The sequence below is a fragment of the Cyclopterus lumpus genome, chromosome 13 (genome assembly GCF_009769545.1).
Source record: "Cyclopterus lumpus isolate fCycLum1 chromosome 13, fCycLum1.pri, whole genome shotgun sequence".
NCBI classification, from domain to species: Eukaryota; Metazoa; Chordata; class Actinopteri; order Perciformes; family Cyclopteridae; genus Cyclopterus; species Cyclopterus lumpus.
The window spans coordinates 1168037-1226772 of NC_046978.1; the positions used below are offsets into that span (position 1 = coordinate 1168037).

The window sequence follows — 58736 nt, forward strand, 5'->3', positions numbered from 1 at the left end:
TGAATGTTAAACACGTGTAGATGAGTCCTGTGTATATGTTTGTTTGAATCATGAAAAAGGCTTTATTTACTTCTACCTAACATCTAGGATTTATAACAAGGACCTAGCAATTCTATACTTTCTCTCCCGGAACAAAAAGAATACGAAATACCCCTGAATCTTTGGCAAAGTCTCCAAAACAATTTATACCGTAATAATTACAACGAAAGGGGGCCCAATTTGGAGAGAACACATAAAAGCAGATGTTAAAGTAATACCATCACAGAAGCAGGAGAATAGGGTGTAACATAAGTTTGATTCGGCCAGACACTTGAGGAATGACATGCAGGTTTTTTCGGTGCTCATCATAACTTTTCAATCTTCAAGGACCATAAGCCAAAGCATTTAAATAAATAAATGTGACTCCCAGTCCTTGTATGTGACTTTGTTGGTGTCACAGTTTCACGAGTGAATATTAGGACAACCAAATATTCCTCGTAGCAGCTGTGAGGTGTGACGTTGCGGTTATGTTATTGATATTATGCGGACACAGTGGTGACGATGGTGACTCCACTCAGATCACAGTGATTTAGAGCTGTGCACCAGGAATAAAAGGGCAAGGCCGTAAAGCTGGGCCAGAGTCTGTTAAGCCGTGATACATAAATCAAGATGACATGGTCTAGAGACGGTTCTCTAGTCATCTTAATAAGCTTCGTTAAGAAACAACAGTAACTGCTCATTATGTCGGTCACTGTAATGGCCATTGCAATGGTCATTATGTAGATCTTATTGGCACAATTTCCATTCCCAAGACCTTATTTGTATAAATATGTTTGGATTTGATCTTAAACTTGACTGAAGGTCTTACACACCCAAACTACTTGTGTTGAACAAAAAGATCTGATCTGCCATTTATTTGAAATGTAATGAATAATAAAGATTACAATCCCACATTATAGTTGTTACTGTATTTCTATGTAGCGTACAATATAATAAACAAAACGTATCTTAATTCATACACAACTCATGCATTGATTGCCATCCATATTAAACTGTGAGCTGATGATGAAGTAGAAGTGTATTTAATCTCAAAATATAAATGTATATGTAAAAAAGTCTGTCAAGCTTAAGCAAAAATAGGAGACTGTCAACAGAATGTGACTATTAAAGAAGTAAATAGATCAACTCGTAAACTCCAAACAAGCCTGTGTGGCCAGCGTGCTGCGAAGATGTTTTCATTCTAACAGTCTTTTCTGCTCACAGGTTCATGTGAACATGTCTGTCTGTCACCTGTTACTGTGGAGACCAACTCTTCCTTATAATTGGGGGAGCCTGAAGTGCTTTCAGCCGATGAGTCTGAGCCCAGATTCTCTTTTGAATTCCCCAGGTTGCACTGCTGCACCTGTCTCAGCTGTTGCAGTGATGGTCCCACCTTGAAATCCGAGGGAGGGAACGACAAGTCAGAAAAAAGGAATACATTGTTGTCATCCATTCTTAAAAACTCCTCTGTGCCACAAGCTTTCGCCATGGCCAGGAAAAGTGTTCCTCGGACAAGTAGTTTCCTGTGACGGCTCGATGACAAATTTGAGATCTGCTTCTCCTTTGTTACCTCAACGGACCAAGATGATGCTTCGGCTGCTGCTAGTTCTGTCCATTTGGGTGGGATCCTATCAAGCTGACTCTGCCCAGTCTGAACGGCGAGTTGTAACACACGTACCTGGTGACATCATCATTGGAGCCTTGTTCTCCGTCCACCATCAGCCTCCTGCTGACAAGGTAATCTTGTGTTTTTGCGTCTGTGTATGTCTTCATGTGTATGTCTTCATGATGGTTGTTTGTATGTCATAATTATAGCAATTCTGGTTTTGTGACTATAGCTTTTGTGTCATCCTGCCGGGATTTGATTGAAGCACTTTGAAAATGTGATAGAAGTTAAAACAGAAAATGGATAAAATTGTGTTCAGAATAATTATTGGAAAACATTTCTGGGCAAATTTGCAATCTATTGGACAGAGCGTTATAATGCTGCTCGGTTTATTAAGAACAAAATAAATGTGTAGAACAGGTACCTCCGTGCGAGTCCATGAACCTTCAAACTCCACTTGTTTCCCCAGAAATCTTTTCAAATCTAACTATTATTAGTTGCAAATAGAAAAAAATAACGTGAATATAAAACCAATATGAGCCTAGGAGTGAAGCAGGCATGTGTTAAAGCCCAAGTTACAAAATGTGTCTTACAATATGTCTGAATAATGAATGTCATCATTGAGACAACATTGTCATTGCCAGTTAAATTTCACTTGAAATGTGCACAGGTACATGAACGCAAGTGTGGCGCGGTGCGAGAACAGTATGGCATCCAGAGGGTGGAGGCCATGATGTACACACTGGACCGCATCAACAGTGACCCACACATCCTTCCCAACATCTCCCTGGGCTGCGAGATCCGGGACTCCTGCTGGCACTCAGCTGTGGCTCTGGAACAGAGCATCGAGTTCATACGGGATTCGCTTGTCTCCTCTGATGAGGCCGAGGAGTGGGGTGGAGGAGGTTCCTGGGGAGGACGAGGTGGAGGAGGAGCAGGAGGTCGAGGCGGAGGAGGAGGAGGAGGAGGAGGAGGAGGCGGCGGCGGCGGCGCGACGATGAAGTGTGCAGACCCCTCTGCTACTCCAATGCGGGGGAAGAAACCCATCGTTGGTTTAATTGGACCGGGGTCAAGCTCAGTGGCCATCCAGGTCCAGAACCTTCTACAACTGTTCAACATACCACAGATTGCCTACTCTGCCACCAGTATGGACCTCAGCGATAAGGTGAGACCATGTACCTGGAAACAAATATCTAGGCCATTGAAGTTGTACAGACATAGGCCTATACATTTTAGAGGGAGAACTGGAGGGAGAATGAATTGCTGCTTCTTTAATGTCACTTTAATTTAATAATATATAATTAAACATGTACTTAACTGAATATTCTAGATGCTCCTGTATAACTCTGCCATTTTATTTCAATTGTTTCAGAGCCTTTATAAGTACTTTATGCGGGTGGTGCCTTCGGATGCCCAGCAGGCAAGAGCTATGGTGGACATTGTCAAGAGATACAACTGGAGCTACGTGTCTGCTATACACACTGAAGGTAAAACCACCCACACACTGTGTCTGACTTTTAAACTCCTCTTCTAAGCGTAGACATGCACACACATTGTCTTTTCCTTTTTCTTGTTCTCTCGTACTCTCTCTGACTTGTTAAACTGCATTCTTGACTCATTACTTGTATTTACCTGGATCTTATCCAGAGTGACTGAAAATAGTTGGAACAGTAGACCAAGTGGATAGCAGAAACATTTTATTTAAAAAAAAAGACAGGAGTAGTTTCAGTGCAAAGCCAATGATCAAGATTGAAATCCAGGAATCCATATTTATCGGAGCAACAGGGCAGCATTGTTTCAACAAAAAGAAAAGTTTTCAACTTCATAAACGTAAACGTGTTCAGATGCCATTGACCTCAAAGTAGAAGGCATCCTCTCAAATTATGCATGATACCTCAATGACGAATGAAGGAGGGAGAAACATGGATACCTGGAGACGGATTGTGTGCTGTAGACATAGAAAAATAATTGTGATCGACTTTTTGATATAGGAACGGAGATGTACCGGTACTGTACACACATACCTATTCACTCACTTACTCACTCACTCAGTCTGAAGGAGGTTGTGAGTTGTGTCAGTTTGTTTATTTGTGGGAAATGTGTGACAGCTACATGAACTGGAGGACAATTGTGAGGGTTCGGTTGTGCTGGACCCAAGCGCAGACACTGGGAGGCAAGGTTGGGTGGAGGTAAATAGTTTATTGGATAGAACCGGGAGAGCGTAGATGGGGTGGTGAGGTGGAGTGAGCGGCGGCGGCTGAGCGGAAGTGCAGGTACGGGATTCCTGAGCACAGGGAACAGGGGTTAGCAGGAAATCACAAGTAACAAGCAAAGTACGCTTCTTAGTGAAGCCGAGAGTCGAGGTACCACTGGAAATGGTGCAATAATCTGGCAACTGAAGAGAGGGAAGCCAGGGTGTTTTTAACAGGGAGGATGTGATTGGAGACAGGTGCCGGAGATGACGTGCAGGTGTGGAGATGATTGGCAGTTGCCGGAAGCCACGCCCACGAGACACCCACACACACACACACACACACACACACACACACACACACACACACACACACGCGCAACAGGGGACAAACAAGGAAAAGAGAGAAAGGGACGAGTCACAGCCGAGCCGTGACAACAATGTCGTAACAATGTGTGTGTTCATGGCTCCACTGAGAGAAGGCTTGTTGAACCTGAAGAGAGTGACACACACACACACACACACACACAAACACACACACACCGGACACCGGACTCTGGATCCTGGCCTCTGGCCTCTGGCATTGCCTGAGGGCATTACAGCAGCATTTGAATTGAGCTATGAATGGTAAGTGTGTGTGGTAACGGTGTGCATGTATGTGAGTGTACTACATCTGGAACTGAGTATGCACATGTGTGTTTGTGTGTGTGTGAGAGAGAGAGAGAGATGACTGTTATTGTGTGTTGGTAATGCAGAGTTCATAAATATACAAACTCCGTAGCAGCAATCCAATAATAATAATCAATAGGATTTATGAATCGATATATTTGTGTGTAGGAATTATTTACATTACATTTCATTTAGGTGATGTTTTTTTCCAAAGCGACTTACATTCATACACCGTAGACACAGCTACAGGGAGCAATTCAGGGTTAAGTGTCTTGCTCAAGGACACATCGACTAGGGCTAGTCGGGGATCGAACCGCCGATCCTCTGAATGAAAGACAGACCTGCTATCCACTGACCCACAGCCATTATTTACAGTTTAAGCCAAGTAAGCAAGGACTATTTACTAGTGTTATTATTCTCAAATTAATTCCAGTATTTGTCAACCTTGGTGTTATACACAAACACACACAGTGTATGCAGGTATATATACATACAAGGAGAGATATATAACAGACTAAAACCTAGTAACAACATTAATTGATACTAATTAAACCTTGAAGAATTGTATCATCTTTAACTTAATTGAAAATAGTTTTCTTTGCAGCTGTTGAGACACTTTTGCAGATCTGTCTACATTTGTTTATGTCAATAATAGGTGACAGTCACAATATGTTGTCAGAAATAACATGTGTCTTGTGTGTGAAATTTATTTTTACTTTCCTATGAGATCTGTGAATGTGTGTGTGTGTGTGTGCGTGTGTGTGTGTGTGTTTGTGAGCTTGCTGGTCTGCTGCTAATTAATGTTAACGGCAAGACATGGAGCGTTTTATGTGTAAAGGCATTTGTGTTGTGCTACTGGTTGTCTGTGTGCCATTGTGTGTGTTTGTCAGGAAAGTATTGAGCCTTTGTATTTCCTCAGACATGCGTGTTTGACCTTGGAACTGGTCCTCAAGGTTGACTGCCCCCTTTTCGACTAGGGGAAGAGAGCGAGCGAGAGAGAGAGAAAATGGGTTTATTGAGGAAAAGAGGAAGAAGATAAATTGGTGGAATGAGGGACAAGGGATGAAGAGAGAATGAGGAAAGCACGCAATGATAATAACGGCAGAAAACCACAGAAGACCAAGTACTTGGGAATAGATAAGAGAGAGCGTACAGATTGAGAAAGAGGGTGGGGGGTGGGGGGGCTCATCAATTCTCCACATTAACATTTTGCATCTGGAGGCACGAGACAATAGAGACTAATATGCAAGAAACTGAATTATGCATGTAATATTAGGACAGTAATTACATTGACATAATGAAATAATATGATTGGAGAAGGCAATGCCGTGAGTGTTGCTTTCTCCGTGGTAAATAGTATTTGTAATACACGTCTGAAGAGTTCCTGTTCCATTCGTTTGGTATCGTCAGACAAATCAGACACAAAAGACGGATAGTCATTACACAGTTCATGTAGCAACTCAGATGAACTGTGTTACATAGAATGTGATTTAAAAACTTTAAAATAGAATCAAGGGAATTGAAAAGTAAATTGCATAAAACACATGAACAGGCATAACAACAAATACTACATGTATGAGTTTTCATTGCAGAACCACTGACGCCTGTGCTTTTTAATAGACAGAGCAGTAAAGTCTAATAGTTTCTGGAATAAAGTCTTTGTAGAGCACCTTGGGGAGACCAGCCGGTAGCTGAAGGTGCTCAACTGCTTCATTAGGCGCTGTGAAGGGAAAGGGAGGTGCTGTACGTTGTCCTTTGTCAGCAGTCTTCTTTAATCCACCACCATCCACTCCCAATACGGCTCGTATGGATATGCACTCGACTCTAGGTTTACAATCACTGCATATGGCCATTATTGATCACGGTCTGTTGTCACTCTGATCATAACACAAACTAATAATAATTCACCCACGTGGTAGCAATTGGGTCTCAGTCTTTGTTTAGTATCTCTCTCTGAGAATCATGATCGTCCTTCACTGTGTCGCTCTTTCTCTGCCTCCCTCTGTCGCGCTGTTCAGTTTAAATTTCAATTCAGCTCAAGGGGAATTGTTGACATAAAATTTAATGTGTCCCTCAAGTGCGCACCGACAGAAATTAATCAATCTCTCAATAAATTAAGATGCCAACCCTCCATCCATCTCTTTACTCTCGCTCCCCTTTTATCGTTTTCACTTTCTCTCATTTATTTTTTGGGGTATTATTATTTGTTTTTTACTCATCTCCATCTGCTCTGTTTTCTCTCCTTCTCTTCACATCATCCCTTTCTCTCTGTCTCCGTAGCATGACATGTCCTGTGCCTATTTAACTGTCATCGCATGCACAGGATTGAGGAAGATTAAACTGGGATGGGTTTGGGCGGGCGGTGCATAGAAAGGTGTAATGAATGGGGAAGAAGAGAATGACCGAATATGCTCACATATTTATTGTTGGCTCTGACAGTGTTGTCTGATGGGTGAAGATTCAAAGTGGGCTATGGGCCAGTTTCTGGTGGGCCTGCAAATAACAAGAACTTTGTGTTCTAATGAGTCTGGGTCACAGGACTACATCTACTCAAATTGACTCAGACTGCGATAGGAGAATTCATGTTCTGGGAATCCATTTAATGGCTTCTGTTAAGATAGATAGATGGTGTGCCAGTCCAGAGGGAGTATTAAATAGAGATTTCATATTGGCACAGATGTTAGTAAGGTCATTAAGAGAGAAAACTGTCTGAGGTTTTGCCACGTTAAACCGGTTAAAAGCATTCATCAGAGGATATGTCTGCTGGGAAATAGTTTACGAAACCATATGTAGTTACCACCACCTACTGTGATAGACAGTAGGTGGCTGAGAAGTCAATTGAAGACAATCACTTGGGCTTTAATAAATTATGATGGGCATTTCATGCTCTTTCTAGAATGTTTTTAGATCAACCGCTTAAACTGATTAATCAAGAAAATAATTGACAGATAAATCAATAAGGGAAATAACTGTTAGCTGCAGCCTTAAATTAAGTGGCAACATAACAAGGAATAGAATGTCTGTCAATAACTTTACATTTGCTTAATAATTCTTCATTAATGTAGACGGATACTGATACAAACCCAATTACATTGTACAGAGCTTTCGAGTTGATATGTGTGCTGATGCATGCTGTTATGTATTTGTGTTTGTGTGTGTGTTCTATTAGCCGTATAATTCTGTAATCTTGTTTAACTCTGTGTTTGACACAGTGTGAGTGTCAGTGAGCATCTGCCCCAGGGTATTACTGTGTTTGTGACATTCAGCTGCACATTGTTGTAGCACTCCAGATGTGGAATGCGGTGGTGAGTGCATTGGTGAGGGTGGAGGACACCTGGGAGAGGACAAGAAAAGGACAGGGATTGTCAGGAGGATATCCTTTACTTCATCATGTTTACATTTATAGTGCATGTAGTTTTTCTCTGGGTGAAGCTGTGACCAGAGTGAATGAGTGTTGAAAAGAAGAAACTGACAAAGAAGGGAGAGCGAGGAAAGGGGGGCAACATGTAATTGCATGTAATAGACCTGATAAGAGTGACAAGTGGTTGAGGGTGGTAATTGAGAAGGATGGAGGAAGGGTGAGAAGGAGAGTGCAGGGATGGAAACAATGGGAGAAAAGATACAGGAGCACTTGTCTCTGTGTCTTAAAATGTACTGCCTGATTCAGGCTATGAGAAAGCAGGGGTAGAAGAAGCAAGAGGAGGAGGAGGAGAGGGAGCTCAACGAAGGGCAAGCAGAAGACTCTTCAGCTTTGCATTTGATTGCATGTTGTAATTTATTGCAATATATCAGATGATGAACAACGTTGAGGAGGAGAGATCAAAGAAGAAGAGGGTAGAGAGGCATACATGTGAGAAGCACACACTGAGAAAGGATTTTCTTTTTTAATCTTTCATGTTTTTCTGAAAAACATTACTCTAAGCTGTTTTTGATCTTTTTTTGTTTATCATTGAAATGATAGATTTAGATAGAGGGATTATATGGACACAGCTTTGTAGAGGAAACCAACAAGGAGTATAAAGGGACACAAGCACAAAGGGGTTAAGGGGTATAAAGAAAACAGATTGACGTTGTGAATGTGCAGTCTCCATGCTGGATGTCCCAGTTGTTTCTGTCAGACGGCGGGGATGAAACAGCAAGTCACTACATGCTGTATGTGAGGAGTTTGGCTCCAAAATGTGATGGTAACCATGGAGCTACACAGGAGGTAATGGCTGTAGAGTTAACGAATGAAGGGCATGATTTGAGGCAAAAGGGAGAACGTGGTCAGGGTGAATTGAATTAAGCAGGAGTTGCAGGTGTGTAAGAGTGTAAGATGATGTGTTCATTTGACTCTGCTTTGCATGCATACTGTATTTATTCACAGTCCATGATTTGTGACATGCTCGACATATGAGTTAATATTCTTCAAATTAAGCGACGATAAGTCTGCATGCCTTAGTTAGGATTTCAATGTTTGCAAATGTTTGTAAAAATGTGGTTTCTTTGGTGTCCAGTGGTGAGGAAGAGCAGACAGACGGACTCCTATTCTGTCCACGGTGATGTGGGTGGGTCTTTTATTTGGTGGGGATGGGAGTATTTTTGTGCGAGTGTGCTGGTAATATAAAGTAGCATGGAGTACATGTGTGTTTGAGAGATTGAGAGGCAGAAATGGAGTGATAAAGAGACACATGATAGGCTTACCGAGTGTGCATTTGAGCGAGCGAGAGTGTTTGTGTGTGTGTGTGTGTGTGTGTGTGTGTGTGTGTGTGTGTCTGTGTGTGTGTGTGTGTGTGTGAGAGAGTGAGAGCTGTCTCACACATAAATCCCTTTTGAGACTAGAGTGAAGTAGGTTACAAGCTTTATCGATTTTGATGATGGTAACAGTATGAATGTGTGTGTGTGTGCGTGTCAGTCAATGTGTTGCAGGGGAAGCACAGTCTGTACCATCTGTCTCCCATTCCTCTCACTGAGACACTAATTACAGGACTTTACACATTGGCCTGACTACACGCACACGCACACGCACACTGAGATGTAGTAGTGGTCAGGGATTGTGGGATTTCTTATACTTTCTGCGTACATTTCCTCTTCCTCTCTTTCCCCTTTTTTCGGTGTGCTATACTTTCCTGCCATGACTTCTCTTATCTTTCCCTCACTCTATTTATATCACTTTTTCTCTTTTTACATCTATCTTTTAGACTCTTCAATTTAAATAGAGCACAGATCAATAATACCCAATTAGACTGCATTCTATCATCGATAATATACAATACTCTGTAAAAAGGAGGAAACATTAGAATATGTAATAGTCTGATTGAGTGAGAAAACAGAAACAGGAAAAGATCATTTTGACGTTTTCTTACATTGACACAGGAGGGGAAGGGATAAAAGGGAGAGGAAGAGAAATTAAAGAGGGGAATCCTATCATATTCTTTGCCAGTGTGTACAACCATTCATTAGCATAAATTCCAGGTCACCCACTTTCTCTGGCAAAAAAACGGATGCCACAGTGGAGATGCTTTCTCTGACATACATTAGAGCTTTCATGAGTCGAGCAGTATCAGGCAAGTTACTGCAGTGGGCATGTTTTTGGGCAATATTGCCTATTAGGGAGAATTAGACCATTTATGATAGCACAAGTCGGTTTGCACAAGTCAGCCAAAACCATAATTAAATAAATTGTTTTATTGTCATTATTTAAATCTTCCTCTCTATAAGCATGCAATTATATATGTCTCTATCCATCTACACATGCATCCATGTTCATTTGTTCCTTTTAATAGGATCATTAATGCTCATTGGCTCCAGGTTGCCCCGTTATCTGTTGGTCTCTCTAGCCATCTATCTATCTTTACACACATCCACCTATGTTCCTCAACATTCAAACAGGTTTCTGAGTCATTCTAAAACAAAACTGAATTAATTAAATATTCCCCACCCTTCCCCTTTTTTATGGTTTTCCAGGCAATTATGGTGAAAGTGGGATGGAAGCTTTCAAGGACATGGCAGCAAAGGAGGGCATCTGTATCGCCCACTCTGGTAAGATACTCAGGTCAAGAACACCACTGTTAACTAAGCAATATTAATTCCATACAGGACATACATTTGTCGTCAAGTCAGAGACTGCATTATATGTTTGTGCACAGACATCTACTAAACAAGAAGACATGCAGTGCATTTCACAAAAAAAGATTGGCCTGTTATTCTATTACCTTGGAGATCCGTTTTCACACTGTGGGTGTCAGGTGGTTGACACTTGAGCACAATAAAATAGAGAAACTGTGAGAAAGAAACCCCAAAAGAAACTCTGCACTTCACAACGCACAAAGCAACAGAGATCCAAACATCTGTCACAGACCATGTTTGTCTTGTTTTTCTCAGGTAAAATCTGGAGCAATGCTGGAGAGCAGAGCTTTGATCGGCTGCTGGAGAGACTGAGGGGCCACCTGCCTAAAGCCAGGGTGGTGGCATGTTTCTGTGAAGGCATGACTGTCCGCAACATCCTCATGGCTATGAGACGCCAGGGGCTGGTAGGAGAGTTCCTACTCATCGGCAGGTCGGTGGGGCTATAACATTATACTGTATTACATAGAGCAATGGTATATTTCCATACATTCCCCATGTAATTATTAATATGATATGATAAAAATGTTTTCCATGTTTTAAAGCCAAGCAGCTACATTCAAACTGTGGATTTCAGCTACTGGATGTTTGTGAGGGCAGATGGAGAGGCAAAGCTGTGGCTCCACGCTCTTCTCTAAAGTTACCCTCTTATGAGATCCATTGATGATTATAAACACAGAGCTATTAACATTAAAATGAGAAGAGCCCAGCTGGTAAATATGCACTATAAATTTCAACCAAGTTCTGTGCATAAAATGTGCTTTCAGCTGGTGATTATGAAACTTCAAAAAGAACTTCAACCTGGTCTTTTTACTGCAGTGCCGGTTGCATTTCCCCCACATTTATTTGTTATTCTGCACACATCTCCAGATGAAGGTGACTGATTTGGCTCCAAATATTGCCCAACTGAAACACCGGCAGGTGTTACTTGCTGATTTTGTAATTTATTTAATTTCTTTAGAAATTAAGCAAATGACTAATAATATTAATAGATGAATCCCTATGTTAGCTGAACCGAGATAGACAGATTTAGACATTTCTTCTTATGGAATCAGTTTAGTTTCTAGTTTGTTTCTTTCATAAATGGGCATTAATGGCTTTTATATTGCGGGTGAGGTCATTAATTTGGTGGCGATGGCCTGCTTCTGCTGCAGAAGTGTGCTCCATATTGTATACTTGTATATAGAGTTGTAGCCAGGGCTTGACATTATCACTCAACAACATGTAACATTTATTGACTGGTAAACCAAACTCTTGTTTGAGTCTACTTTGTTTTACAAACTCCTTTTCAAAGACATTCATTTGTCCAGTTAATTTTGAACCAAGGAACCTCTGTGAAAACCTTTTGCCATGCCTCAGAAAAATGGTGGAGCAGCAGTCTTTGTATCAGAGACATAGAGAGCCTATTGAATGGTGTTAAATACCCAAATAGACTGTCGAGCTAAACTGTACAGCAAGAGACAGTGTTGCTCTTTATACATTCACAATAACGCACATGGACAGACACGCTGTTTTGAATTTCGGTGTTGGTTTTCACATTAAGCTTTGTTCTCGCTTAGATGAGTTCCTCCTACGTTTCACTTGCAAAAATAACCTTCCAAATGGGTTGTTTTTATCTACCTCTGTGTGTATATATGTCTGTGAGTGTATGTGTCTGTGTGTGTGTGTGTGTGTGTGTGTGTGTGTGCATGAAAACTTCTTCTCAGCCCTTTAGTTGCCATGCCAACTGTGTAATAAACCTGAGATGACAATTGAATTTAGCACCTATGTAAGCCAATATGCAGAGAACAAAATAGACTTTGAATAGTTTGGACCCTTAATCATGTTTTTACCATTTATAATGCCACAAATGTAATTCTATTCAATTCCTTTCTACTCCTCCCGCAGTGATCAGTGCTTCAACTAAATCGTAGCCAACATCATTGTTGTTGTCATCGCCACCACGATGCTCATTTTTCATCCTACTCATCATCATCATCATCATCATCATCATCTTCATCTACATCTACATCGTCATCGTCGTCATCCTGCTGAGAGTGAGGTAAAGTACTAAACCATACTCTGTGTCACCTGTTGATTGGGTTTCTTGAGATGTTTTTTAACTTGTGACTATTTACAATGCAGATGGTTTTGATGGACAGTTTCAGTTGAACACATCTGTTTATCAAACCGTCTCCCGTCCTGTAACAGCTACTGTGAATGTGCCTTTGAGCAAAACACCTCACCTTCCAATGGTCAGCAGGAGAAATATAATGGAAGCTCTCAAAAGTAAATATGTGGAAGTGGATACAAAAAATAAATAAAATGCGATTCTCAGTGGGTTTAACGCTATATTATTTATTATTACTTTCCAATATTACCCTAATTCAGGGGCTGCAGAAACCTTTTTTGTTTCATCCTGTTCAGCTCCATCTTAAGAATGCTGTTAGCCATTTTTTAACGACAACTACTTCAATGAACAAGCAGGCTGTTTTGCTGCTGTGTCACTCGGAGTGTGAACACATAAGAGAGACCTTTTCCAATAAACCCAGTATATGGTTTTGGCGAACTAGAAACGTTTGAGGGTTCTTATCCATGCGTCTGGTTTGTCTTGGTTTCTTGTTTTTCAGAGCACCTGCATGAAAGAGAGCGGTATCAGGGGGATAGCAGGATTGTCTCTAGCTTTACACTTTCTTTGCTGTTAGGTAATCATAGGCAATTGGACCAATTATCAAAATAATAGCAAAAGCATTCTTGGATGAATAAATGTGAACAATAGATACAAAAGAAGGATGAAAAGACCACTAATGGTACACCACATTAGCTCTGAAATCCGGCACTGCAATTTGCTGTTTATTCCAACATTCAACCAAATAAAGTGTTATTTGACATTAAATGAAGTTGTTAAATCATGGAATTTTAGCTGACATGAACCTTTGCCAAATTAAAATGACAAACAGTGCAAACAGTTTCATTAAATTATGCAACATCATCTAGGAACTAGTTGGAACAGTCGCCCTCATTTCATAGTTTCACACTTACTATTTGGCTTGTGTAATGAAAACAATGTCCTAAGGCTATCTTATGGAACCTAGAGACTTGTTAAAATAGATTGTTTTGCAGTACAGTATATCTTGTAGTCCTCCATCTCTGGCCAGTCTGTGTCTTGATTAGGTTGTTTAATTGAATATCAGCCTTTGTTAGCGTCAGTATCATAAACGGGCTGTAGTTGTAAATTGGGAGAGGGTTACGGGTGGGTGCACTGCTCACTGGAGGTCTGTGGAAGGAACCTCTGATTAGCCCAGTTGGGCAGACACCCGTTTAACACCAGGATAATTATATTACCCCGAGAGCACATCAACGATTATTCAGGTACCTAGGGCAGATACGCATGGTCATTAATAGAGTAGACCACTACAAGATCTCCAGATTGCATTTTTACTGTTGAGATGGGCTGTGTGCTGGATGACGTACAATAATTACTGTCTCTCTGTATTATTGCATCCTAACATTGCCTGGATGTGATGTGTCCATCTTGAGTCATCTTGGGGCTTTTTTTGAATTGGGTGATGAATCCTCAGTTTTTTTCTTTGATCTTAATCCTCGAACCTCTCATAGGGAACTCATTTTGGAAAGACTTTTTTTTACATGAACACCTTAGTGACAAAAACATTAGTCTGAAAAGGTCCTTTGTGACATGGCTTTAGGACCCTGCTCCTCAGACTTTGATAGCAACTTCTTGATTTCTCCACCTTTAAACTCTTCCTTCTGAATCCAACTCTGTGGCTCTTCTAGGCTTGCCTCCCTCGTCATAAAGTATTTGCACTATTTATCATTTAGAAATGTTTTAAATAAACAGTGCGGTGACATTACACTTTCAATGAACTGATAAATTGAAGTTTGTAATTAATGAGTGCATTTTTACTCGTTGACAGTTTTTAGAACTCCCCAAGAAAAACCCCTCGAGCGTAAGACACGGGTTGAGAAGAAGCCTGTGGGAGGGGTCGGCTGTAATAGACCACACAGACCAAAGTTGTTGTTGCACCTAGAGGAAGCAGGGTATAAATATTAAAGTGTGGAAACAGGCTATTTTGTTAACACATGTGCCAATGCCAACAATCATGACCACAAGGAAAGTTGAGCGGATTGCTTGGGAAAGAAAAGCCTGTCTCACGCATGTTATTCTGTCACTGCCCTTGTCATGTCCCTTCCTGCGTGAGTTTAATGATAACACGTCGTTTGGAGACCAGACATACTCATCGGAGGTTCCGCTTGGTAGAAGTTCTTGAAGTGTCTGACCCCCTGTCACCGGTCAGTCATGTGGCGTGGAAACCACAACAACTTCAAGCCTAGCAATTACAAAATAGCAAGTTGTATCGTGTGTACACTGATCTGACCATTTTTTAAATCGAGTAGTGTGATCTTGGCTTTATGTATGTGAGCCCAGAATTGATTATTACACTGACAAAATACACCATAAAAATGAGCATAATATAGAAAGACAGGAATATTTAGTGCAGTCGTCAAGAGTCTGTCATTGCTAGTTATTTACATCAAAGTGAAATGTTAAATGTTTTCAATCAAAAAGCTTTAGCAGATGCTCAGGTTCACTGTGTTTCTTGTTTTAGTTTTTTTTTATATTCGTCTTCCAGAAATAATCTTAAAAAACCATCAGGTCCAAAGGCTAACTACCACATCACAAGAAAACTATGATGCACACAGTCTGGATTTGGAACCCGATTGCTTTTGTCCTATCATTTCTCATTGTGTCAGCAGGCTACAGACCTATTAATGAATAGCTATGCTACCAACCACAACTACCAACACCACCACCACTTTCACATCTCCACATTTACACACACACTTATGGGCACAAATTCACATGGCCTCATGTCAATATATTTTCCCTAAATCAGCTTCAAGCGAAACATCATCTCCTTTCTCAAATGCAAATAATGTCCTATCAATGCCACTTAAATTAATCTGTTTCAGCCCCCATTTATCAAATTAATTTTCCTCCTTCCAAACACTGTTTTTTGTGATGATGCCTCTTTGGCAGGGCCCTATAGCAGTGGACAAATGCTGTCCGACTTGTTAGTCTACAAAATAATCACAAACCGTTAATCCTATAATGACGTATACCAGAAAGATTGCAGATTGTGTGTTTCTGTGACAACAAAGCCATCTACACATCTGTGAAGAAAATGCACGCACGCACACACACACACACACACACACACACACACACACACACACACACACACACACACACACACACACACACACGCTTACACAAAATGCACTGTCCCTCATAAAAACATTTCTATCCAGACCAGGCAGGGCAGCCAGTGATAATAGCTACGACTTATCATGTTGTTGACTTCACAGCAGTCAGTTTTCGTTTCCCTTCCCGAGCACTGTTTCCCTTTTACCTGTTACTGTATGTCCACTCAGCATTTATAAATGGCTGGATTTTCTCATTTACAGCAACATATTTCAGGGAAACATGATCTGTGATGCGCATGTCCTTGATGGGGAGATCCAAGTTGATAAGAAATTACCCAAATAATTGGTTAAAGAGTGCAAATCAATTATATAACTATATAATATTTTTAAAAATAAGTAAGTTTTCAACCTTACAATTCAAGCAGTGTAGTTACATTTCCATGGCAGCCAAAATATTACCACTGCTGGATTCTCTGTGTTTTCATACGAGGCAGATATTTGGTAAATGACTAACCGTTGAATAAATTGAAAGAGAATAGTTTGATTCAAAAGTCAAAAAGCACACTCCTTCATGGAAATATCCCCTGCCATATTTGGATGAATCCAGTATAGCAGCTGGGGTGATATGTGGCGCATACGCATGTTTATATGAATGGTGTTGAGTTGTAGTGGATTTTATATACACTTGCACATGTAAATAAGAGAGGTTATGTTTTAAATGAATACATAAAGAAAGTTATGATCATTAATTTGGGATATTATGAGGAATATTCTGAGGAATACATTATAAAGCATAAGAGAGGATCACTGTTTTATTATTCTGTTTGTTGATGACAAATGTAATGATTAACTGTATGATGCATGAGAATGAATGATGTTTTATTGTTTAGTTAAAAGGGATGCCGATTGAAACCTGAGATGTTGCTTTTATTCTGAAGGCAGGATAATAGGTTTTATTCTGAAGGGGAACTTCCTGTCCTTGACCGGAAGTGTGAGCTTTGACCCTGCTAGTTTATCGATTTGAGGCATTCTTTGAAGTGGCCAATGGAACTAACCCTCAGGTGTGAACCTCATGTCTTATTCGCTGGTCAGCAGCATGCTGTGTCTCTGAAAGGTATTCACATGAATACCTCCACTAACCAATGGGAGCTTAGCTCAGCGAATGGACTGCGAATAAAACTAATTGTGAGACGCGAATTTGGTCTCTTACGTGGTGACGCCAGACAGAACCTACTGGCTACGTCGGTAGACTGTGGAAGCGGAATCACGTGAGCGCGTCCGGGCCTGGACCATGTATGTATACAGATGACTCTTGTTTGTTATGATTAAATAATGAGTATTATATATCTCTGGCTTCGGAGCTTTTTCTTCCAAGCACCAGGCAGCTCGAGATTCTCAGAACTTTTACAATGGTAATGTGCATGTGTGGGTGCATCTGCGTATGTGTGTGTGAGGAAATGTGTAGAGGTTTTTGTGTGAAACGTCATATGGAGAGTAACTAATAATCACTGTTAGAAGAAAGACGCATTGATAATGCCAATGGCTATTTCAGGGAAATTTAGACGAGTGCCTGAAGACTTGTGTGCGACCCCACTGCCCTCTCATCTCTTATAACTCTCTCAAATGTCTTATCTTCGTCTCACTCTCCCTCATCATTAATAATCTTTTTCCTTATCTTATTTGTTCTCTTACCTCTCAGTTGTGACTTTATCTCATCGTCACTTTGTCCCTCTTTGAATCCAGCTGCTTGTGTTTTGTTCGAGTGTAGGAGTGTGATCTATGCCAACTGAGACCCTGTACTGATCGTTTAATGGAGGTCAGATCCCTGCCGTGTCCCACTTCTCACCACAGCTGTCTGAAGGCCGCACCTTCTCGTGATTTTAAATTGAGAGAAGTTAAACGGAATCTTGTGGCTCTGAGAGGTCTCAAAGCTGCTCGTCAAACTGAGCGAGGAGAGGGGAGGAAAGATGCAGAAAGGCAAGGAAATAGAAAGAAGGGAGAAGGTGTGTGTGTGTGTGTGTCATTCAAATATCATTGTAATAAAAGATTTTGTGTCAGACATGATTGCTCGCAGTAGGAGTGTAATTTATGCATTACTGCCGGGTTTGGGATGTATCTGCCCTTCCAAACACACATTAACACAGGCACACATTAAGACAGAGGTGCTGATGCACACACTCCACAGACTGTACGTACACACACAACCACGGCCTATTCCAGTCTATATTCTAATATCATGTTAATTTACCATTGATTAAAACAGGAGCTGATTAGTGTCATTTAATTGGTGAAAAGTTGGACATTCATTCTGCTCTTTACATTAAAAGATGGCTGGTAATTAAACACAGGGGAATATGTAGGAAAGAATGATGGATGGAAAAGTTTATGAGTTTGTGCATCAGATAATGTGAGACTGTGCATTTAGGCAGGTGTGTCTTTGTTTGTAAATGAGTGACTAGGTTTTGTGATCTTCCTACGGCGCGATCTGTAAAGGTTGTAATATCAATATGTGGACTGTGGCTTCATGGATTCTCTCTGCAGGTCCACTGCAGGACACATTTCCACACAAACACACGCACGCACGCGTGCACACACATACTGCATGTTTTTTGACTTGCGAGGAAACTGGAAATGTGTCTAAACTATGGGTTGAAAAAATGTAATGACTGAAATATTGTTCTGAAAGGGGCATCTAGCTTAGGGGCCGAACACATCTATGTCTTCTCTGGGAATGTTTGGATTTGTTTAAGCCTAATCGCTAATCCACCTGACACTTACATTTTTCCCCAACAAATGATTTCTATTCCTTGTAGAAATGAATGAGCCTATGTCCATTCAAATGTGATATCTGATTTAGCAGAAACCCCTGATGGCTTATCTTCAGTGAGCCAAAGTCCTGATGTCATGTCTGGGATGGCCTCCAGCTTCTTTAACTCAATGCAATCTCTCCAACTAAAAAAACTACAGCACAGGTGCTTTCATAAGTCTCTTCTTTCGTCATTCTTCCAACTTTGTAACTGTTACTCTGTTTGGTCCTCTGAGCTGCTGTTATTATTAGGGCGTGGTCTGTTTTGTTACTTAGGGATGATTATTTTCGGATAAACTCAGTTTTACAGATCTGTCTATTAAATCAACTCATCAAGTAGTTAACTAAATTCTGAGTGAACTCCTTTAGTTGAGGACAGCCCTCCTGTTATATCAGACATGTCAGCGCTAGCCGCAACAGACATTGACTTATTTTGTCTGTCGAGCCATGATTCATAACCCGAGATGGTCAAGGGCTTATGGGTAATGGTGTTTGTGGTAGCAACCTGTCAATCACAAGGTAGCTCCGCCCTAAAGCATACCCTGCTTTATTGTCAATTTTACTCTGAATGGGACCATCATTTACTAAATGAACATCATGCTGTATTAAGGAAGACTTTAAACTACCGTGTTTACAATGTCAATTGAGTCAATTTATCATTGAGTTCTATACAATCGTACTTCTTTTGCAGCCAGAGGAGACGCCCACTGATTGCCATTAGAAAGAATGCAAGTTCCGCATTGGCTTCACTTTTCAGTGCTGAAGATTGCCACCTGGTTAAAATGTGAAGGGTCACTTTATGGCCGTTTTGGTTTGTGTTACACCAAGCTCTGTGCTCCTCTCACAATGTGTAGCTCTAAGACCTCTGGAAATGTTACGGTTAGGCTGTCAATAGGAAAAGTGTCAAACGCATTTTCCACGATGGCAATGTTTTTCAAGCCAGGTCTTCTTTCAGATCTTCACTTTTTGTCTTTCGTGTTTATATTGAGTCTGTCAGCAGAAATATGCACTTACTTGCACAACGTGTTGTGTCTTTTATCTTCACGATGTGTACACTGCAGACTGAGTGAACTCGATCAGGACAGTTTTTGACATTAAGTTAATGCCAATCATTGCCAAGAAACCTAACTTTATTTGATACAAAATGTAACACTCAAAACTGTAGTTATTGACAAATATGCACATATTTGGTAATGTGTTAGAAAAGTGGCCATCAACTTTCATTGGATTTTACATGTGTTTTTGTCAATGTTATTGACATTCTTTTCAGGCCCCTTTTCTGTGAAGTTTGAACAGAAAGTTCCTTGGATCTCTTTCTTACTTGGTGTTATAAGTGTCAACCACATATCAAAGAACTCAGCAGGTTTTTTTCTCTTGGAACACTGCTTTGTCACTTTTTGACCTTTTTATATGTGATATTTTCTAAGTGCAGCCTGAACCTGGTCAACCCATGCATCATTCCAAGGTATATAAGTAATACTAATTTAAATACATTTAGATATATAGTACCTTTCAAAACAGAGTTACAAAGTGCTTCACAAATAATAACAACATTATAATAATAATAGAAACACATCTTGGAGTTACCTGGATGCCAAAGCAGGGAGGCTAAAATGGGGTTTATGTGAACTATTATGTTTGATGCAGACGACATAGCAGCCATAATAATTCCAACATATTAAAATACAACATACACAACATTCTACATGCATGCAACATACCATTAGATTTGGTAAAGTAACAGATTAAAGGATATATTTAAAGTTACACACATTTCAACATTGCAATGATGTTACTTTCACAGTTCAATGTACAGTATTCCTTGTTGAACAGCATATTTAAGTAAAATAAAGTAATCATATAGACTGGTGATAGCAATACTTTCTGGTTCCATGTTATTCATCCTTTTGAGTACACCAACATATGAGTGGCTTCTTTTCCTCCAAAAATCAAATCATTAAGCAGTTCTGCTGCTGCACATCCGCTTCATCTTTTTTCTCTCTGTTCCCACTGAAAGAGAGCGGCTGATTAATGACTGCGAGTGATCTCTTTGCAGAATGAGGATTCAAGAAAAGAAGAATACACAGGAATTTCTAATGGATATTCCAACTCTCAGTCTCTTGACAGGGAATTAAGACACACACACGCACATACACACACACGCACACACACACACACACACACACACACACACACACACACACACACACACACACACACACACACACACACACACACACACACTTGTATTCACTTGACTTACCCACATGTGCAACATGCAAAATAGCATGTGTGCATAGACACACTTGGCCGGACACACAAACACACCTACAAACACATACTCATCCTCTTATTGCTCTCCCAGGGAATGGCCTTATCCTCTTAGCACTCCAATGGGAAAAGTGCTGGGAATTAGAGGATAAGAGGGGCAGACAGATATAAGAGACAGAGAGACCGTCATAGTAGGAAAGTGAGGTAGAAAGAAGGTTAACCAGACTTAATATATTTGTCTTTTTTTTGACACAACAAATTGTGTTGTTTGCGTGGTGAGGCTTTTGTGAGCTTTCAGTTCGTAATTTTGCTGCTCAATATCTGAGATTTACACTGTGAGATTAACAGTTACGTCAGCCTGGCTCAGCATACTTGCACACTCACACACACACACACCAAAAATAATCCTTTTTATAGTCGCTGTTATAGTAATCCACACAGGAATCTAAAGGGTTCCCCCTTTGTTTCATTTTTGAGATATGCTAATGTTTTGCACATTCATTGAACTGTACTTTTTCTTACCCTGGTATCACGTTGACATGAATAAATTAATTTCATCAGGACCCAAATAAGCTCTGCTGCTGTGCGGACTCTTTCGTCCTTCCGTTCCCTGTCCACAGTTTCTGCCTCTGCCTACTTTATTTCCATAATCTGCAGCACCTTTTCTCACTCTTTCCCTCCTCTTCGAAACATACTTTCTTGTCATCCATCACACAGTTGAAAGGCTATGTGTACATTATTGCCCTGCCATCTCTTAAATTGCCTGGACAGGAAATGAATTGGCCTTAATTTAGCGCTGACTCTAAACCAGGCAGAGGTAATTAAGAGAAATATGAACTGTGATGCCTCTGAGAAATGGCGGACCCCTCGTGAAAAAAAAAGATGTGAATATGGAAAAATGAAAGCTTCTCAGTGTTTTTTCAGATTTTTCCTGTTTTGAAGTTGTTTTTCTGCTTTGGTATACACAGCACAGAAAAAAGGGACTTGAACAAATGGGATTTATGACACAGGTTGAGCGAAAGAATGCCACTAATCCTCAGTATTTCATTCACTCTTCTCTTTTGTCTTTTATAACGATTTTTAAGAAGTCAGCTCTTTCTGACGGACGAAGTAAAACTGATGCTTCTTTCCATTCATCACATCAGGCAATTTATTCAGTTGCCTGATGTGATGAATGGGTCACAGCGTGAAATGGGCCATTAAATTAAATGTTAACTCGAAATGGGTTGCCTTGCCTTTACTCTTACAAATACATTTAGGAAATGGACCGACTTTCACCGGCTTGACTAATATTTGTTTAGTTCCAAATGAACAGAGAAATACAGCGAAAAACTGAAAAGGTGGATGTTTTGGCAGAAAAACAAGTGAGAAACATCCAAGAAAGTTCAATCATTATCGTCTTTGCCCATACAAATGCATACATTACTGTGTTGAACCTATAGTATAAGTTGTATTACATCTGTATGAAGTCATCCAGTCATGTAAACCCAGATATACAAAGCAAACCAAACACATACTTGTACCTTTCACAACACATATGATTGTAGAGATGATCTAGGTGGTCATGTGAAAGCGTAATTCCTCTAGCAGCTGTTTTTTTGTACTTTGAGTCTAATGATGGGCTTTACAGCCAAAAGCTTCTTGGATTTTTTTGGTCTTTTTTTCTTTCAAAATAAGTAAGCAATGATAACACAATTTTTCTAATTATGTCATCTGTAGTCTGCTGTTGTAGAGTGACTCAACCTTGATTGTAACAATGAGATGAAACTTCAGAAACAAGAATGAAGAGAGGAAGTGAAATAGATGTCCATGGCTGCCAATTCAAATCCCTGATAGAGGAAGTTGATGGGCAACTCAATAAATGAGCTGTGAGAAAAATCTAACTGGCAATCCACAGATAGAGTCCCCATCAGAAATGTGTCTGACTGTCGGTACTACGGCTGCATACGCTTACAGATCTCTAATATACTGGAGTGTCTTGGGAGTCTGCTAAGGAGGTCATTTACAGAAAGCTGCGGAAGAAGTCTCGGGCCATTTTGCTCTATTGTGTAGACCGTCTTTGTTGTGTTCTGATGAGCCACAGCTTCTCCTTCAGTGGGCGTTTAATGTTCCCAAGTGATCCACTGAACAGTTTAGGCTCTAATTCATATCAGGTGCAATTTGTTGCTTTAAATAAACACGGTGTCAGCTTTAGTTTATAGCCTGACTCTTTATATTCACTAGTATTTCATTCTGCTTTTTATCTACTAATCTTTCTATTTAGAACGTTGACAGCTCAAAGTTTTTGGTTGACTGTGATCAAGATGAGGTTAATCAGGGTAACCTACCACAATCAGACAATAATTAACATGTAGAACTCAGACTATTGATTTATTGCTCTGTATTCAATCATTAGGTCTGTGTTGGGTGACTTTATGAAATGGTTTAACAATCTGATTGGCTTTGATATGTAATTATTTATCAGAAAGCTTTTGACAGACTGCGATCTGCAGGTGGTGGCCAGGTTTTGCATCAGCCCAAGCAGGCACCAGATTACAGGGAAAGAAAATCACTTTTAATTACCGTTGCAAACGTTTCAATACTTAGGTTACAACTTAAAAACTGCAGCTGTCATCTCAATTCTGTGCAGGCCATTAAATCTATATTTTTTCCCAGCTATTCAACATCAAAATGCTTGTTTCAACACAATTCTTCAACTGGATGACACCTAAAGTTGGAAGTCAAGGATATTGTCCCTGGACTCCAGCAAACAAAGACACCAAACCCTGTCACCCATTTGTCTATGTCTCCCTCACTTTCCCTCTTTTCCGGTGAGCTCAGTGAGACGGCTGTGATGTGTGCTGCATCACGGCCCCCGCACAGCTTGTTACCATAGCAACACAGGAGACGGAGAGCAAGAAAATTATAGAAAGACAGAGATAGTGAGAGAGTGTGTGATAGAGAAAGTTTGCGAGAGAGAGATTAGGATGTTTACTTGTCTACTATACACATGCCTCCATCTGTGTCCTCTTACTATAGTAGGAGCACTTTCTGAATTCTTCTCTCAGATCCTTCGGTCAATTTGAGATTATTTCCTTTCAGATAGAGACATTGACGTACATGGCAACATATCTATGACACAGGTGACTGCCCAGGGGTAAAGGTATGCGGTTAAACAACGGTGCAACACAAATCATTAAACTGTGTTAATGTCTGGAGATATACTGCAAACGCCACATTATTTATTTATTGCAAAAGTTATTTTTGCTAAATAATCTGCTTTTACAATTGTTTCAAACTAGTGTCAAAGGAAAGTCCTTCAGATCATCAAGGCAATTCTGAATGAAAACTAGTAGTAGGTTCAAGGAGATACGAATATAGTCTGTGGCACACATAATTCAACATTTACTGTATATTAATGATCTGTATTACATTGGCTCGCTGTGTACTGATAGATAAAACGCCCTCTCAACGTAGATCCTATCTCAACAGTACAAGGAGTGCTGCAAATACCTGCTCTTGCTCAAGAATCACTGCAAGGCCGGGGTAATATCAATAAATACAAACAAAATGAAAGTAATAGTGTTTCAGAAAAACACAAAACATCCTCAGTCAAAAAATATTGGCTCTAGAGAACACCTAAAAGTATGTGTTGCTACTACAAATACCAAAGAGTGGCATCAAATTATTTCGCTAATGGTACTGAAGTGAAACAGACTCTTAATAATGCAGCATTAGGCTTTTATGTGGGAAATCACAAATCCATCACTGACATTCATGACTTTAAGAAAAACTCATTCTTATGCGCAAACCCGAGCGACCAAGTCTGACAGAGACCGGCTGCCACAGTAGAAACACTGCTACCCAGAGACCAGAGGATGCCAACAGTGTTAATTAGGACACACAGAGGACAAGCAGCATTTATTACTCTTCTCCTCGGAACATAAATAATATCTTTGGATTACATCATCACCCACCATCAGAGTGAAAACATCTGTCTAGTGATAACTATGTCAATCCATGTTTATGTACACTGTGTACAGGGATGTGAATTATTATATTTGCATACTTACAGCTAATATATATATATATATTCCATTTTGGCTTATTAATCAATGATCAGGTTAATCAGTTTTATCATGTTGTTTTATGTGTGGTGTCAATGGCTAACAATCATACATGCAAATAAAGCATATTTAGTTTAGAACAAGAGAACAAAAGAGGAGAGCTCTGGTTGAGAAATGTGGTACCAATGTTATTAAAGTCTAGTACTATCTTTCTCTGACACACACACACACACACACACACACACACACGATTCTGTGGGCGATTAGCTGAATGACTCGTTACCGGGCATTAGCCTCACCTCTCCTTGCTAATCCCTGCTGTCAAACAGACAAGCTATATGTGTGTGTGTGTGTGTGTGTGTGTGTGTGTGTGTGTGTGTGTGTGTGCGTGTGTGTGTGCGTGTGCGCGCGCGTGCATGCGTACATACTCACATATGCGCAGCCTAACCAGTATAATTATTGCCATTGTGTAAAGCAGGGAATAGCTCTGACTGCCTCTTCTAAGCTACAAGCACATCATTAGGTTGCACAATACTTTCTATTAATGGCTGTGTGTGCGTGTGTGTAGAGAAGAGTGTGTGGTGTGATTTCTGTGTACTTGTTTGAATTTATATAGGTTGCATTAGAGATTGTTGTCTTGAGTCTTGATGGCCAGTGAAGTGAGACCTAAATTGAATTTTTTTAACTCTATTGTTGTAAAATTATAAATGTATAGTTGAATTTTGGTGTATATAATATATTGCAATGTAAATTGACTTTCAATTATTTGTGTTATGTAAAGGTCATTAGCACAACCTTTAGAGATTGTTGGTTGAAGGTTCAGGTGAGTCAGTGGTCGCTGTAATCGATCCTCGTATCATGTCTACTGACGAGTTTCTATTCAATAATCAAGCTATTCTTAAGTGAACTTTGGAAATGTTGCAAATAACGAAATATAAAGAATATACCGGTCAGGTTTGGCGCAATTAAACTTTGTTAGAAGTTGGTCCCTTAGGCTACACGAGGCTGTGACCCTCCAGTAGAACTAGGCTAGAGGTTGCAAACCAGAAACAAAACAAGTCGGCTTGGCTTTCCATCTCATAGAGAGGAATCTTCAAGATGTTGTTACAATTGGGTTAGTTTGAATAGTATTTTTCACGTCAGCTAGTATTGCCCATGGTTAATGTTGTCCGCACACGAAGACAAGCATTCGCACGTTACGATAATATCCGAGATGATGCAGACAGTGGAAACAGCTGACCAGTCATGTTAAGTGTTCACTATTTTTAATAATTTATTTGGCAAAGGCGTTTCCATAACCCATTTAACTATTTTTCAAAGAAGGCAAAACCTCAAGCAATAGAAAAAAACCTTTCGCAATATGGAAAATTCTATCTAATTTTGCCATTGTTGATTCATTTGACGGATTTTAAATGGAAATATCTTCGCCAAGTAGTCTGGTCCCAGATTGGGACGTTGCCTTTGAAAGTCAGTTAAACCTCTTGGATGTGGACAGTGATCTTAGATTGTAGAAACTGCTGCATTTCTTTGCTGAGAAGAAAATAAAATGTTAGGAGTGTTGAAGAAGGAGAGGGGATCAGGGGGAGAGAGTGATGTTACTTTAGTGTAGTATTATTTCCTCAGCAGGTAATATCACAATGTCCGTTGTACTGAATATGAGAGATAACACTTTTATGTGTGAAGCAATACAAAGTAATGAGGCCAGACTAGGAGAAATATACATCCTCTCTCTCTCTCTTTCTCTCTCTCTCTCTCTCTCTTCCCGCCTGACATCGTTCCTCCATCTCGCTTTCCTTCTCCACTTTTTTAGAGAGTTGTTCTTTTACCATTACCAGTATCAAAAATGCCTCCGATACAGCCTAAAATGTTGAATTGGGTATCGCCACGTATGAGAGTCTATGCATAGATCCACTATCACATTATCATATAATTTATCAGCTCATTTAGGGTACAAAGAAACAATGGCACCAATTGTCACTCCCTACCTGATCCGTACATCCTGCCCATTCGGTACTGTTCATGTGCAAACTGGTTAAACATTCTCATGCACCCTATTTATGGCCTGATAATGCTCAGTTTCAGGAGGAGAGCTAGCCGGTGTGCAGCACAGACCTGCTTGGCTAACAGCTAACTTTACCAGAGGTTGCATTGAGTTACATTATGGTATGTTCAAGCTCCCCTCGGTACAAATTTGTATTGGGCGAAGGTCAATTAAAACGTTATCATTTGTTCAAATGTAATCTTGTAAAATGTAGTTGTTACCAATGAACAAAACACACTTGTTTGAAAGATATGTTTTTTTTACAGCAATATGAAATAGATACTAGAGAGGGAATTATTACCTGTTTAGTTTTTTTAACACTGGCCGATATACAAGAGGTGTCAGGAAAGAAAAAATGGGATTGAAGCTTCTCTACTGCTCAGCTCACTTCTTTACCTCGAACACTATTGCTTTTGCTGTCACTCTTTTTTCTCGACCTCGCCACGAAACACAGTTACAAAACACTCCCGTCTCCTTTTCGATCCTCCCTTCTCGCCCTCTGTCACTTTATCTTTCCCTCCCAGAGATCATATCTGTGTCATTGCATCGTCAGTCCCTCTGTCTCTCTCAATCCCGCCTTATATCTATGGATTTGGTTGTCTTTAACCTCTTCACATGCTTTCTGGTGTTTCTTTCATGTGTTTCATTGTCTGTTGTTTGCAGTTTTTGTTCCTTTTTCCATTTGTTTCAATTGTATTTCTTCTTCATCCCCACTGCTCAGTTTCCACTTTTTTTGGGACCTCTATTTGTCCGAAAATATTGAGATATAAAAAAAGTCAAAAGTCACTTCACTTGTATAGCAACACAAACATTCACACAATTGAACGGATCTTCCCACATCTGACTGAATCCAGACAAAGATCCTAGCTGGAGGGGAATATTGTCTGTTATCTGCACTCATCTATCTTTCTTCTCTTCTACCCTCCTCATTCTCTACCCTACCATCTCAAGTTATTTTCACTGGTCATCTCCCTCTTTCCTCTTTCTAATTTCACTGTTTTCTTTCTTTTGTTCTCATCTCTTCACTACCTCAGTTTGTGGAGTGAACAGGGGTGATCCTGCCGAAGGGAAATACTAATTGTGTTTCTCATTTAACAAACACAAAAGTCAGTCCTAATTTAAATTTAAATTCAAGCTGCATGTCAACTTAGTTGGTATAAAGGATGTCTGCCAATATTAAAATGGAAATCCATGGTCCACTTCACCGTGTTCAGGCACTCTATAAACAATCCTCTTTTAACGTTATATATTTATCTGTTTTTACTTGTTTTCTGTTTTCAGCTTCAACAAAGTAATTGATTTACAAAGCTTAAGTCTGCAAGGAAGTGGACACTTTGTATTTGAATGGAAGTTCAATGCCATGCTTTTTGCGCACAAGATAAAATGTTTCCAATTCTACTTTAGTAGGTAGAGATTGGGAGGTTTTGTGCTTCAGTTTCCATTTGGAAATCACTGATCAAAGGATATACACACATGGTCCTAGACATATTGTGATGTGCCTTGGGAAGGATTTACTGTAGTTGTTTGTTGTTTTCCTTGCTCCGCTTTCTACTAATTACTGCTTCTATCTGACCTCCTAACCCATCTCTTTTTATCTTTATCTTTATCCACTCCACACTGCCATTGATCGATAGGCAATTGGTTTAATAATGACCACAAATTGAATTGGACATTTTCCAACGTGTTGCCTCCACCACTGCATTTGAACATGTGTGTCCTTGTGGACTTAACGTAAAAGTAATAAACCACAGTGTGATGTTTTTGCAACAACTTTGCAAAAAAACTATTCCCCATTGCTTTTGGCAAGAAGGACATTTTCTCAATGACAAACAGTGATAGAGTGAGTTTGAACAAGCCCTGAAGGTCAATACACATTGCTAACGTTAGCATGCTAAAAAAGGAAACTCTCATTGTTCTCCATTAAGAGCTTTTTGTGAGTTTCCATCACGACTTCTTCTTTCTCGTAATGCCTCCCTCTCCGAGTGACCTTCTCTGAGCTGTAGTTTGCTTCAATGAGTCAGTCCAGAATGAATATGAATCAATCTAATGGGATGAGTGACCATCGCATTTTTGCTTTGTGCATATCATAAATAGGAGGACAACTTTAATCCAGGTCCCCCTGAAAATGGTCTAGCCTTGTCTTCTATTTTTTATGTCTCTTCTCTTTCTCCCCTGCCAGTTTTTTCTCTCTCTACCAGTCTCTATTGAATATTATCTGTAACTTTTTAGTTTCTCCTCTGCCTTGACAGTTTTGTTTCTGTCCCCACGTCACATATCAAATCAGCCTCTGTTGCCCGATGCCCAAGGGAAATCAGCAATGTTCCGAAAATCTGAAATACACCCCGTTTGCCGAAGCTAGCCTGGACAAAGTGTGTGTATGTGGGTGAATGTGAGAAAGAGGAGGGTGTATGTCTATCTCTTTTTAGACGGTTGAGGAGGTGAGGGCTTTTCTAAGGGTTGACGATCTTCAATTTCATTTCAAAAGGCTCACTTTTGAGTTTGAGGATATGGCAAGTGTTAAGATTGGGGTCCAGAATGACACTGTATCACTGGAATACTTTCATTGTAACACTAATGTTGTGACGCTAAGGTAGAGATGCTTATTTCCTATGAGGGTGATTTATATTGTATAAGATGTTGAAACCTTCCCCGTCTATAGATATGATTATTTAAAGTCTGTTAGACATCCCTTGATTTATTTGCCTTTTTTTCCAGACAATTAGTAACTGACTTTCAGCAATGTTTAGCCAAAGTAATTATGGTTCTGTGAAAGATTGAGTAATAGTCAAGCAGCAACCTCTGGTGCTGAGAAATGAAGCCAATGCGAAAGTGCCAAAAAGTAAGTTCTTCATATTCCCACTCGAGGCTCGCTCCAAAAACAAGTCATAAACCCTTATGTTAAAATGCCCAACTATACTGCAGAAATAAACATGTTTACTGCCAAGGTACAACAAACTGTTTTGGCCATGCTGATAACTCTGTTTATGACAACTGTTCGGTGGGGGGTGAAGTTTTATATAACTCACGAGTTTAAGTTATATTAAGGCATACAGTTAGGCATAATTTGAGTGACAGGTGGGAACCTTACCAGGTAGCTGCTAGCTGTCTGTTTTGTGTCACCTGGGCCGCCTCAGCTCCACCGATGATCCACCTCTTTGCCAATTTTTTGTGTTAGGCTGTTTTGTCACTAACAAGACGATGACGGCCAGAGACACCCACTGTGAGCTTCACAACAGCTCTTCAGAAACCTATGGGTGAGTCACGGAGACAAGACAATGTCCATATTTTGTCTATTTTGTCCATAGTCATAGCATTACACATTCATTAAAATGTAATTAAATATTAGAACAAATAGCAAATGAAGCAGCAGAAAAAAATAACACACTTAAAGGAGTAAACACATGCTTTAAAGATGGTCAGCCAGTGATTCATTAAGAAAAAGACACAGATTGAAGGGAGAACAAGTGATAGATAGATGGATGGAGAATGCACAAGACCAAAGAGCCGTCTTGGAACAAGAAAAGGGTGGAGAAAATGAGGAAATCAGCGTGTGAGAAAAGGATAAGGAGAGAAGGATGAAGTGGAAAAATGGGAAGAGATAAAAAAAATAGGATCCAGATATGGGGAGAAAAGAGAAACCGGAAAAAGATGAGAGGTGAGAGACTGTCAGAAAAAATAGAGACAGAGGCTAATGAAGTGTGTCATTGATAGATGAGTAGAAGTGAACCTGCCAAGGTAAGCAGGCTTAGGCTGTTCTGCTGCGTATGTGTGCGTGTTATTGAATAACGGGCGTGCAAAGTGGTCCGATCACTCACATAATTACACAGTTGGGTACACACACGGACACAGGCCTTGCATCCGACTCTCTCTGTAACACACACACACACATCTAGAGTTTAGCACCACTGTGCCTGAGTCAGTTTTGACATTTGGTTTAATGAGTTCAGCTGTTGTCATGGTGAACTTTGACCTCCGTTTGGCTGTGGCTGTTTATAGATGAGGTGTCGTGGCTGAGGACAACTGGTTGATACTTTTTGCAGTTTGTCAAAAAAATGGCTTACTTTAGCCCTTTAGCCTCACTCTCAAACCTTCCATGAATTTAGTCTACTCTTCTCTATGTCACTCATATGTCTACAGGCTAACTAGACAATGAAAAATACAAACTGTGACTTAATCAAGGCGTGTGCCAAGTCGTCGGAAAGTCATCGTATCTGATGCTACTGGGCTTTTTCATCACACTTTGGAGGCCTCCCCCCCTTGCCATTAATCATCGAACCTCAAAAACTACAACATGCATTGCTGCAGGAGGAACTGATGCTTATATTCCAACTACTAACTCTGCTTCACACATCATGCTCCATAGGATTAGCAAAAAACACACCCAACCAGTGTTTTGCATGTATTTTCCTATTTGGTTGAAATAGTCTGCTACAGATTACTTTGTGTGATGACACAAATTGACAGTTGCTGTGTTGAGGCACTACCTTAACTTAGATGAACAGACACATTCTGAATGCATCAAACAACGAAGATTCACAGAATACTTTGGACAACATCTGTTTGTTTGTTTATTTGTTTTTTAGGTTTTAATTTTGAAAGAAAGGCTTGTGCTCGTAAATTTGCAGCTGTTGAGCTGTTGGATGTTCACAGACATGCAGAGCAGCTTACTTTTTTTTTTTCTATAATTTGTTCCCGTTTTTTAGATTTTAACCGTCCGTCCAGTGGCGGCTGGCTAATAGAGGGGCCACGGGACCTGGCCCTCCTAATTATAATATTCATATTAATAAATTATAAAAATGTTCTATATTTGTTGGAAATATGGAATATACCCAGTAATATTTGGAAAATAGGATATCTGCGCAAAATATATGCTTTTCCTGCACTTACTGCACGACCTCTCTGCCTGTCTTCTCGTCTCAGCTGCGCTGGGGCCGAATCGATTCGGCCCAAAAGACACGAGTCAGAAGCAGTTTAGCCTATTACTAATTAAACATATGAATGAGCAACATACAATTTTGCCAATCAGCATCCTAAAATAGGTTCAGCTTTGGGCCAAAGTCGTCTGTTCTCGTCAGGCGCTATTTTAACGACATGACAACGGCGAGCGTGAGCACTTCTCTTCCAAAAAGACCCGATCTGGTAAAATCTCTCCTCCAAGACCCGTTTGAGAGAAGAACTTTGGCGGAGAAACTACGAGTAAAACCGCTGGGCCCAGATCAACCGGACCTCACAAGAAGACAACAGACTGGCTGAAAGGGAAGCAGCACATGAAGCTGCTGTAGAGACCGGTGCACCCAGAAGGTTTGATTAGCTTGATGCTGTCGTGCTAATGCCGTATTTTGCTTTATAGATCAACAGGGGACAGATCTAGCATGGACAGATATGGGAGTAAGGGACACGTGATTTATATTATACGATATTGATATTTTATTATAATATATTTATGATATTTATATTGTATATTATATTATATGGTATTTATATAGCATATCATACTGAATATTATTATATATATATATATATATATATATATATAAATATAGTGAATTGTATGAATAAGATGTCCTTATTATGTCAGTGTTGGAATAAATGTTAAATATTTAAGTAGCAATGCGTGTTTGATAGTTTCTTTGCATTGAATCATACTGGGATGTTTGCTGAAATTGATTGGATGGCCCAACCAAAAAAAGATCCCACCAGCCACCACTGCGTCTGTCTGTGTACTCTTCCCCAACTTGTGTTGTCTGTCCAGCTAATTAATGTTGTCAGGTTTGGTTGGTGGACTGCTGGTGTGTTTAGTTGGAAGCAGCAGATGCTCGTTTAGAATCTCTGCCAGGTTGCCATGGCAGCTAGAGCGCGGGTGGGTTGGGGTCAGGTGGCATGATATTATTGAACCTAGACATTAATTAATGAAGTGACCTGTTGGCAGCATAGCTTCAGATCAGATGCAAATATTTTGCCAGTACAAAATCACATTTTCCACACCAAAGCCAATCTCAGTCCAGCGAGTAGACAACAATCCAGATTTGTAGTCTGCGTAAAAAGCTGAAATGGCAACGCATGCTTCCACCCCCTACTCGCTCATACAACATGTATTGTGACAAATGCCTGCACCACGGAAGTCATCGGGAAACAATAACACAAATGAATATTTACTTTAATCTGTGGATCCCCAAACACTGATCAAATATCATCAACTCACTTTAATTTGGATGAAATGCTCAAAAGGGATGGCCTTGTTTAGCTGGAGGGAATGGGATGTAATCAAGTCAGCTTTCATTTTATTTTCAATACAGAGCTCACACTTTGATACTGTCCCAATACTGTGACCTTTTCCATTCTTTACCCTTTTTTCTTCTGTGGTCACAATGAAGAAGTCCTTATTTACCTACTACTTGAGCATTGCTCACTTTTCTAAAATCTTAGATGTTTTTTAAACTCTCTTCAAAGAATAACCAAATCACATCTTGGATGTAAATCCTTGCCCTTGTCCATATGTGCAGTTACTGTCACGGTTTGTTTGTGGTAAAAATGTTACAAACTTAACTGTGTTGGTTCATACATTTTGTCAAAAAAGTCAGAATCCACTTCGTATCTAAATGCATCCTTCTTGTTTTCCCGGAGAGAGAACAGATGTTACAGATTTTAAAGAATTTATCAGAAAATATATTAACTGCAAGTTGCATAAAAGATGCATTCATTCTGTGCTTTTTGTATTCCTGTCCCCAAATCCCACTGGCCAACCTTTGCCGGAAGCCAATGTCTGGCTTGAGATGAATTTCCCGACCAAGAAACGTAAAAATGTATAATCACTCGCAAATGAGTTCCAGTTTCTATTTATACTTTGAATGAACAGAATGGAAAGGCAATCGCCCCAGGCCACAGTATGTAGAATTGGTTTTTAAAAGTTCTGCTTAAGGTAGTGCGTTGGCCTAAAACACTGGCATACTGTACTATTATGCAAATTGCATTTTCAATATTGGTAGAGACAGGACATCCAATGTTAATTGAATAGTGAATAGAAAAGCGTGTGTGTGTGTGTGTGTGTGTGTGAGCGAGAGAGAGAGAGAGAGAGAGAGAGGGTGGTGCATGTGTGTGTGTGTGCAGTGTATGCATATGCATACACTTAAAATCCGGTGTGCTCTAATGAGACACAAAGTACAGACAGCAGGTTGAGCGTGGGCTGGAAACCATGGCAACGGCCTTGAGCTCTTCAACATTTGTGGAGACAGACACACAGAGAGAGAGAGAGAGAGAGAACCAGGTTAACATCATATATTATATAGCATGTTATATCGATCATAAATAGGGTTAGTGATTGGTCAGACTATAGCTCAGTTTGTTGATAGCTTAATGTTAATGATTTTCAAAAATCATAAAAGTGGTGCTGTTTTGAGAAGATTATCTTGCTGAACAAAACATGTAAGTATCGTGAACTTGTGTTTGCCACAAAGCTTATTTTCTGCAATGATCCAAAATCCAACAGTCCAGGGAACCAGTGCAATGCTTGCTTTCCGTCATCAAAAATACGACATTCCCGCAGCATTCTACTATCATACATTATCAGTGGCTGTGTCAGTCATAGCCAATCACATCAGCTCCTCTCATATCTGTTATGCTGTGTTCCAGTATTTGAACATAGAGCAGTGATTAGCTGAAGCTCAATTACAGAATGACTGCTCACCATGTTGTCCATCCCTCATAGGTGGTTTGAGTTTGAAACTCTTTTTAACCGCGTGCAGTTACTGTAAAGGTTTATTTGTGGTGCAATTATTCAAAAGACTTATTTCCAGCATTGCGTTCAGCCTTGACACCAAGATTGCAGTTTGTTGTTTGAAAGACAGAAACATTCAGCCCCCACTGTGCCTCACCACCTACTTTGAGCGACACCACGATAACCAAAGAGGTGAAGACAGACCTCACTGTGTGAGAACAAGTGCATGCACGGTCAGTATCATTTTCAGGTTGCTTTAAGTGAAAGCCTTCCTGTATCGAAGAAACTAACTGTAATGTCTCCATACATATTTGGAACATGCCAAAATTATCATATAATGAATGATGACATTTTAGTAAGTCAAAATGTCATTTTGGCCTGTGTGAAAACTCTATTGTACTAGCCTGCCCTACTGATTAAATGTTGCTTGCCAGAGGTGTATGTGGTGTGTATTAAAGAAAGTAAATGAGAAAAAAACAGTCAAAGCAGAAGAGGACATATTGGCAGACGGATGCAGTGGAATGTGACAAAGTGGGAGGATAAAAGGAAGAGGATGGTGGAAAAACTGAGCAGCGGAGCTCGAGGAGAAGCGGAAGGTGTTAATGAGAGATGGATGAGCAAGAAAAAATAAGAAATCTATCAACAGGATGGGAATGGATTGATTAACTCCTTGTCAATCCATTAGATTTTGTCTTTATTTTGTCTCCTTTCTCAAAATCTTTGTTTTTCACTCCATCCAATGTGTCTCATAATGTCAATACCACAATGACTCGGAGCAAATACGTGAATACACCAAATCCTGCCATTGTGAGGAGATCCAGTGCGATGATAGCACGTTGTGCCTCTGCATGGGACAGCGTCCTCTGCATGGCACCAGCCCCGAAAACGGCCAATGGTTTGAGCAGTAGGCCTGAGGCGGTATGCTTGAGTCCCAATTCAATAGTACCACGATACTTGGGTGCTGAATCAATGTGCATTGCGATTTTTATGTATTGCTTTTAAGATATTGTAATTTTTGTTGACATTTTTGACACTAGACCATGGGAAAAAGTATAATGATACACTTCTCGGATGTTTTACTCATACAACATATTTTTACGTTCCGTATGTAGTCAGAGATGCCTTGAACTCATTGTCAGGACCATTGCTCACCCCCACAACCCTTTCCCACCATAGAAATGTGACACCATAAACTCACGCACACACACACACACACACACACACACATACACAAACATGTTGGCTCTCCAATCAGAATGAGGCTTGAAGGCCTGCTCTAGGAGAAAATTATTTGTGTTCTCTGGAGGCTCGGAGGGAAAGAAAGGAAGGAAGAAAGGAGAATTTCCACTGAAATAACCGGGGATCGTTGTCCTGCTTGAGGCCATGTTGGCATGTTGGCAGTAGTTGTGAAAGGAGGAGAGAAGATTTGTCATTCACATCGACGCCTCTCATTCCCTTCTTCTCTTTATCTCTCCCTTATACACACACACACGCACACACACACACACACACACACCATCTGTGCTTGCTTGAGAATCAGTAAACCCCAATCCCCCCCACCCCCCAAAAAAACATGCAAACTACAGCGATATGTCTCCCACAGTTTGTCAATGTGTGTGTATTGTGAGGAAGTTATATTCGTCTTGCTGGTGTCTGACAGGGCACGGCTGCTGAGCTGCAGCCAAAATACTCAATTTGACCTAGTTCATCTCAGCACCCGGCTGGTGTTTGTGCGTGTATGTGTCTGTGCGTAATGTTTATGCCTATTTGTCAGCGATATGATGAGTTTTGGACATTGCCCATAATGATGTAAGAGCTCCCTCCCACATATCCTCTCTGCTAATCATTCTGTTTGTACCTCCTTTTGTTTTTTAGTTTTTCTCCCTGATTTGCTATTTAGGCTTCTCATCTCTCGCCCGTCTTCAGAGTGTTTCTGTTGCTCATTCTCTTTGTTTGTCCCGTTCTCAAAGGAAACTGGAGCTCTCACCAAGTAAATGTCTGCATCAATACGTGTGTGTGAGTGGAATAGCATTTATTTGTTATGGTGACATATTGTTGCCCTTGCGCGTCACCTCTTGACCCCAAAATGTAATTTCATCCAATAAAAGACATGTCAGCTGTTCACTGCATGCACACACACATACACACATATATACACACACACACACATATATACACACACACACACACACACACACACACAGAGTTGTGTTTTTATGATTTTGGGAGACATTACATTGACTTACATTCATTTTCTGAACTTTATTAACTTAACCCTAACCATAACTGCTAACAGCCTAATCCTAAACCTAACCCTAACATTTAATCAAGTCTTCACCCTAAACGGTAATGATTCACGTTATGGGGACTATTTTGTCCCCATTCTGTTCCAAAAAGGAAGGCGAGTCCTCACAATGTGACCATGTAAACAGATTTATGTCCCCACAAGATGGTTGAAACGCGTCCACACAATTCCACTCTGTGAAGAAAGCTTAGCACTCTTAACGGGCTCCAGAGGCTGAGAAACTCATCTTTGCAACTCGGCACATGATCATTTTTATGTACAGTGCTTGCTCAGCTAATCAGGCAGGTTATTTGAACTACCAGTATAAAATCCCATAGAGGCTGGCCCTATAAAAGGTTTACAGACAGCACACCTACAAGAGGGTTCCTTTTAGATTTTGGAGGATCTCTCATAGAAACACAGACTCTGGAAACAGTAATGGAGTCCAGATAAGATGTAAGAGTTCGCTACTGGGAGCCATATTCATATTCTGTCCAATTAAGTTCTCTAAATGGCTTGTGTAGCATAACTATTTGGGAATGATCAAGCGATTCCACCAAATATTCAGAAGAAAACTGTGTACATTATGTCTTGATGGTGAAACAGTGGAGCAGGTATTTTAATTCTCACAGATAAATTGCTGAAGTTAATCCTATTTACTTGTCTTTGTTTTTCTGTGTGTGCAGTGACGGATGGGCAGACCGGTATGATGTAACAGATGGCTACGTTAGGGAAGCGGCGGGTGGTATTACCATCAAGCTCCAGTCGGCTGATGTGAAGTGGTTTGATGAGTACTACCTTAAACTTCGCCCTGAAAACAACCAAAGGAACCCCTGGTTTCCAGAGTTCTGGCAGCATCGTTTCCACTGTCGACTTAAAGGTCACCCGCAGGAGAGCCTCAAATACAACCGCACCTGTAGCAGTGAGTACAGACACAAAAAACATACCATTGGGATGAGACCTGAAATGTTTCTCTTGAACACCTGTAGTTGTGATTACGGACAAGGACAACACAGTGTGTCCCAGTTACAGCTGCACTTTACTTCTGTTTTGACCAGGACCATATGGGATACAGAGAAATGGAGTGGCTGCATTGTTTTGGTTCAACATAACATTTTTATTGACAGGCTTTCATAATGGCCAAATAACATACAAACAGACTGGCTGAACACACACTCTCACACTCACACACACACACAAACACACACACACACACACACACACACCATATGGATGCACACAGCTTTCTGGTTCATCTTGAGATATCCCTTGTGGCTGTGAGTGCACAGTCCCTTTATTTCTTTGTATTCGTTTGCCCTCCATCTTTCTCTCTCTGTTCCAATCCCTCCATTCATGGGCCAAACTGTGTGTGGGAGCTGCATCAAAGGGAGTAATGTATTCTAATGAAATGGGACGGGAAATACTAATGAATGGGATGCAAAAAGAGGCAGACAGAAATGAGATGTGGAGGTGGGAAGTGGTCAATGAGGAAAAAAGAGTGGTCTTTGATGTTCGGAGAAAAAGCCTGCTGTTTTTCATAAAACTAGAAGAGAAAATAAGAGATTTTCTGATATACCTGCCTTTCTCTTTCCATCCTTCCTCACCTACCCAATTCTCCCTCCCCCTCCCGACATTAACCACCCACCTCTGCAGAGCGAGAGTCGCTTCGGCAGCAGTATGCACAGGACACTAAGATGGGGTTTGTCATTAATGCCATCTACTCGATGGCATATGGCTTGCATAACATGCAACGGGCACTCTGCCCAGGCTATCAGGTAGGTAGCGCTCTTATGGATGAATGGAGGGACATGCTAGTACAAAGCAAGGATATGAAGGGGTGGAGAGAGGGAATGTTGGGACAAAAGGATGTGACCAGCTGGGTATTGTTCCAATATTACAATTGACCTTGTTTCCATGGTGTCGCACTACATACACCTCACTGGGCAAATGCAAGATGGGAACCTGGATGATTGCATAAACGATATACACTGTATGAAACTGAAACCGGTTGAGCTAATGCAAAGGTGAATACATCATCAGTGCAGCGTAACCTTTCCTGCTCATGTTAGTTGTAACTTTTGTGGGTATGACTTCACTGGGTTGAAATATAACTTGTCATGACATGATTGAACACTGTACACTGTGTATAAATGTATACAGTGATTGGCCATGGAAAGTCTTGGCATAGAAAACAATACTTGCTATACTGCACGTAAACATTTTCATGAAATTTGCAACATCCCTGCTGTTGTTTTGATTGCTTTAAGTTTATCTCTTAGTCTAATATGTGTTTTGAATGCAATTGAGTTGAAACTCAGCATAGTATAGTAAAGGAATATTTTTACTGTTAAAGGCATTCCGTTCTTTGAATTTTAACATGGGTGGCCATAAACTACCATTTCCAAAGTAACTTACATGAAACGGTGTTTGTTGAGCTGTCTGCCAGTACAATTCTGTTAGATATCACAGGATTGTTCATGTATTTTAAGGGCCTGTGTGATGCCATGCGACCTATAGATGGTGCTACACTGCTGGACTTCTTGATGAAAACCAACTTCACAGGCGTGTCAGGGGAGGGAATCTTATTCGATGCTAACGGAGACTCACCTGGCAGGTACGCACTGTCACTCAACAAAGTTGTCATAGATTACTTTCTTTTTGGACGTGTACTATGTACCTTTCATCCACAGGTATGAAATAATGAACTTCAAAAAGATGGGGAAGGACTACTATGACTACATTGTTGTTGGCAGCTGGGACAACAGAGGCTTAAAGATAGATGATGATGAAATCTGGCCTAACAAAGACAGCGTGATCAAGTCAGTCTGCAGTGAACCCTGTGATAAAGGACAAATTAAGGTATGATGAGTCATACAAATAAATATCTGGTTACATAAGTTTTTTTCTACTTTGCATTTAGTAAACGTTTTAGAGGTTATTACGGGCAATATTGTAAATCTAGTATCGTATATATCACACATTTTCACATGTGGAATACATATATCTTTTAAATGTATTAAAATGTCTTGAAGGCCAGTTAAGCTCTGAGTGAGATGGGTGCATCCGACTTCGTCATTCTGATTATTAGTGGAATAAAAGGCTCCACGTAATACAGGGTCTGGTGCCAATGATAAGCATGCACGTAGACATTTTAAACTCTGTCCCTTCCAGGTTATCCGTAAAGGTGAAGTGAGCTGCTGCTGGACGTGCACTCCCTGCAAAGAAAATGAGATTGTGTACGACGAGTACACCTGCCAAGCCTGTGAACTGGGCTCCTGGCCTACTTATGACCTCACAGGTCAGTCTGTGCATGTCGGCATGTTTATGTATACCGTGGACATCTTAGAGACATTTCTAGTTTACCAAGAAAGTGCTTGAATAACTCTAAGTATTTGCCCATGCTTCTAGATGAAAATGGAATATCAATGCAGTGGTGATGCTATTTGAAGGAAACTGCAATGAACAATGATATGTTTATGCATTTTTTGTGTAGGGTCATAGGATACAGGATATTTAGTATAATGAGATAGTTGTGTTTTCCCTGATGCAGTATACCATTATAGCATAATATTATACAGTAAGTCATGCACCAGTTACAGAGAAACTGAGACAATTTCTCCCTCGCCTCCTCTTTCCCTCCCCTTCCCTCCCATTCCCTCCCTCTTTCTCATCCCTTTAATTTGTTACCAACATGGTCACCAATGTTTTAATTATTCTGCATCAAGAGCAGTGTTCAATGCAAATGCACTTCAGTTGCAATGAAAATGTATTTCCCCTCCATTGCGTTCGAAGCGGTTAAATATGGCCGTGTTATTATACTGCTCATTATGCTGCTTTCCAGCTCCTCACCAAGCTCAATGATTAAAACATGAATCGAGCCCTGCTGAAAATTCAGATTGAGCTTCAGAGAGAGAGAGAGAGAGAGAGAGAGAGAGAGAGAGAGAGAGAGAGAGAGAGAGAGACACATCCTTAAACTAAAACAGGCAGCAAACAGCTAAAAAAATGACAAGGACGAAGTTGACAGTGAAAAAAAGATAAAGAATTGAAGAGTGATTGGGGTTACCAGTGTATTACTTTGTGTGTGTTTGCCTTTGCATGTCCGTGTGTGAGTATGTGCATGCGACTCATTTCATCAACAATAAGTGCTGCACGTTCCCTAGCGGGCTATCTATATGGAACAGTAATAATGAGGTGTAAACAAACTGCTTGCCCTGTTCCTCCAGCAGACATTTTGATCTCTCTCCCTCAGGCCAAAAGAGAGAGCGAGAAAGATGAAGAGAGGGGGAGATAAAGAGCCAGAGGAAATAGAGGAGATAGAAGGTCTCATCTGGCAGGGACAGGGTACAGTGGGTGTGAAAACCATAGAAAAAAGCAATAAGAGAGTTTGTGCGATAGCAATTGAGCAAAAACTAGAAAAATAGAGAAAAAACTTTTAAACATAAAGAGAAGGAAAGAGAGAGAGAGTGAAAGAGAGAGAGATGAATAGAGGCTGTGACAGAAGCAGTAGTCGGGGAGAGTGAATGGAGCAGAAAAAGGGAGGATTAGCTTTGGGATTTTAGCCTCTCCACTGATCGGTAAAGTTCCACAGTTTGAGTCTGAGAGTGTTTGAAGGAGTTTGCCTCAAAACTTTATATTGACTGAACCCTCCAAACGGTCCCCCTCCTCTCAATGCACCAGTTTGGCTGAGGGTCAAACACAACACAATTTACTACAGGTTTCGTCAACTATTGAAGTAACAAACATATCCAATGCTTTTCAACTGCTCTGAGAGAACTCACGAGGAAAACACTGATCTGGGATTTTTGGCCTCAACATCTGATCTGTGTAGGCAGGATTAATTAGAGCTAAATTCTCAGCAAGTGCCTTAATTTCCTCCCCTCTTACATTTTCAAGGGCGGGTGGTTCTTACCTCTCATTGTTAGTCAGGACAAGAGCTGCAGTCCTTGTCTCTTGAGAAGGGGCTATGCTAAGTAGTAAACAAAACACTACCTCCATGATATTAAACAGTACATTTACATAAAAGTAATTCCTAAAATGAAAATAATAGGATCTGACCCGTGATTTTGTTTTGTTGTTGTTGTTTCAATGATGTATGGTTAATGTTCTGTCTTTGAATAATATCATTGGACAGATTATTCAGTTGTACAGACACTGTTCAATACCTCATACTTTTTAAAAGTTTGATTTTCATACATTTTATCCAGTTGTAACTAAGACAGTACTCCAATTTGACTGAATATTTTACTTAGAATTTGAATATTGCCAAATGGACATTTTGGGCAAGACGCCCCTCATCAACATGTATTCTGCCAATTTCAACGAGCAAACCAGCACAACAAGTACATCCCAGGTGGGTTGCCCCCACCTTTACTGGCACAGGCTCACATGATGTAGAATACTCAAATATGAAGGAAAAAAAAACACAAGATCGGAAACAAGAAAAAGAAAAGGACATACCCGTGTGGTGTAGTTCACTTATGTTGTGGTTCTGACTACTAACGTATGATGATTTGGGCGACTGTGGGTCAGTGGTTAGCATGCCCGTCTTTCAATCAGGGGGTTGGTGGTTCAATCCCCGCCCTAGTCGATGTGTCCTTGAGCAAGACACTTAACCCTGCATTGTTCCCTGTAGCTGTGTCTACGGTGGATGAATGTAACATGATTGTAAGTCGCTTTGGATAAAAGCGTCAGCTAAATGACATGTAATGTAATGATTTATCATCATGGATACAAATAGAGGACTAACATCTACGGATCCTGGTTTTTAACTCTTGCTTTGTTTTCATTATATGGGCATTTTATAGGCCACCCTGTTGGGATGTATTTGTTGTGCTGGTTGCGGTCACTTAGAATTAACCCCACCTTTGTATATTGGCTGTGAAATGGAGAGAATACAGGTTCAATTGTGAGTTGAGCGTGTTGTGTCTACATTTGTATACAGTTTTATGAAATGGCTTTGCAGTGATATCAGCCTGCAGGTGAGCAGATCGTCTGCAGAGTTCTTCCGTATGACTTATTTTCTGTCTAATTGTTTCGGTCCCCTTGGCTCCCTAGACATGAGGTTGTTTAGGCCCCTAGACCGAACCACTTCACTGATTTGATCAACTTTATTGACCGTGTTATAGACTACGTCATTAGATAACTTAATCGTTTTTGAATGACTCTTCCTCTCACATAAAAGTGAACATGTGTATAAGGACAGAACGTTTCAGAAAGAGTCTACGTGTGTTTCTGCTGCTACAATAGGTCCAGACCAGATATTTTAGCAAGCGTTAAGACGGTTCATAATTTGAACTGTCCCTCAAATTAATGAAACTTTATCTCCTTGCCTAGAAGGAGGACAGATGGAAGGAGGGAGAGAATTAGGGAGAACTGTGGGAGGGATGAGGATAAGGACATTAAGGGGAAAAGAGAGAGCCAGAGAGATGAATGAGGCATTAAGTAAGAAAACAAAAGGGAAAGGAAATGGATACAAAGATTGAATGACAAGGGAAGAGGAAGAAGGCAAGAAATGGAGACACAAATGGAGGGATAAGAAAGAAGGTGTTGACAACAGAGAGCAGTGTGATGTAAGTGACAGGGCACTGAAAAAAAATTATGCAGGAGAAAAAGTGAAATCCTGCCTTTGATTACAGAGTGATAATTACTAAATACTCAAGACACAAGCTTTCGCTAGTCACTCAGTTAATTGTTAAGTGTCTAATCTGGACACTAGTGAGTCCAGCATGTGCGCCTCGATTCCGAACCTGTGCAGGTTGTCTGTCACCAGAACAAGCGTTGCACACTGCTACACAACCTGCGTCAGATGTGGGTCAAAGTGTGATGTCAAAGGTTATAAGAGCGATGTAAAGAAAATGAAAGTTGGAGAAGGTAAAGAATAAAGATAAAATTATAGTGTTAATATAAAATATAAATGTTTGGCAATAGTGTGGCAGTCTCACTCTACAGTATCGAGTCATTGGGCTTCACACACATAACATGAAAGTCTTTCATTAATTTTGTTTCACGAACGACATCTCCACATACTTCTATCCCCAGGCTGTGAAGCAATCCCAGTGGAGTACCTGCGGTGGGGAGACCCGGAACCCATTGCTGCTGTGGTCTTTGCCTGCCTCGGTCTAATGTTCACCTTCTTTGTCACTGCAGTCTTCATCAGGTAATGAATCGCTCCTCCATCTAAGACACTATTTAAACTGAGAAGAACAATGCAAACAGTGCTAGACAAGACAGATCTATAATGTTCTTAATCGATGAGTTTATAATATTCCATATATACTAAATTTATGTGTGTCTGTGTTTCTTCACTTCCAAGTTTCTGCACATAATTGTTTGTCTGAATGTGTTCAGGTTCCGTGATACCCCAGTAGTGAAATCTTCCAGTCGGGAGCTGTGCTACATAATACTGGCAGGGATCTGCATGGGGTACCTGTGTACCTTCAGCCTCATAACCAAACCCCATGTCATCCACTGCTACCTCCAACGACTGGGAATAGGCCTGTCACCTGCCATGAGCTACTCTGCGCTTGTCACCAAGGTAAAGATTGAGTTCAGAATTTGGGAAATAATAATAATATAAGTTTGAGATGTGTGCTTTTTTTTTATATAGTCATCACATACAATACAATGAGTAAAGCCTGTATACAATATAATATACAATATAATATAATGACTGAAAAGGTACACGCAGAAGCATAATGCTTATATATTCCTAACCTAAATTCGTATTGATTAAGGTAGATAATTAATTAGATATAAATAAATTAAATATACATATATTTCATTCACACTTGTAACCCTCAAAAATAGTTTTATGAACAATCCTTTTGAAAACCCAAAACAAGTTTTTTATATTTTACATTTTTACATTCAAGTTAGCGTTGTTCCAAGATTGAACTCCTACAATAGAGATACAGCTTCTTTTAATCTTTCTTTTTCTTTTTTTAGCTTTTTGTACATGTGAGCTACAGAGTTACGGCCAAAGACTTGGAATACCCCTGACATTAGATCTGTGCTTACCTGCCATGGTCATCAATGGTGTGTAGGGAATAGTCACATCTGTGGGTGGGAACACAACCGTTGACCTAATCAGGGAAATTAAACTGGGCCATACACCCCTGATACTGCAGATTGTTATTCCTTCCATTCGTTAATGGTTGGAACGAGAGGATATGGATACCATAACCTCAGAAGCGGGGCACATGTCTTTCCTCCCTTTGTCCCGTGGGGCTTTGCGAATGAGGGCTGAGGGAACAGGGAAGTAGGATTCAACAATGTCAGGCAACTGCAATAGCCTTCCCTGAAGAAATTACCTGGAGCTTATCGCACTAGACTCTAACTCCTGTGTGAAATATATATATTTTTACAATATATGTTTCTTAAATGAAAATGCAGCAAGCAGATGGCCAGAATGTAGATACAGTAATGTTCCATATATATTTTATTAAAAGGTCCTGATAGTGTTTTCCTTCTGACCCTAGACAAACCGCATCGCTCGGATCCTGGCAGGCAGCAAGAAGAAGATCTGTACAAAGAAACCTCGCTTCATGTCTGCTTGCGCTCAGCTCATCATTGCCTTCCTCCTCATACTGCTGCAGCTGGGCATCATCGTGGCTCTCTTCCTCATGGAGCCTCCTGAGGTAAGCTGTGTGTGTGTGTGTGTGTGTGTGTGTGTGTGTTATGGAAATATAATAAGTTTATAAAGATAAAAAGGTTATCATACCTATCTTTTCTCTACAGACGATTTACTGACGGGAATATGTTAATATGGTTTACTAAGATATTGAATTCTCAGTCTGTTGTGTTGGTGAACTACAACATATTTGATCTGATATTGATTTAAATTTGTAATATTATTATAATAGATCTTATTTTATATTATATTGAGGAAAGAGAGCACTCATCATACATACATACGTATACATGCATATATATATATATATATATATATATATATATATATATATATATATAATCCCAGTGATCTCAATATGATTTTTGCCATAATTTAACAGCTTTAGGTTAACAGACAAATATGAGAGAGAGAAATGTAGAGACGAACAGAACAAGTTACCTCATAACGAGGCCTTTAATCTCCATGCATCTGTTTGACAATTCACTAATGTTTTAAATAATTTATCTCATACATTAGTAGATTAATTAGAGGATCAACATGTATACATACTTGTCACATATTTGCAAACATCATTCACAGTTTTCTAGAATAAATAAATGGTGCCTGTAGCAAATGCTTTTTAGAGCGTTTTATCATTGCCTGTTTCATTGTGTGTCTCTACAGGTGATCCATGACTACCCCAGCATCCGCCAGGTCAACCTCATTTGCAACACCACTAACATGGGTGTGGTTGCACCATTGGGATACAATGGCCTGCTCATCCTCAGCTGCACCTTCTATGCCTTCAAGGTACAAGTATTTGTAACTATTGTATCTGTGATGCAGTATTTATTTAATGATTTAATTGACAATGAAAGTCACAGAAACATCAGTTAGTGCTTCTATTCCACAGCCCCAAGGTCACAAGCAGTTCAAGCTGCTATTTATGTGAAAAGTCACACATAGACATCATGTAAAAAGGAATGGTTGAACTATTGTTTGTGTTTGGTGATCTACTACTTTACAGCAGTAAATGAAATTCTTTTGAACCAGTCAGTGTTTGATTATCGGTGGTCTACAGCCATCCATTTTCTGTAGGGTGTGAGAGTAGAATGGAGCAGCAGAGAAAAACAATTCAATTCACTTGAATTGTTGGTGAGGTCAGCATCTGTTATGACTGTCATAGAAAGGCAGTGGGGAGCAATGTCTATTTAGTTTTTGTCCAAATCCACAGAAAGGTTTAAAAACAATAAGGAAATGTAGGAAAATGTGCTGACACTTTCTCTGTGACTCACTCACTCTCTCTCTCTCTCTCTCTCAAAGACTCGCAACGTCCCAGCTAATTTCAATGAGGCTAAGTACATTGCTTTTACCATGTACACCACCTGTATTATCTGGCTGGCCTTTGTACCCATCTACTTTGGCTCCAACTACAAAATTATCACCATGTGCTTCAGTGTCAGCCTCAGTGCCACTGTGGCGCTGTGCTGCATGTTCGTACCCAAGGTAAGGTTGAAGCTAAAACCACAATCTTTCAATAAACATTCAATGATTTGATATCTATATATAGATGAATTGTACAGCTGTTTTCTTATGTCAGGACACGTTGTTGAGTATTTAAAGTTACTACGAGGAGCTTTCATTTTGGAGCAGCGAGGTAAAGCTCTGCTCCTGGCCAGAGGAGGAGGAGGAGGAGCTGCTGCTTCCTCATAGCAACTTTAAGTCAATTTGTGTTATTTGTAAGAGCAGTTTGGTCTCTATATATGAATGTATATGTCCTCCTCCCAGAACAAAGAAAGAAGAACTTTGGTTTGGTGTGTGAATACTTAAATTAGTTTATGAAGCACCCCAAAGTGTTTGTTTCTAACCCACCGTCTGACAGTAACCCTGTCATCATACATACCCAGTGAACACCATGTTATTGAAAGTGTGTTCAATTCCATTTTTTAATAAAGGATTAGAAATGACATTTTCACCAAATGCTCCTACTACAATAGCGGGATATTCCTGTGGAGCTTCAAGGAGAAAGTTTGTGCTCAAACTGCAGAATTGCAATCAATATAAATAAACAAGATAAAAAACTCCTGCTTCTTTTGAGAATAGTCCTTTATTGGAGTTTTAAGGTGAGTCATGACAGCCTTGATAACTCCTCAAAAATGAACATTTATTAAAAGACAGTTCAGACAAGTAATTTCAAAAACAGATGGAGGGATCTAAGTACTTTTTAGAACTGTTATTAACAAACATATATCATGTTTTATTTCATAACAGGTGTACATCATTCTAGCTAAACCAGAGCGTAATGTGCGCAGTGCCTTTACCACGAGCACAGTGGTGCGCATGCACGTAGGCGACGGCAAATCGTCCTCAGCCGCCAGCCGTTCATCTAGTCTGGTTAACCTGTGGAAACGCAGAGGCTCCACCGGAGAGACACTCAGGTATGTGTGTGTGTGTGTGTGTGTGTGTGTGTGTGTGTGTGCGCATGTGTGCATGCGTGAGTGCGTGCATGTGTCATTGGCCAGGTTCCTTCTCATTTACAGTCCAAGGCACCATTTCTGTAATGGCCCCACTCTGAGACTATTTATGGTGTGTGTGTGTGTGTGTTCGAGCTCTCTGAGAGATTGATTCTATGAACCCCCTGAGTTTGCTTGACTGTTCCTCTGACCCGAACATGAACTGCAGACAATTGCCTGGAGATGTGGCAAAAAAGGAGAGAAGTGAACTGAGGAAGGGGGGTAAGGAGAAAATTAGAGAGAAAAATATGAATGGATGGAGGGAATGGACAGAGAGATGGAAAGCAGGAGTGATTGCAAAGAAAGAGAAGAAAAGGCTAAAGGGATAGTGGGGAAAGGAGAGACATAATAGCTTTCACACCCAGCTTAAGGCCATCCACAAGCCATCTACTGTGACAGGGAACCGATCAAAGGACACAAAAGGAGTGACGCACAGCCACTTGCCCAGAATGAAAAGGGAGGAAGAAGACATGAACATATTTTCATTAGTCAGCACGTTACTACAGCTCACCCCGCCTGGCAAGCAAGACTTCAATCACGCTCTTAAAAGAAATGTCAGGAGTGCTTCCATCTTGGTTCCTTTTATTCCTCTTTTCCCCTCCATCTCTTTTGGTCCTATCTTCCCCTGTGGGTGGTGGTAATTGGCAGGGCTGTCTATCTCCTCAGTGCAAGGCTGGAAGCTGTTGCCTTTGAGACGCTGTCGTTGTTTAGTCTGAACAGACGCAGACAGACTTGAAACCAGCAGAACACGGAAAAGAAGAAATGTAAAAAAAATTATAAAAAGGAAGAAATATTTTAATCAAATGTTTGAGCTAAGAGTTTATGGTTTACCTTCACCAGACATTAAAATCCACTTCAGAACTGGATGTGATGTGTCTATGATAAGATCAGTAAAGCACTTCTTAAGTAGGTGCAACATGTGTTTCTGCCAGTAGCAGGTCTGGCCGGCTCCAAAGCCTTCTGTCAGAGACTCTTCCTATGGGATCAAATGAGTAGATTACAGCACTGTGTAGGTGAAGGTTCATGCGCAGCATATGGATGTGTGTGGGTGAGGGTGTGTGTGTCCCTAGGGTGATTCTTTTCACCCCCAGCCACGGCTGTGTGAGGTTTAATCAGAAGTTCCTCTATGGATTAATCACACTAATTAACCTGACAAAAGCATGAGAGGAAGACAAGTGGAGGAAGGCAGAGGACAGTGCTGTGACTGATGTTAAGCAGAGGAAAGTGGAGAAAATGGTAGAGGGAGAAACAGAGAAAAGAAGAACGAATATGACAAAGACAAATGAAGGTATACTGTCTGGAAAAAATAGAACGAGACAGGAACTGTAATGACATTACTCTGAAGTCCTTATGAGTCAAAGCCCCATTTAAATGTGTTTATCTATTAAATGCCATTGTTCATATAGGATAATACATAGGGACTAATATAGAGCAGCCACAGTTAATGTAATGTTTTTGGCATGATTGGTTTTATTGCAGTGAAGTTTTTTGTTTTTACATGTATCCAAATGTACCACTAACAGCATTTTGACTCATAATACTACATCATTTCTAACAGATCAACCTGAAGTACTAATGAACACACTAAATTAAGATTTATTGTAAAAACTACAATATCCTAATAACAATAAAATAACTGACTATAGGAATGTCCCATTAACTTTTGAGATGTAAAAAAAAAAGAAGCAACTCCTCTGAAAAGAATACCAATGAAAAAACATTTTATATTTTATTTGAAAGAAAGTGTATAATACCCAAATACGGTTGCCAGACAAAAGAAGTTTAAGAAATGTTTTCTCTTTTCCTTCCACTTCCTCCCCGCTGTCCAGCTCCAACGGTAAATCAGTGTCTTGGGCGCAGACGGAGCGTAGCGGCTCACGTGGCAACCACCTGTGGCAACGGCTGTCCTTCCACATCAAGAGAAAGGAGAACAATCAGACTGCGGTCATCAAGCCCTTCTCCAAAACGTCGGAGGAGCGTTACTGCGGAGGGGGGGACCTGCCGCCGCACATCCCTCTGCCCTCCCTTCCCTCCATGTCCTTACTGTCCATTCATCCCGACTCTGGCATAGACAAGACCCTGTACGAGCTCTCTGAAGCGGAGGAGCGCTACTCCATCACATACCGTCCGCAGACGCCCTCCCCAATCAGTACGGTCAGCCAGAGGCTAGGGGCCGGGGTCGGGGAGGAGCCCCCGATGACTGGGATTCCAAACTACCCAAGCAGCATCTGCAGCGGCGGCAGCGGCAGCGGCAGCGGCAGCGGCAGCGGCAGCAGTTGCGGTCCTCCCAGCAGCGGCTCTCTCGTCATGGGGAGTGACGGCCGTTTGGTTATTGTGGACGATCACCCGGGACAGGCCCAGAGTTCACTGATGGATCAGATCAGCTGCGTGGTAAACCGCTTCACCGCTAACATCAGCGAGCTCAACAACATGATGTTATATTCCTCTCCAACGCACTCACACACGCACAAACACACGCCTCCTTCTCCCCACCCTGCCGACCCATATCTGCCTTCTCCCCACCCCGCCGACCCATATCTGTTGCCCCGTGAAATCCAGATGCCCCCGACCCTCACAACCTACGCTGAAGTCCAGCCCCTCCCACCTGTCGAGTCCAGCATGGGGGGCCGGAGTGGCTGTCTTGTTCACCCTAACCCTCATTCACCTTACCCCCTGCCGCCTCCTCATGCCCAGACCTCTCCCTCTTTCTCCCCCATGCGAGGTGGCCTGATCACCTGCCTCAACCACTCGCCTCTCAGGAGGGGAGAGTTGGAAGAGGAGCTTATTGCTTTGACTCCTCCGTCACCTTTCCGCGATTCCCTGGCATCTAGTAGTGGCTCACCTGTCTCGGAGAGAGATCTGTGTCTCCCCCCAGTCCCCTCCCATCCTCCTCCCTCTCCCCCTTCGCCAAGGTACAGCAGACTGACACTCGGAAACTACAGCCAGAGTTCATCCTCACTGTGAGGTAGAGATGACGCGTAAAGAAATTGCAGATGTTAAGGGGAGCGCTCAAAAATAACACGGTCAGTATAAGTGAAGAGTACGGGAGGATGGAAAGATGAAATCCATTCGTCCCCGACGTGGAGTAAAAACCTGAAGCAGAGGAGCCGTTGAGGGCTAGTCGGTGAAGACATCAAGCTGTGACAGTCTGCTGTGTTTGTGTTTACATGTTTGCAGTGAGATGCAAGTATAAGGAGCTTGCCCACGTTGTATTTTCCTAGTGCAGTTTCTCTCAAGAGGGGCGTGAAGAACTGCAAGAAGGGCCACTATGACTGCGATGGTTTGGTGTCTGTAAAGTCACAAATCATTCTCGAGGTCTAGAGCTACGTATCATTTCGGTTTGGGTAGTGGCCTTAAGGTAACATGGCTATCAACTAATTAGAGATTGTGTGTATGCCTGTGTGTGTGTGTGTGTGTGTGTGTGTGTGTGTGTGTGTGTGTGTGTGTGTGTATGACTATGTTTTGGTTGTATCTTAGTTTATAAGATGACGTTGAAGAGTACTGATGAGGTAAGACTCCTTAAGCCTGTATGGACTTAACAGAGGCTATATATATATATATATATATATATATATATATATATATATATATATAGAGAGAGAGAGAGAGAGAGAATATATATATATATATATATATATATATATATATATATATATATAGAGAGAGAGAGAGAGAGAGAATATATATATATATATATATATATATATAGATCTATAGATGGATAGATATATATAGAGAGAGAGATATTTGCTGATACACCCCCCCCCCCCCCCCCCCCCCCACACACACACACACACACACACACACACACACACACATGGGAGTGAGCACACACAGACAAATACAATGTAAGGGAAATCCTGTAAATATAAGAGAGGTTATGGATTTTTCTTTGGTGATAAAAATCCGAAATGCTTCTGACAAAAGTGCATTGTGTTAAGGTACCAGACTGTATGTTACTCTGAAGGACTTTCTCACAAAAGCCTCCTTTTTAATTTATTCCCTCCACATAGCTTTCTTTTCGTCAGTCCATCTTTCTCTCGCTGCTTTTTTTCATTTGCCAGTATTTCAGTATTTTATACTCCTCCAGTTAGTTTTCTTCAGAAGTTTGAATGTATATTTTCTACATGATTCCTGAAGCAGTTGGGACCAAACCTTTTGTACCTCTCTGTCCGTGACTCAAGAAAAAGGGAGAGTAGGGATTGACAAGACCAGACCATGTTTTTCCATAAACATCTTAGTCATTAAATCTTGTTCAGATGGATTATTGGCAGAAATCTGACCTCAAAGCGTATTGTTAGTGTGTGACATTTGACAACGCATAATGTAAAGCTCATCTGGGTCCCATCATGACATTTTCTCTCTACTATGTGTCAGCGGGACACAAGTCTCTGTTTCATCAAATACTGCTTTGAATGGGATTCATCTGCATTACAATCACCTCTTATGTTCGTGAGCACAGATTGACAGACTCAAGCTGGGAGAGTCCATAGCAGGGTCACCTGTTGCACAGGTGAAAATACTTTTTTGAACTTCTCCACTCTTTCCAGACATAGATGGGCAGAACAACAAAAGACAATGAGAGTGGTATCGATCTTCTGGTCTCATTCTCAGCACGAAAGCCCATCGGTAAATTGCCAAAATGTCAATCTGCTGCTGTAAAGTAAGAAATGGCCTCATGAGACTAATCACAAATGTCAGACTTGTTAGGAGTGAACGCAATCCAAGTGGTATTCACATTTTGTCTATAAGGTATTTAACAATAGTAGTATGACATTCCAAATTGCAAATGCATTATTCCAATCATAAATGTCTGTGCAGATGGGTAAACAGAAGACCAATTTAAGATTCTGGTTAAAATGTTTGCCTTTAAATGGAATATTATGTACTTACATGTGCCAAAAACAAAGTGACATGCCTTCACTATTGGGGGCCCTGGCCTTGTGGCAGCTCCCCCCACAGAGGAAACCCTCAGCAGAGACTGAAGGTTGTGACACACAGACATTTTATACAAGGAATGTTATCTGCAGCGAAGACATGGATTAGTTCATCTTGATTTAAGATAATTGGATTGTTGGGATTGCAACACAAATCAGTATGTCACTCTGTTTCCTGTGTGTTGTTGTCCATCATGAGCTCCATGTTTTCTGCTGCCTGATGCAGATGCAGTCCGTGGTCTGATTTCTCCTTGTGAGTGTAGTATCTCTGCTCTACAGTAGCCAGCAAGAACAAACAAAGGGATTATGTAAATAACAAGGGCATGCAAAGATAGTTTTGTTTTGTTTAAGATGAAAGTAAATTTATTTACATATTAACAAAGGTGTAAAAAAGAAAAAAAAGAGATGTTTTTGAAATTGTTATGACATCATACAGTACCAATATGTGTTACGACTACAGAAACTGTGTTACTACTCTGAATGTGTGAGTGATCATTCCTATTCAAATGTCTTGTAATTCTACAATATAATAATAATTAATATTCATATGATTATTGTGCCAAAGGGGTTGGGGAGGGTCTAGCTTATAGCTCGTGGGTAAATAAGTGGTTTCTTAAAAAAGTTAAAAAATTATAAATGTAAAACTGTTTCTATTGTTTTGGATATTTTCTATATAAATATTCCATATTTTCCAGTGTTAAAGCAATATTATCCATACATATACAAGGTGCACATCTGAAACAATGTTTTAGATCGTTTTTTTTTCTTTTTCATCCTGCTGTAATTTCTTGTGGACAATTCAGCAAGGAAGATGACAGGTGGATAAGTTTTTTTTTTTTATATGTAATGAGGGATACATTTAGTAATTTCTAGTAACGGTGCGGTGTTATCTTCTCACTTTGGGCTTGTAGTTTCCACAATGTATTCCCAGTTAAGTCTCTGATCTTAACTTTCAGTCCAATCCACTGATGACATCACTGCTTTGTGAGATAGTTAAAGAGATGATGTTTGTGCGCCATTATTTTGTTGCTAACCTTTCTTTGCTGTTTTTTTTTCTTCTTTTTTTTGTTTGAAGTGCACCTGTTAATTAGGTTTGCTAACGTGGTCAAATGTGAACGGAACAAAGCACGCAACCAGAACTGTTGGTCATAATTGTTGACATATTTGGTCTCAACGTGCTATCTGGGCATCATTACCTCCACATCTACTCATCTAAATGTCAGAGTGGAGGCCCTGACCAGCTGTCAGAAAACAAACAGTGCTATAGCTGAGATGTGATCGGGGAGGAGTCGTTCTGTGTGCTGCTGTCACCGACGGTGTTAAAAACATGCTGAGAGTGTAGCAGGCAGCCTGCTTCAGCACTTGAGCTGCATGTTATCAGCCCCCCCGGGGTACAGCTCGACAGTGATGAGCTACCTCTGCAGAAAGAGACAGGATTAGTGGCCACATCTACTGCTGTCTTATTCTCTTTAAGGGCTCAGTTCTGTGACATCGTCTTATATTAGAATCAAGTTGTCATTAAAAAGGATATAGATCATAAGAGTACAGAAGGCGTATTAAGGTATTGCAAGTTGAAGTAGCGGAGAATCATGGTCTCATATATTTGGTGTGAAGAAATAAAGCAGGTATTGACTCCACAGAAACTCACAGGGAGAGAAAGATTAATCTGTCATGTAGCAAAACACAATGTCAGGTCCTCTCGCATTTGAATCCAGTCTCTTTCGCTGTCTGTGGATTTTTACACCGGGTGAACTCTCTAACATTTGACATGACAAATACGTAGTAATCGTCTCTGCATGGCACTGAAAGAAAGCGAGCTGCAGCACGAATGCAGACAGGCCATTTGGTTTTCTGCACTGATAACATTGCTCCACATTAAAAACCGCTATCGCTCATATTTATCTGGGGAGATTTCAGCAAAAGACATTTTAGCCAAAACATGACGTTGGTGAGAAAATCTTATGCTCGCCAGGAAGATGATCTCCTGATGATTTCTACCCAAAATGCTGTTATTGTTGTAAATGCACTCTAAAGAATTGGATTGATAATCCCTGCGCTCAAAAATACTTTTAATCCAGATATGCTCATCTGCTGATCGGAGGAAAAAAGACACAAGGTCATTTATTTTATACTTTGTGAATGAAAATATTAAACCAGTCCTGGTTCTGAGCCAGATATACGTAATCATGTTTCCCTCTCGTGCTAAACTGCATTTTAAACAAGCCTTGGCTTCGGGGTGCATTATAATTTAGTTTTGGATTGCAGAAATCAGCATCTGTAGGCAGATTGGTGATGTACTGATGGGAGAGAATGTGAAAGGTTTTATTAATCCAACTGGTAGTGCTGTGGGATTGAGCAGCCTCTCCCACTGCCCTGCCCAGTTATTATTTTTATTTGGTACAGACAACAGAACTATGTTTACTGTGTAAACATCACAAACACATATGGTTGAATACACTTTCAAGGCATGCTGTGAGAAGTTTGTTTTGTCAGTCCACTGTCAAAGGCGCTCACATAATTGTCATAAATAATGCGTCGTGATGAACACCTTTGTGGGTGTAATTTGGTAGACATCACAAATGGTTTCTTACCTTTTAACAGTGTTAATGAAATAAGTAAATCACAAGATGCTTGTGTGAAAAAAAAGAAAAGTGTTGGCCTTACACACACGTAGGGAGGTGTTGAGTAGGGCTGGGAATTTAAATGATTGTGTACATTGAGGCTGAGATCAACCAGCCAAGCAGTACATCCCTTCACATTTACATTAATTATGTTCTTTGTTTCTCTCTTTTTCACACTAATTAACAGAAATCGATGAGCAGTATGAATACAACTCTAATGATACACAAACCCACGGGTAAATGCTTCATGAAAAAAGGGTTATTTAAGAACATATGAGATTGGCGCACACTTCATGAATCTCGCGTCCCCGGGGCTGAAAGCTACATGTCTTAAAGATCATCAACAGCATTTTTTTAAGTTGGTCCAAAGCTGCTGTTATGAATGTTGTAATTTATAACTTAATATGCGGTTGTTTCCTCAGCCAATAGAGTGAAATGATTTCCGGTAGTCAGTGTAGATTAAAATAGGTTTGTATCAGGTCTGTATTATGTTGATTAGAAGTAAGAGAGGCGTTTGTGTGTGTATTTATTTGGCTTCAGGATTAATGATGACGTGGAATAACTTATTAAGCAGGTCTGTGTGTGTCTTTAAGGCATTATGTTTTGCACATAGAGCAGGCAAGTTGCAAAATTTACAGTATTGTGTCTTGATGGTTTGTGAAATATATATAGTTAAACTCATGTTTCTTTGAATAAGAGAATTAAAACCAAACTGAGCTGTGATTATTACAACATATAACACAGAGGTATCCTTGCACGGCATGATGGGGAATCAAAGAAACGCAGCTGTGGAGGACTTCTTTGAAAAGTCAGAGAACATGGTTATATGATGCGTGCTTTTTTAAATCCTTTTTTTTTTATTGTTAGGATTACTGCTGTGGACACATACTCAAACAAAATCCACAATAATACCCCCTGCTTTAAATTCTGATGAGATTACATTTCCAGTCGAGTGTTCGAGATATCAATTAGCAGATGAATGTTGCCTAGAAGTCATGTTTACATTCCTACTGCTCACTTAAGATGATCAAGATGATCACGTTTCATTTCTGACTTCAGTTGGTGTGACATGTTACAAGCTTACACAAACGTTTTGTGTTTTTCAGGAACACTTACGTAGACCTGAGCCGAAAAAAACTAATGTTTCTTATTCTCAAAAAGGCAGCTCATCTGCATTTTAATTAGGGCCCTGCGTTGTATTTCAATCTCTTTACTACGCAGGTTTATCAATAAAAAGAAAAAAAATAATTATGATGGGGTTACCGTGAACATAATTAAAGGTGGAATTAGCTGAATTCCTATAATGATACTGTAAATTGTGATGTATTTTTTTCTAAATTAATTTATTAAGTATTTATTCACTCCAGCCAAAAAATGACTTACTGAAATGAAAATGATGATGAATGTATACTAATTATTTATTAAAAGATATCAGCAAAGTCAGGCTTGAATTCCAGAGTATTCCCCGACTCAAGTGGCGTTTTATCACGCCATTGTTGACATTGTTGACATTGTTAACATACGCTTCTCCACTGAGTGCCAACTTCCTCTGATCTCATCATCAAGTGCTTTTACATTTCTTAGTTCGGTGGATAAACACGACAGGAATTCGATTAAACTGGACACACAAATGTCAAATTCAAAATATTTTTCTTAAGCTGTGAAATAATGGCAACATCTCGTGAATGTGACAAAGAGCTTTAATTCATCGTCTTTTAAAGGAAGCTGAATAGTGTTTATCCACCCTTGTGGGCATTAATAGTGAGTAACTGTTAATAACAATTACTGCTTCATTTTTTTATTGTTTTGCTTTTTTTTTCCTCTGATGTTCAGAACTGTAGAATGTAATTTGACGCTTTATATGTGTGTCATAATAGAAGGTGGTTTTATATTTTGATATTTGAGTCTCTATTTAATATTTTCACTCAGCTCTGAAATGTGAGAATATTCTGTACGGCTCTAGCTGGAGAATACAGAATGTGTCAAAGTGGCTTCTTATTGGGGGTTGTAGACAACTCCCTAATGCATCGAGCACTGTTTTTGCCCACAAATAAGCTTCAGACTAGCCTCAGCCATTACAAAATGAGATTATATATTCTACTCCAGCAAAGGTTTGGTAGATATAAAAGATCCAATATGGATTTCACACTGTTTTGTCAGTGGGGGCCTCGTTCACAGGCGTTTTGGAGGCTCCCAACAGACCTGGCAGCGAGAACAAGAGCAGTTCTGGCCAAACCGAGTTCTTCTCATCTCCCAATTAACGGATCTTTGTCTCCTCACTCCAAATTGGCCCTCAGCGATGCCTGTGAAGGCACCTCTCTGGGCTGATCTGTGGCCCTTGGGAACAGTAAAGAGAGTGGGCAGTGTTAACAAGACGCTCCCTGTGTTTTTAATATTACAGTGTTTTTGTTTATCCGACGACACAAAAAATGAGGAGTGGGGAGCTTTTTAGAAGAGCCCGGAGCAAGGATGTGCATGTACATATCCTTTGTGGACGTGTTTTATCTAATGTTTTTAGTTGTCTTGGAGCAATAAAAAGCACATTAAACACTGTAAGATTGAAGGACTAGCCCAATGAAATTCCCCAAACCGTAAACTCTGGCACAATTGCGGGTACCACCTATCCATAAACATATTCATATATGTTCAAAATATGAACATTACATGTCTGGGATTGCAGATGCAATAATGGGATTTGAAGAGAACCACAAGCCTCCAGAAGCCTGTGGAGAAGGAGAAACCGTGAGCACTAGAAGTTAGAACAGCATTCATTAGCTTAACGTACCAGGAAGCAACTGATTTTGCAACTGTGTTAGGAAAGGGAACACATTAATTACATCGTTTGTTGTGCACTTATTTTCTCTGCAAAAACACTGTGCTGCTACAGCACTGTGGCATTAACAGGTGGCCATAGTTTGACTTTCTGCAGCCAAACAAACGCCCACACACCGAGCACCAGGGAAGAGCAAATGGAACGGAAGAGGTCACGGGTCACTCATCAACTCTAACGTATTAGCTCGTCATGACGACATGGTTCTCTTCCTGGTTTTTCTTACTGGGATGTAACCTCCAGTCAGTGGGACCACCATGCAGCAGGA

General features: G+C 40.4%; 1 protein-coding gene across 1 annotated transcript; it reads left to right on the plus strand.

Moving 5' to 3' along the window:
- Positions 1–1602: 1602 nt before the first annotated feature.
- Positions 1603–51044, plus strand: grm5b (glutamate receptor, metabotropic 5b). Its single transcript, XM_034548338.1, has 18 exons — positions 1603–1755; positions 2295–2547; positions 2602–2789; positions 2997–3111; positions 10431–10505; positions 10848–11022; positions 37643–37878; positions 38610–38731; positions 39446–39570; positions 39647–39815; positions 40128–40254; positions 43995–44112; positions 44304–44490; positions 45434–45592; positions 46252–46377; positions 46891–47073; positions 47839–48005; positions 49910–51044. The coding sequence occupies exons 1-18, from the start codon at positions 1603–1605 to the stop codon at positions 51042–51044; spliced, it is 3813 nt and encodes a 1270-aa protein (XP_034404229.1).
- Positions 51045–58736: the final 7692 nt, after the last annotated feature.

Bases quoted from the DNA above. Each gene is read 5' to 3' on its own strand.
- grm5b (XM_034548338.1), top strand. From the start codon at position 1,603: ATGATGCTTCGGCTGCTGCTAGTTCTGTCCATTTGGGTGGGATCCTAT. The intron at 10,506-10,847 runs GTAAGATACTCA...TGTTTTTCTCAG, and splicing joins CATCTGTATCGCCCACTCTG to GTAAAATCTGGAGCAATGCT. The intron at 47,074-47,838 runs GTAAGGTTGAAG...ATTTCATAACAG, and splicing joins GCTGCATGTTCGTACCCAAG to GTGTACATCATTCTAGCTAA.